The sequence below is a fragment of the Phoenix dactylifera genome, unplaced genomic scaffold (assembly GCF_009389715.1).
Source record: "Phoenix dactylifera cultivar Barhee BC4 unplaced genomic scaffold, palm_55x_up_171113_PBpolish2nd_filt_p 000343F, whole genome shotgun sequence".
In the NCBI taxonomy this organism is placed as follows: domain Eukaryota; kingdom Viridiplantae; phylum Streptophyta; class Magnoliopsida; order Arecales; family Arecaceae; genus Phoenix; species Phoenix dactylifera.
This window is the reverse complement of record NW_024067803.1, coordinates 240,316-312,404: the sequence shown is the minus strand read 5'-3', so window position 1 is coordinate 312,404 and position 72,089 is coordinate 240,316. Positions and strand designations below refer to the sequence as shown.

The 72,089-nt window shown below is 39.1% G+C and overlaps 2 protein-coding genes across 7 annotated transcripts; both read left to right on the top strand.

Moving 5' to 3' along the window:
• Nucleotides 1-33,498: 33,498 nt before the first annotated feature.
• Nucleotides 33,499-53,593, top strand: LOC120105697 (protein TPR1-like). Of its 6 annotated transcripts, none has more exons than XM_039118379.1 (25): nt 33,499-33,894; nt 34,001-34,180; nt 34,290-34,403; nt 36,891-37,049; nt 37,278-37,452; nt 37,544-37,673; nt 39,141-39,217; nt 39,399-39,534; nt 39,633-39,742; nt 45,135-45,204; nt 45,278-45,351; nt 45,424-45,519; nt 45,604-45,696; nt 46,947-47,074; nt 47,199-47,433; nt 47,672-47,839; nt 47,912-48,007; nt 49,144-49,296; nt 49,392-49,502; nt 49,589-49,768; nt 49,860-49,988; nt 50,072-50,167; nt 52,147-52,329; nt 52,402-52,580; nt 53,128-53,588. In XM_039118379.1, exons 1-25 carry the CDS (start codon nt 33,815-33,817, stop codon nt 53,342-53,344), a joined length of 3,369 nt encoding a protein of 1,122 aa, XP_038974307.1. In that variant the 5' UTR covers nt 33,499-33,814; the 3' UTR covers nt 53,345-53,588. The 6 variants fall into 6 exon arrangements, with proteins under 6 accessions (XP_038974307.1, XP_038974304.1, XP_038974306.1 ...); XM_039118376.1 differs by having other exon boundaries at nt 39,141-39,259; XM_039118378.1 differs by having other exon boundaries at nt 39,138-39,217.
• A 3,212-nt stretch (nt 53,594-56,805) lies between these two features.
• On the top strand, nt 56,806-64,423 carry LOC103711442 (pre-mRNA-splicing factor 38). Its single transcript, XM_008797581.4, has 6 exons — nt 56,806-57,218; nt 57,310-57,431; nt 57,581-57,671; nt 58,539-58,668; nt 58,757-58,830; nt 63,768-64,423. The coding sequence occupies exons 1-6, from the start codon at nt 56,929-56,931 to the stop codon at nt 64,237-64,239; spliced, it is 1,179 nt and encodes a 392-aa protein (XP_008795803.2). The 5' UTR covers nt 56,806-56,928; the 3' UTR covers nt 64,240-64,423.
• Nucleotides 64,424-72,089: the final 7,666 nt, after the last annotated feature.

Sequence of the window (72,089 nt, the reverse complement as noted above, 5' to 3'; positions counted from 1 at the left end):
TACCAATCTGACCCAAGAGAGAGCCACTGGAAAGTTGTAAAGACTATCTTCAAGTATTTGAGAAATACTAAGGATAAGTGGCTTGTTTATGGAGATACTGAGTTGAGATTTGTCGGTTATACCGATTCAAGTTTTCAAGCAGACCGTGATGATAGCAAGTCTGTGTCTGGTTAAGTATTTACCATGTTAGGTGGGGCTGTGTGCTGGAAAAGTTCCAAGCAGCATACCGTGGCAGACTCTGTATGCGAGGCTGAATACATTGCTGCATCTGATGCCGCCAAAGAAGCTGTCTGGTTACAAAAGTTCATTGCTGAGCTAGGAGTTACACCCTCCGCTGATGGACCAGTCCCACTATACTGTGATCCATCGCTTAAGCTAAGGAACCAAAGGCACACCAGCGCACCAAGCATATTCTGCGCTGGTATCACCTTGTTCGTGAGATAGTAGAACGAGGTGACGTTGATCTTCAAAAGATTGACGGGAAGGATAACTTAGCCGACCCCTTCACTAAGGCCCTCAGTGTAAAGGAGTTTGACCATCATTACTTGAAGATGGGTATACGATACTGTACTGATTGGCTTTAGGTCAAGTGGGAGTTGTTGGAAATTGTGTCCTAAATCCAATCAATTAGTGATTGTAAATGTATTTGGATCAATTATAAATAACATGGTATTTATTCATCACCAGAACATCTTCACAAACTCCGATGTGATGAAGTCCTTAGGACTACTTTGTGTAATGAAATATGATTTTGTCACACAGGTCCTTACATGTTCATGACCGTATGATATACTATTAATAGAACGATAGTATTACTGGGCATAGGTCATTGTGTATCATAACTGTTGGTTGTCTTCCAAACTAAAGAGTATAGAGATACTAGTATGGTATATAGGTGAATGGTAGTGTACGTTCACTGAACGTGACCAATTGACGGACTCTCTCTTGTCAAGAGTTGTTCCGAGTGGATATGGGTATATGTATCCTTTAGACCTGAGATTGCAACCGGTGGCTTGCAAGCAACTCACTGTACTTTGGTGCCGAACTACCTGAATTTCTAATCCAGCAACGAAAGGTTTCTGGGTCCAGTCAAGTACTTGTGGTAGTCAGTTGCAAATCAAGATGGGATTGACCTCCCTTAGGAATAAGGGTGAATGCCTTGTGTTTTCAATTAAATAGTACCCTGGCCAGGGAAAGTCAAATCTCTATCACTTGACTTATTGAATTGAAACATATTTTCGGATGGATCGTTTCAGGATAGACAGACTCTGAACCCACCCTGGGCATTTTCTGGTCAAGAGGATGAATTATGCGGTAACCATAGTCCATAGGTTCTAGAATGTTGCTTTGCATCTATTCGGCCTATCCGGTCGTCGGGTTCCATTGCTAGATGGTTACTTCGATTAGTGCAGGAAGTGTTCTTGTACTACCGACTTAGGCTCGAACCTGTGAGGTCACACGCTTAGAAGTTTCTGGATTGATCAAATGGCTGATTGACAATTGAGAATCGTCTAGAGGTAAAATAGTCAATGTGATTGACTGATTGCCCTAGGCAATTGTTGCTTGGAAAAGTTAATTGGTGATTGGATCACTGATTAGACTCAATTTGCCCCCAACCAAATTAGATTTGGCTTGAGTCAAATTGGACTAGGACTTCTTTGCCCATGTGGGACCCACATACTGTATGTGGGACCCACGTCCTGCCTATGTGGGACCCACATACTATATATGGGACCCACGTCCTGCATATGTGGGACCCACGTCCTGCCTAGGTGGGACCCACATACTGTATGTGGGACCCACGTCCTGCTTAGGTGGGACCCACATACTGTATGTGGGATCCACATTCCGATCGCCCTCCAGGCCATGTCATCATTTTGCATGAGTGACACGTGGCAGAGCAGGACACCTCTTTTGCTTGCATGCGTGACACGTGGCGGAGCAGGACACCTCTTTTGCTTGCATGTGTGACATGTGGCGGGCCTGGACACCTCACACTGCTCCTGATTTCATCCATGACCTCATCTGCCTCATGAGGTCATCCATGACATCGCCCTCCAGGCCACCTCACCCCTTTGCATGCGTGACACGTGGCGGAGCAGGACACCTCTTTTTCTTGCATGTGTGACATGTGTCCTGGCAGGCACCTCATAGGGACACCTCACCCTCTTCTTGACCTATAAATAAGCCACCCCTCTTCCTTCTTCTCTACACAAAAAAAGAGCACCAGAGAAAGAGAGTAAAAGGAGAGAGTAGCTCTGAAGGTGAAAGCCCAAGAAGGAGTTCTTGAGCTGTGAAGGTCCATCTTCTTCCCTCTTCCTTTTAGCCAACCTTCTGCCTCCCTGCGAGCTAGCACTCCCCGGGAAACTGATCATTCAGGAGCTTCGCGTGGACGAGTCATCAAGGCCGGACACTTGTGCGGCTGCGAAGCATCCTTGAAGGAACCCTCTTTTAAAGGTAAGAGACATGATCTCTTTTACGGTTGAGATATGATCTCAATCTTCAAATCACAAGAAGTTGTGATTTATGCATATTTATTTGAATCACATAATCCTCGGGATCTGAGGGCTTTGTGATATTTGATGTCAAAGCAAAGGGTTAGTGGAGACTATCCAATTTCCGGAAACTCTCACGCGTGATCGTGTGACGAAGCGTGGCGCTCCACCCGGGGGCTCATATGATGAGTGCTTTGATAGGCACGCGCGAGTGTCACCCTATGTATTGGGACTGAGCCCGCGCCACATGTGATGTGCAGTTGAAGACTGTATTCGACTAGTACCAGAGTCAAAAATATCTAAAATATCAAGCATGTTTTAGGTTAAAATGTTTAACCCATTCTTTCCGCATAAAATTTTCTGAAATTCATACTTAGCCCTCTGCACGTATACTATCAGATCGTTCTTCACGAACATAAAATCTCTGCAATTTGCAATGCAATAGTTGCGAATGGTATCACGTAGAGTTTCCGCATTCATGAACGCCTGACCAACGCCCTCGATACTATTTTTCCAAGCATCCAACGAATTTTTTTGACTTGCTTCCTTTTCAATTGTGGCTCTTGTTTCTTCAACAACTTGACCAAAATTACTTAAGCTACCCTTTGAAAAAAAATTTCCCTCTCGAACTAATTTCAGCACAATGGGATGAGCCGCTGTCCATACAATAGGATAAACATTATTTTAGCACACTTATTAAAGTCTTTTGCGCTTAAATTGCACAAACTAAAATTTCAAATATGGAATACCTCTCAATTACTACACCAGCACCTTCGATCAAGGTTGGAGAATGAGTAACAACCATCTCGATCACCTTGGCATTTAAGTTGACATGTATTTGATGCATGTTACGAACATCCTTATAGCTCATGAGCATAACATGCATTCTAGATTTGTTTGGAATATAAAACTTAACTTATATCATTATAGAAGATAAATGTCTCCACCTTTCAACTATTTTCTTAAAAGTTTGATCAAGAATTGTGTCCTTTGAGATGGAAATAATGACAGCTTCGCTAACATAACAACAAATGGCCATAAAAATAGAGCTAGCAGTGTCCTCTGAAGCCATGACAATGGAAAAAAGAGGAGGCAATGAACAGATGATTCCGAATTGCAAACAGAGTTAGGAATATAGTGGAGCAGAGTCTCACCACATAGAGAAAGAGGGACTATCAGTGTTCTCTCAAACAGGGAACAGGTAAAGAGTAAGAGGGACTCTCAATATTTATAGGTCAACACAAAGGCTCAACATGCTCTCTCCCTATCCGTCTAGTATCCATCCTAATGGGTGCCTGTCTTTTTCTTGACCAAACAATCTCCAATGACAAAGATAAAACAGAGAAGAACAGAGACAAGACGTGTACCCTGTTGCGGGCTATTTTTTTCCCCTATTTTTCCGTTTCAAAATCTTCCCCCAAAGCCATCTTCGGTAAACATCTTCCGTGGGATCACCGGGGCATCTTCGCTTAAGGGCTGGAAGTGGGAAGCTTACTTGGGAGCATCTTCGGTAGAGAAAAACAGAGTGTGTTTTGGATAGAAAACAGAATGCGGAAAATTTTTTTTCCCGCTTCCGGTAACATAGGGGTATTTACCGTAACCTGGGGGCACTTTGGGTACTATATTTTAAAGAAAACAGTAACTCAGGGACCGGAAATTAGAGAACCATTTAGTGGTGGACCGAAAGTTTTTTTTTGGGTCAACAGGGACCTCCTGTTACAGTGGTGTCTTTAGAGGGATGAAAAAGTAATTTTTTATTTTTTATAAGGATCCCATTAGCTCTTTCTATAAGAGCTCGGCTATAACAAATGGTTAGATACAGGTCCCCCTAGCTCCTTCCATAAGAGCCCAGCTACAATAAATGGTTAGGATAAGGATTCCATAAACTCATTCTATAAAATCCTAGAAAAATATCTTACCTTCCTGTAAATTAATAGGCTTTCCAAAGCAAAAAAGAAAAAAAAGGCTTCTAAAAATTCTGCAAACTTCTATCTCGTTGGTCTCCTTTAAATAGAAAATCGGAGAAAAAGCCACATTGCTTCAGCGGGTTCCTAACTTATTTCACTATCGAGCAGTCCTCCCCATTTAACCAAATATTCTCGACTAGGAGATATACCTCTCCGTTGCACCATACGTTCCACCAATATGCATCTCGCTCGTTGTAGGATGTCAGGATGCTCAAAGGAGCTCCTTTAGATTCACCTCAATTAGGATCTTGTGGAATTCCATAATAGGGCTTTACCATACTAACATAAAAGATGGGGTGAATCTTAAGCTTAGATGGTAACTTCACCTTATTGATAAGTGCTAAATAATGCATATATTAATATCTTATTCATAGCACATATCATTATTTTAATTCACATATTTTGAATATTTAACTAAAAAAAATTGTGTTACCTTCATCATTGCATTTTAATAAATTAAAGGTAATTAGTGTTTTACTTATTTATTTACTGGTCAAAATTAATGTGTGCAGGTCGAGTCGAACTAATTGGGATGATGTCTGAACTAATGTGTGCAGGTCACTTTTGCAGCTGAACCCATGTCCACGTCACCCTTTAAGTGCTTGGAGAACAAGCTTCCACGTCATCCCTTTCCTCCCCTGTTTTAAGCTTCAAAATAGAGTCCAGTTTTCCCAACGTCCCGAGTTCATCTCGCGTCCGCATCCTTCTCCATCCGAAACTTCATCCTCATCCCCTATGTCCAGCTAACAGAGCAGTCCTCGTTTCTCCCTCTCCCGTTTAGAATTGACTCCATCCACGGATGAGTTCACCTCTCCGAATCCCATGCATCCCGGACATCCCAAACCAAGATTCCCAGCTGAATCTATCCTTCTAATATCCCACAGATCAGCCTTTCCTCCCAACTTCCGAATCCAACTCCTCCATCTTATCTTCCGGCTTAATCTACCAAACATCCCAGCGTTCCAGATCACATTCTCCACAACCGGAACAGAGCCGAGACCCAAGGATGATTTCCTTATCCGAACCCCATGAAACAACCAAAGCCACGTCTTCATCTGGATTATTTCCCAGCCGAGATCCTCTCAGTTCACGCTTGTCCTGGCTAATCGCATATCATCTTCCACCTCCCACCAAATCCCAAGTTCCAAGCATCCATTCAGCATCTCTCAAACGCCCACGTCCAAGCATCTCAACAACCAACTCATCTTCATCTCCCATGCTTCCGATTCTTCTTCCCAAACTTCACGGAAACAGAACACAACAGCATTCAACCATTCCGACTTCATCCTCCCAAGCTTCACGTGCTCTTCCCCTGTTTCGGAACCAACCATCAGCGTAATCCGCTCCCAAGCTTGATCCGAGTTCATCCCGAGCTTCACGGCATCCAGATTATCCCCTGCATCCAAGAGAATCCACCCTTCATCCCGCTGTGATTCATCCTCACCCGTGAGCCATATCCTCCTTATCCCACGGATCAACCATCAGCCAAATGGACATGTTCCCAGCCGAAAGCCATATCTTCTCCCGTCTGTGTCATCTTCCCATCATTTCTTCATCACAGAACCAACTCCAAGCTTCATCCCGTTGTGACCTCATCCTTATCCTATCTCCTGATTTTTATCAGACGCCCGAGCTGCCGAATCCCAAGGATCATCTCCCAGCCATCTTCCGGATAAGAACCAGCAACCACACGAGATTTCCAACGTCCGCAAGCCAGCCTTCATCCCAACCGAATCCAAACTCCCCTGCTTCAGCGGAACAGAGGTGGAGTCTTCCCATCAGTCCACGGATAAGCTTCCCAGTATTCGCGGAACAGCACCTTATCTTCATCTCCGAGAGCATCCAACTGAGCGAGGGATCACGGAACAGTCTCCCTTATCCACGGAAGAGATAAGGTCTCCACGAGCTTATCCTCTATTCGGATCAGCCACAGAAGAAAGAAGGAGAGAGGAGAGGGGGCTGGTGAAAGCTATAAAAGGAGGAGTCTTCTCTTCTTCGGATCATCTTTTCTCGGGTGGAAGTCCCACAGGAAACAGAGGAGGGAGAGAATACTTTGGGTCTTTTTGGGAATGACTTCCCAAAAGAAAAAAAAATAAGAAAATGATCAAGAGGAAGATGAAGCCGACGGGCGAAAAGAGGGAGAACCCAGTCGTGATGAAGACCATCTACATCGCTGCTGCTATCGCCCACGACTCCATGGAAGGCTGATCTCCTCTCTAGGGCTGGATGCAGCCCTAACAAAGAGACACGGGTTTTATATTTTATTTTATATTCTTGGGGTTGTATGAACTTATTGTTTTTAATGGATATCTTCTTTTGAATCATATTTAATTTCTGTGATTTTAAGTATGATGTTCGTACAACTACTCTTCATGATCACTAAGTAAATATAAGATAGTCCATGCTTAGGGAAGATGCGATGTGCTGCCACCTTAGATTAGCCTACTGAAGATGGATTATGCCCAAATTACTTTTGTGAATTTTTATTTAAATGCTTATTAGGCTTGTAGCCAATTTGCATATTAATCCAAAAACGAAATAAAATATAAATAACCCTTGTTCCGATGTTAGTGGTGAATTTCTTGCCCTAGGTTCTCCCAAACTGATATTCTTTTAATTGCATTTTCTTTTATTAGATTGCTTAGTTTAATAGTCTTCACAAATTCATCCTTTTAAATATTTTTATTTTTAAGAAAACAACTATACCCCAATCCCTGTGGATCGATACCCGTAATCACTATCCTATTAGATACGTGCTATTGCGTGGTCTTTAAAGTTGACTGTCAATTTTTGGCGCCGTTGCCGGGGATTGGTAGCATAGTTGTTTTTCTTTTTATTAAAAAAAATTTTCAAAAAAAAATTTTCAAAAAATAAAAAAAAATAAAAATAGTTTCTATTTTTACTTTCCTTATCTCCTTCTCCTCTCTTACTAATTTTTGATTTTTCTTGGTATCATTTGATCAGGAACCAAAGAGGAAGTTTGGGACAATCAGAAATGGAACGACTGAAAAAGGAATACTGTAGAGGTTTGCTTTTTAAAAAAAATTGCTGGAAATTCTGGTAACATCTGAACCTTTCTTATTTCAAATTGATTCCCATCTAGCCTGCAAGTTGCGGTGATTGTTTGATTTCGATTTTTTTTTACAAAAGTGTGAATGCATGCTTGATACACATACACCAATTAATCTGTACATAGTAAGGGCAATCACCCCAACAAGATAAAAACTGGATTTCATCACCAGATTCTTGCCCAAATTAGGTGAATCAATTATCACATAGTTTTCACCTTAATTAAAATCAATTAGACGTTGGCCCCTAAGGACATTCGAGCTCAATAGGATGAAGATCACCGAAAGTTGCACCAATTTCGCTCTATGGCTTAGTTGATGTCTAGGCAAGCTTTGTCCCTTTAAGGGAGACAGTTCATCTGTTCGAGGCAAGTGGTTTTTAAGTGGGACCTTTGCAACGCATCGTGACCCCCCCACTTACCTGGGAGCTTACCTGGTCAGCTCAGTCATTAGACCGGATTGGAGGCTTAAGTGCCCTCTTCAAACCAGTTAGGAGCTGTCTAGTGATTTTAGGATGAACATAAGGAATTGTGTTTTTATTTTTAGTGCATGCTTGACTGTACTGATCAGAGGAGTCTTAGTGTATGCTAGGGTGTCGTTCCAAATCTCCCGAATTAGTACCTTTTGACCCTGAAATAGAGCGTTCTATTAGGACCCTTCGAGCCGAAATCCGGACCTATAGAACCATAGGATCTACACCACTTGTCGAGATGGTTGAAGAACAACCCAAACTCCTAAAGGAGTACTTCACTCCTTCCATTTATACCTCTCCATCTTGTATTCGACTACCTGATACCACCGCTGCTGCACATTTTGAAATTAAGTCTAGTGTCATCCAAATGCTTCCCTCTTTTTATGGACTTAACAATGAAGACCCATATAAACATTTGGATGAGTTCCTTGAGATCTGCACTACTGTCAAAATTCAGAACTTCACTGATGATGCTCTGAAACTTAGGCTGTTTCCTTTTTCCCTTAAGGATAGAGCTAAACAATGGCTCCATTCATTAGAATCCAATTCAATTCTCTCTTGGGCTCAAATGCAACATGAATTTCTAAAGAAATATTTTCCCATAGGAAGAACAAACCAATTTAGGCGTGCTATCACGAGCTTCTCCCAATCTGACGGAGAAGAATTTCATGAAACTTGAGAAAAATTTAGAGACTTACTCCGAAAATGCCCGCATCATCAAATACCCAAATGGCAATTAGTGCAATGCTTTTATGACGGGTTATCTGAACGAAACCGCCAGATGGTTGATGCTTCTTGTGGGGGAACTTTCATGCTTAAGAGTGAGCATGAGGCATGGCAGATGTTTGAAAACCTTAATGAAAATTCCCTCCACCATGCCTCCTCCGCTCATCAAGCACCCCCGAGTTCTCAAAGAAAAGGAACCATATATGAAGTTAGCCAATCCATAGGTCTATCCGAGAAAGTAGATGCACTGTCCCGCAAATTGGACCAGCTAATGTCTAGAGAACAGCTTCCAAACTTTCACCAAGCACAAGTATGTACTCTCTGTTCTAGTCCATCTCACACTGTCTTTGAGTGTCCTTCGGCAGCACAATTCCCCGAATTTGTGCAAGAACAAGTAATTGCTGCCCAAGCACAGTCCCGACCGGGTAATGATCCGTATTCTAACACTTATAACCCGGGGTGGCGCAACCATCCAAATTTCTCTTGGAAGCAGCAGACTTCCAATACCTCCCAGCCTTATGCCCAAAACTTTCAACCATTCCAGAATATTAATCCCTACCGTCCTTCGACTCAATTTCAACACACTCCTCCTCCACCCCATAGAAATACAGCCTTTGAGGAGAAAGTGTTGACCTCCCTTCAAGGTTTGGAAACCATTACACAATTGGTGCACTCTCACACGCAATCTATCGCCAAGCTAGAATCTCAAATGGGGCAACTAGTTAATGCACTGAACAAGCGAGAGGAAGGAAAGCTTCCAAGCCAACCAGTGAGTAATCCTAGGGGACAATACATGGCTCAAGAAAATCAACTAAATACAATTCATCATGAACAAGCCAATACTTTGACTATCCTAAGGAGTGGACGTGTAGTAGACAATAAGATTGGGGAGGATAACAATAAGGAAGGTAAAGAAGAGGATAGAAATGTGTCAAATGAAAATCTAAAGCCTTCTTCTTCTTCTTCATCTAGTCCACCTTCTGCCAAAACTCATATCCCAAAGGCCCCATTTCCTGAAGCTCTTAATTCACCCTCTCCCTTTAGCAAAAAGGGAACTTCACCAGAGGAGATGATGGAGGTTTTCAAATAAGTCAAAATCAACCTCCCGCTTCTTGATGCTATTAGACAAGTTCCCTCCTATGCCAAATTTCTCAAAGACCTTTGTACCCAAAAGCGAAAATCTAGGACACATGTACCTAAAAAGGTCTTCCTAACTAAGCAAGTGAGTTCTATTCTCGAACACAATACCCCACCGAAATTCAAAGATCCTGGTGCTCCCACCATCTTCTGTGTCTTAGAAAATAATTTCATTGATCGAGCACTCTTAGATCTAGGGGCAAGTGTCAATCTTTTACCTTACTCAGTTTATGAGAAACTTGGGTTAGGTGAGTTAAAACCAACCTCGGTATTCCTTCAGTTGGCTGATCGATCTGTAAAAATACCACGAGGAATAATTGAAGATGTTCTTGTCAAGGTAGACAAATTCTATTTTCCAGTAGATTTTATCGTCCTTGATATGGAACATGAGCCTAATCCTAAGAAACAAATCCCCGTGATCCTTGGACGCCCCTTTTTAGCTACAGCCAATGCGAGTATAAATTGTAGAACTGGGGTGATGAATATATCCTTTGGAAATATGAAGGTCAAGTTAAATATATTTCGTACCTCTGATCAACCTGCAAAGGGAGTTAAGTGCTTCCTAATAGACAAAATGGATGATCTTGTAGAAGAAATCCTTCCCTATATTTTGGCAGATAATCCTCTGAAAACATACTTGGCCCATTTTGACTTTGATATAGACAAGGCCATAGAAGCAGTTAACTTCCTGCCCAACAATCAGTCTTCCACAAATTTTCTTCCTTGGAGAACCCCGCATGAACCCGGTATGATTTGATAAGGATGCACTGCGTCTGGCTGAAGACGTTAAACTTAGCGCTTGTTGGGAGGCAACCCAATTCTCGTAGGTTATTTTTGCATATTTTCTTGTCGCATTTTCTTTATTTTCTTAACAGGATTCCTTATATTACTGATGCAACTACGGTAAAATGCTTCTATCCTCCATTTGCATCATATTTTCGTCCAAAATAAAAAAATATATAAAACAATAAAAATAATAATATAATAATATTCAAAAAAAAACATTGAGAACAATGTCTGATCTAGGTTGGGGGGTATAAGATTCGAATTTTTGAAGGAATTTTTCTCATTTTCACATTTTTAAGTGAATTTCAAAAAAAAAAGTGAATTTCAAATTTTCACATTTTTAAGTGAATTTCAAAAAAAAAAAGTGAATTTCAACCAAAAAAAAAACCTAATTTCTATGCTTTAGTGCTGAAATGATAAACAAACAAAGTATATAAAATCTAAAAAAGCCCAATAACTAGTCAGGAGTAAGTCAATTTGAGTTCTTTTTATTAAAAATTCTTTTAGTGAGTTGTAAGATAATTTTTACTTTGAAATTTCACAACACACATGGCCTGCACTTCTAAGGATTAGGTTCAACATTATGTTACTAAGTCTAGTAGCAACCTTGAGTCCTGATGAATCATTCCTATCTAATTCACTATTATCCCGTATTTATTGTTAAAAAAAAAAAGTGAATTTAGTCAGGTATATCGAAAAGGGCTACCTATCGTCAAAGGTCAGCGGGCTTGTAATGAGGAACCCGAGCATAGGTCCGTAGGGGAGTCTTGATGCCCAACACCTTACGCCATCTGGTGTGGGAGTGTTGACTGAGTGCTCGCTACACAGAGAAATCATTACAAGAGTAAAAGTGCGTAATTTGTAAATTTCAAAAAAAAATAAATAATAAAAAAAATAAAAAAAGAGAAAAAGAGAAAATAATATTGACCTTGAAAAAGACGATAGTGTGAAAGCCGTCGTTGTAAAAATTCGAGTAAACTAGAATATTACAGATAAAGCCCATGAGGTATTAAAGTAAACATCCACAACTCTCGAAATCCTGCAAGGTAGGATGATTTTGAATTAGTGATTAGGTCTTATCTGACTAATTCTTAGAAACTACTAGTTTTAGCAGTATTTTGGAGAATCTAAAGCCTTAGCTTGTGTATGGTCCAGACATCACCGAGCACCCAAGTATAAATTAGCCTTACAACTCTCTAACGGAAACTTAATGACTTCAACTTAAGTTGCATACTGACCTAGGATTTGGGCTGACTTAGTAATTAAAACTTTGTGTGCTTTTGAAATTCTTGGCATTAATGCATTTGAAATTAGATTTTATAAAAAAATTGTTGCCCAGTAGATACAACCCAAGAGGGGGGGTGAATTGAGTCTTTTAAAACTTTTATACTACTTCTAAAACTTTTCAATTAATTATGCTAAGTTGTATAGATGCACAGTGGAATTTAAACTTAGCAACAGTTTGATTTATTGAATGAGACTTGATTAAGTAAATTAAATATGCTTGCAACTAAAGGATGCGCAGATAAGAGTTAAGCAAGCAATTTATCTAAGTAAGTAAGTGAGCAAGTTAGACAATGACAAAAAGCATCACAAACACAACAAACATATAGTGGTTCGGTGCACCCCAGCACCTACATCCACTCCCCAAGACCTCTTGGGAATTTCACTATAATCCTCCAGATTACAGCCGGTTGTTTTACAAGCTCACAACCCAACTTGTTGTTTTGCGAGATTACAACGAACTCGGTCGGTTTTCACAGGCTCACCGACTAGAACCTACCGATTGTTTTCACGGGCTCACAATCCAACCCAGTTGGTTTTTCCAAAGGCTCACCAACCACAACCTTACAACGATTATTTTCCGGGTTCACAATCAACCCAGTTGGTTTTTCCCAAAGGCTCACCAACCACAACCTTACAACGTTGGTTTTCCCTTTGGCTCACCAACAAACCTTAACACCGTTGGTTTTCCTTTGGCTCACCAACAAACCTTAACCTCTTGATTCAATCCCTTGATTGAATCAAGTTACAAGATATTAGACTAAGAATTTAAAGCAAGTACAAGCTTTTTAACTAAGCAAATATATCCAATATAAACAAATGGAGTAAAGAGAAGCTCTCAAACGAATTTTGAAGATGAAGGAACTCGGCTTCTTCTTTACTTGACCCTCTTCTGATTTGGCACGAGGTAGAGGATGATTGAGGCAGCACACGGATGGAGAGGAAGCTTTGGGATTCACTTGGATGCTCTTCTTCTCTCTATTTTACTTTGAATGGCCCTTTTGTGCTTATGGGAGATTTTCCGTGTAATCTCTTTGAAATCTTTTCTCTAAATGTTCTCTCCCACTTCCATACCTTCTTCCCTAGCTCTCCTCTTGATTTTATAGCTTTAGATGGCGTGGAAACAAGAATCTAGCCGTTAGAGACAAAAATAGAGCCGTTGGACACAGTCTGTACCTCCTGATAATATTTCCGTTGGAATCGGAGTCGACTCGCGCGATCTGGAGTCGACTCGCCTGTCGCAGGAGTCGACTCGTGCTTGACTGGAGACGACTCGGCCACTGTTCCAAATTTGAATTAATGTGCTCGCTTTGTCCTAGAGTCGACTCGGACCAAACTGGAGTCGACTCGCCAATAGCTGGAGACGACTCGGGCACTTAGGGGTCGGCTCATTCTCAGGAATCCAGAGGACATATTTTCTGATTTTCTTCCTCGAGTCGACTCGGATTCTCTTGGAGTCGACTCGACTCTCAGAGCCCGAAAACTGATCCTCTGTATTTTGGGGTCGCGCTGCCTTGGAGTCGACTCGAACTGTCTTGGAGTCGACTCGCCTCTCAGAGACGAAAATACCATCTTCTGTCTTTGGGGTTGCGCTGTCTTGGAGTCGACTCGGACTTTGCGGGAGTCGACTCGGCTCTCAGTGTCTGAAATTGGCTCTCTGACTTTTTGCCTTGTATTTCTCTGAGAGTCGACTCTCGCTTCATTTGGAGTCGACCTGCCAACCATTGGAGTCGACTCGAGTTCCTCAGAAGTCGACTCGGCTCTCAGGGTCCAAAATAGCTTCTCTGTGTTTCTGCCTTGTTACTCCCTGGAGTCGACTCGTACTATCCAGGAGTCGACTCGAGGACTATTCTTTTGGATTTTCCTTTGAATTTGCTCTTCCAACTTGAGTCCTTTGAACTTGAAACTTGGGTCAATAAATTGTAGCTTTCTTCCAACTTTTCTTGAGAGCTTTGGAGGCCTTCTTGTGTTCTTCCAACTTGCTATATTCCTTGCAAAATAACTATCTTTCTCCTTGCAACACAAACGTTAGTATTTATACTTCAAGGTTTTGTGATCATCAAAATCAATCTTTAAATCAATCTTTGGGTCATCAAAAATAAAATAAATTCTTTAGACAACAGTTTGTGGGTATCTGAGCTGGAAACCCTCACGAGACAAAACTCGTCCACTAGGGCCACCTAGGGGTTTAAAGCCTTATTGCATACGGTAAATGCAATCGCGATTCCTGCGAAAGTGAGTTAGTTTTTTGTATTTTGCTCGAGGACTAGCAAAATGTAGGTTGGGGGGTGTGATAAGTGCTAAATAATGCATATATTAATATCTTATTCATAGCACTTATCATTATTTTAATTTACATATTTTGAATATTTAACTAAAAAAAAAATGTGTTACCTTCATCATTGCATTTTAATAAATTAAAGATAATTAGTGTTTTACTTATTTATTTACTGGTCAAAATTAATGTGTGCAGATCGAGTCGAACTAATTGGGATGATGTCTGAACTAATGTGTGCAGGTCACGTTTGCAGCTGAATCCATGTCCACGTCACCCTTTAAGTGCTTAGAGAACAAGCTTCCACGTCATCCCTTTCCTCCCCTGTTTTAAGCTTCAAAATAGAGTCCAGTTTTCCCAACGTCCCGAGTTCATCTCGCGTCCGCATCCTTCTCCATCCGAAACTTCATCCTCATCCCCTATGTCCAGCTAACATAGCACTCCTCGTTTCTCCCTCTCCCGTTTAGAATTGACTCCATCCACGGATGAATCTATCCTTCTAATATCCCACAGATCAGCCTTTCCTCCCAACTTCTGAATCCAACTCCTCCATCTTATCTTCCGGCTTAATCTACCAAACATCCCAGCGTTCCAGATCACATTCTCCACAACCGGAACAGAGCCGAGACCCAAGGATGATTTCCTTATCCGAACCCCATGAAACAACCAAAGCCACGTCTTCATCTGGATTATTTCCCAGCCGAGATCCTCTCAGTTCATGCTTGTCCTGGCTAATCGCATATCATCTTCCACCTCCCACCAAATCCCAAGTTCCAAGCATCCATTCAGCATCTCTCAAACGCCCACGTCCAAGCATCTCAACAACCAACTCATCTTCATCTCCCATGCTTCCGATTCTTCTTCCCAAACTTCACGGAAACAGAACACAACAGCATTCAACCATTCCGACTTCATCCTCCCAAGCTTCACGTGCTCTTCCCCTGTTTCGGAACCAACCATCAGCGTAATCCGCTCCCAAGCTTGATCCGAGTTCATCCCGAGCTTCATGGCATCCAGATTATCCCCTGCATCCAAGAGAATCCACCCTTCATCCCGCTGTGATTCATCCTCACCCGTGAGCCATATCCTCCTTATCCCACGGATCAACCATCAGCCAAATGGACATGTTCCCAGCCGAAAGCCATATCTTCTCCCGTCCGTGTCATCTTCCCATCATTTCTTCATCACAGAACCAACTCCAAGCTTCATCCCGTTGTGACCTCATCCTTATCCTATCTCCTGATTTTTATCAGACGCCCGAGCTGCCGAATCCCAAGGATCATCTCCCAGCCATCTTCCGGATAAGAACCAGCAACCACACGAGATTTCCAACGTCCGCAAGCCAGCCTTCATCCCAACCGAATCCAAACTCCCCTGCTTCAGCGGAACAGAGGTGGAGTCTTCCCATCAGTCCACGGATAAGCTTCCCAGTATTCGCGGAACAGCACCTTATCTTCATCTCCGAGAGCATCCAACTGAGCGAGGGATCACGGAACAGTCTCCCTTATCCACGGAAGAGATAAGGTCTCCACGAGCTTATCCTCTATTCGGATCAGCCACAGAAGAAAGAAGGAGAGAGGAGAGGGGGCTGGTGAAAGCTATAAAAGGAGGAGTCTTCTCTTCTTCGGATCATCTTTTCTCGGGTGGAAGTCCCACAGGAAACAGAGGAGGGAGAGAATACTTTGGGTCTTTTTGGGAATGACTTCCCAAAAGAAAAAAAAATAAGAAAATGATCAAGAGGAAGATGAAGCCGACGGGCGAAAAGAGGGAGAACCCAGTCATGATGAAGACCATCTACATCGCTGCTGCTATCGCCCACGACTCCATGGAAGGCTGATCTCCTCTCTAGGGCTGGATGCAGCCCTAACAAAGAGACACGGGTTTTATATTTTATTTTATATTCTTGGGGTTGTATGAACTTATTGTTTTTAATGGATATCTTCTTTTGAATCATATTTAATTTATGTGATTTTAAGTATGATGTTCGTACAACTGCTCTTCATGATCACTAAGTAAATATAAGATAGTCCATGCTTAGGAAAGATGCGATGTGCTGCCACCTTAGATTAGGGTAGACATTTCATGCCTACTGAAGATGGATTATGCCCAAATTACTTTTGTGAATTTTTATTTAAATGCTTATTAGGCTTGTAGCCAATTTGCATGTTAATCCAAGAACGAAATAAAATATAAATAACCCTTGTTCCGATGTTAGTGGTGAATTCCTTGCCCTAGGTTCTCCCAAACTGATATCCTTTTAATTGCATTTTCTTTTATTAGATTGCTTAGTTTAATAGTCTTCACAAATTCATCCTTTTAAATATTTTTATTTTTAAGAAAACAACTATACCCCAATCCCTGTGGATCGATACCCGTAATCACTATCCTATTAGATATGTGCTATTGCGTGGTCTTTAAAGTTGACTATCACTTATAGGCCACCTTGCCCACCTTCCTTAGAATGGGGGATGGTCCTTTATAACGATGAATAAAGCTATTGTGTAACTTGCAAGTCGCCTTGTGTTATGAAGGCAATATTTTCACCATCACTAAGTCCCTCACTTTCAATTCTAGCAGCTTACTTTTCATATCCGCCTACTTCATCCTCCTAGTAGCCTTATTGAGATAGCAGCATGTCACATCTACTTGCTTGTGCCAAGATTTTGCCACTTTAAAAGTTGTGTGAAGCTATCCACTGGGGTGTGGGATGTGGGTAGTTATTATCTAGTAGCTAAGTCCCTCACTTTCAATTCTAGCAGCTTACTTTTCATATCCGCCTACTTCATCCTCCTAGTAGCCTTATTGAGATAGCAGCATGTCACATCTACTTGCTTGTGCCAAGATTTTGCCACTTTAAAAGTTGTGTGAAGCTATCCACTGGGGTGTGGGATGTGGGTAGTTATTATCTAGTAGCTACGTCAAATGGGCTCCAATTTGTCATCTCGCTCTAGTGTAGGTTGTAGGAGAATTGAGCCAAGCAACTTAGTCCAATCCTTTTGATTTGCAGTCACGAAGTACCTCAAGTATAGATCTAATAGAGAATTAACCCTTTCGGTTCGCCTATCAGTTTGAATGTGGAAACTAGTGGAGCAGTATAGTGTCGAGCCCATCAATTTAAATAGCTCCATCCAGAAATGCTCGATGAACCACGAATCACGATCATTGATGATCAACTGTGGCAACCCCAAGCACTTCACCACATCCTGCAAGAACAATCGGGCCATCTCCTTCACTGAACTATCCTGAGGGGTAGAGATGAATATAGCATATTTGGAGAACCGATCAGCGACCACTACGATAATCGATCCATACCCTTCAAATTTAGGTAGGGCAACGATGAAGTCCATGCTGATGCTTTTCCACAATCGCTTGGGAGCAGCAAGTGATTCCAGCACCCAACTCAAGCTTGAGTGACCCCCACCTTATCTTGCTAGCAAATGAGACAATTTTTCACATAGAGTTCCACCTCTTCAATATTTGGCCTACCCATTGGCAAATCGGGCTGACAACATTCAGTGTTGAGATCTAGCCCATTTATCAAGCAATCAAGAGAATTAGATAGTTTAAATAACATTGTTGCTCCTTTTTTCCTCCTAGGATGGGGTAGAAAGGAGAACAAGTTGGAATCGATGCGCAGGCATGTCCCTAGTATCTGACCCGAAAAGAATAGATAGAAGTGAGTTCTATTACCTTGACCTTCTAAGACTTTCACTATTGGGGAGTTGCCTTCTCAAGCAAGAGAGCACTAACTACAAAACTACATATATAAAGCTAAAGACTAAAGATAAATAAAGATAGCAAATGATAAATGAAAGGACAAAATAGAACTTTTGGTATTCGATCGGCAATGGGCCTCTTCTTCAAGTCACAATTTATATTTATATAGCTCTTCACTAACTATCAAATACTTATCCATCCTTAGCAGACACTTGTTTTTTCCGGTTACTATCCTTCCTTCCATATTCTCCTAAAAATTGTTGAAGTCGGTTCTAATCGTTCATCCCACTTCCACCTCTTGTTCTTTCAATAACCATCCCACATTCTATTTCCAAATCTTCACCGTAAACTAGGCAGATGGCTTGAGCCGTGCAAGCCGCATAACCTAATCGGCCTTTACATGCACTCTTGCAAATAGGTCATAAGCATAATCAGCTTATGTCTCTCACCTCTGTGAGACTTGGCCTACATCTCGAGTAATCACTTGGCCTAGTTCGACCAAATTCCTCTAGATATGGCTCAATCTGTATTGCATGAATCAATCAACCTACTACTATCATTTAACCCCGAATTTGGGCATGTGCCACCATCTTGGCCAATCTTCAAGTTCTTGATGGCGGCATAATACACATGGTCTTATCCATCATTTAACTCCAATTAGTGGTTTCCATGCTTGTCATTAAGCCCATCCTATTTTTTATTATCAAAGCAAGTCTCTCCCTATTACTTAGTTTCTAGCATTACTATATGGCCATCATCCAACCAATCTTTGGGCTTCTACTACGGGCTAGGATGTGGTGTAAACAAATACAAAAAAAAATATTTTTTTGACCACCTGACACGTAGGCTAGGGATCTCCAAATCACATGATTCTTGATGTGTAAGCAATTTAGATGTAGTAGATAACATCCAATATTTTGAATCATGAACAAGGACCCCTAACATCCAATCTAGACCTGGCTTGATCAGAGTGGAGATTCACTTGCAAGTCTATCTCCCATGATATTACATAATCATATAAAATAATATGATATGATATGATATAACATAATACAATATAATATAGTATAGTGATGTAACAAAATAATATTATATTAATGTAATATTATATGATATGATATAATATAACAATATAATATAGTTATATGCAATAACTTAATATATTATAATGTACTATTATAGTATATTTGTATTGTATTTTAATACAATTAATATTTTAATATAACATCAATTCATACAATTGCAACATTATTCCTTTTGATAATTACTAATATTGATGATAACTATATTATATTAATTACTATCATATTTCTATAATAATTATTATTATATTTTTATATCTTCATGTTATAATTATATAATTATATTATTTTAGAATTATATATAATATTATTATATTTATTAATATCAAATAAGAATGATACTCACACAATGTGTGGGGAGATAATGAAAAATTAAATATAAATTTATGTAATATTTTTTTTTGAAAAAAGGAAAGCAAAATAAATTATAAGTGGAACGTATGCAGTAATTATTAATCAGTTTGGTTACAACATTTTATTAATAAAAATATCGGCACTCATAGAAAAGATAATTGTTTAACATAAATAAATGTAAGATATTTGCTACATAAACAGCTAGCAACTTATATGCTTGTCATAGAGCTAAGTAACACCTAGACATAGATCTTGAACATGGTGTCAATTTATAGATTTGACTCATGTAGTGTGTTAGGCTCTTAGGCTAGTTGGACCAATCTGGTCCATTGTCAGGCCTAATGAGTTGAGTCAAGGACACATAAAATTTAACCATGATCTAACCAACATTGATTTAGCTCATAGCAGTAGAGTTTGTAGGTTTTATTCACCGAGAAGTTTAAATGTCGTGCCTAATATTGTCCTACAATTGTAAAGCCATAGTCATGATCTAGAACCATTTTTTGGGTTATCGATTCAAAGACCATAGTAACCATAAGTTTGTTAAATCGAATATTGGATAATATCCAACCAACATCCTTCCCTCATTCATGGGTCTATGTTGCATTAATTTTGCTATCTACCTTTGAAAATTTTGTTTGCATATATTTGGGTGATGTAGAAATCCTTTTTTCTTCTGCTTGACATCCAAAGGCCAAAGCAACAATAAATGGGTTGAATCAAATATCATATAACATTCATCCAATAGCCTGCCCTAATTTGTTTTACTTTAACATTTCAAGCATCGTGTCACACATAAATTGGCATTAGTTTTTGGGTTTGGCTTAGTTGTGCAATCTACTTAATAACTATTGCTTTACAAGATTAAATTTCTCATTTCAATAGTTTCAAATCTCTATATTGTATATGAGGTTTCCTCTTTTTTTGTTCCTACTTGGATAATGTGCTACTTATTTGTCAACAATTACTGGCAATTTGAAGTCATTTACCACTACAAAAATTAAATAAAATAGATGAAATATCTATATTATTTCACATGCTAAATAATTAAAAATTTAACTTGCACAAATCATAACATCAATGGCATGACAACTATAAATTTAAAACAAACAATAATATATTTTTATTTGTATGTCACATAGTACTTATGGCAAAACATCAGCTTATCTTAAGTTTACAAAAACATCAAGCCCCGCTCCCAATTGTAGCAATCAAGTTTCAGGCTTTAAATGCTTCCAATTTATACTCAGAACACTTCAACCATTCCCATTATAAAAACAAATTAAAAATTGAAGGAAAAAATAAAAAGACTATTTACTTAAGCCATTGATCTAATAAAACTCTCATGAATCATGGAAATAATGCAATAATGATCCTTTCAAACGTTTCGATCATTGTGACACTGACTTGCACATAATTTTTTTAGGATGTTTTCACATCTAAAAAAATAATGAAGTAGAGCTTTTGCATTTCCTAAAATAATTAGTAAGAGTTTTTGTATTTCCTAAAATAATTAAGAAGAGCGTCTACATGGAGGAAAATATTCCCTAAAATAATTAAGAAGTTGCATGGTGATATTTCCTCCGTAGCATGTGTTTCCTAAAATAATTAAGAAGAGTCTCCTAAGCATGATGAATCTTGTTCCTCTATATGGTGATATTTCTAACATATTTAAATAAATTTAACACGGATTCCTAAAATAATTTTTTTCATATTTTTTTATAAAATAATTAAGAAGAATACAGTGAATGGTGATATTTCTAATAATTTTTCTGTGCATAATGGCTTCCTAAAATATTTTTTTATTAAAATAATTAAGAAGAGTTTACAATGTGGTGATATTTCTAATTACTTCCTAAATTATTTTTTCTCTCTGAGTGGAGACTCTATATGGATAGCTTCAAAAAAAATTTCTCAAAATTAATTAAGAAGAGTCCAGTACATTGTGATATTTCTAATGGCTTCCTAACATAATTTTTTCCTCTGTATCATGGCTTTTTAGTATAATGTTAGAGATGGGAAAGCCGATTTTCTTGAAACGATTTTTGGAGGGCCCAAATATAGTAAAATAAAAGTATTTTTACCCATACATACATTTACAGATACAATATAAAAGATAACTTTGCAATTTTTGCATGAAATTGATATGCTACATCCCTTTTCAACCCACCTTACTCACACCACTCACAGTTCATCATAAAGGAACAATATCTGTTAAAGGCATGCATACTTGGGAACTCCATCTAGAGCTGATCATAGGTTGGACTTGCACATAAAAAAAAATCAATTTTTTTAAAAAAAATTGGCCTAAAACCTAACTAAAAGTATCTGTAGTTTAAGCCAGAGCCCAGCCCATCACCAGTATTAGCTTCATCTTTCAAAATTTAAAAAATGGAAAAGGACCCATATTAATATTTCCCATTTAATACTTCACAACCTTTGTTGGATTCATTAATCTATCATCATCTTAGAAGTCAAAGCTCATCAGAGGAAAAAAAAAAGTGTGAAAATATCAAGATTAAAGGAACCAACGCGTGTTTAAACCAGCAACTACCCAAAAAAAAAAAAGAAAAAGAAAAAGAAAAACCGAAGCACCGAAACCGGCTCAGAAGGGGCGCCACGTGTCCAGACCAACGGTAACGTCTCTACCTCCCCCTATTTTCCCACCAAATTCGCCCATCTTTCAAAATCTCTCCCGCAAACCCCGCTCTCTTCCCCTTTAAAACCCCAACACAACCGTCGTCACTACACTATAACAGCAATCCTAAAGCCAAATAGAGAAGAGAGAAAAAAAAAAAAAAACTATTAGTCCAATTCAAAAGAAAAATCTTAGTGGATCTAATTGTTAGCACCATGGAAAGGCAAATGGAAGAGCAATTGGAGAACAAATCACAGCTAGTCAGGGAGATCTGCTCCATCTCATCCATCTTTGCTTCATGCTCTCACCGTCGACGCTCCTCTCGTAAGCCGGTCTTCATTGATTGGTACCTCGTTCTTAGAGTATGTTCTATCTTTTATTCATTTGATCTTTCTTTTTCTTTTCACTTTGATCGTTTTAGATTGAGACCCTATAAATTACTCGGATGGATTTTGGTGTAGATTGATGAAGATGTGGGGATAGATGTCATCCGGAGGCGATACCGTCAACTGGGTACAACAAAAACTAATCTAATCTAAATTGACAATTCTGCAACCAAAACATATGGGGTTGCTTTTATTTTCAGATGCTAGTAGGTGGGTTTTATTGTTTTGGGTTCATGGACTTTGAGATCTGTTGCAGCATTGCAGCTTCATCCGGACAAGAATAAGCACCCCAGGGCTGATGTTGCATTCAAACTTGTGTCGGAGGTAAATATCTTCTTTTTGTTATCGTTTTATGGAAGTATATATGAATGTTGATCCTTTTCTGTATTCCTGGGGTATTAGTCATTGGGAAGTTGATTGAGATGTTGATGATTTTGGTTGGATTGGCACATAAAACTGTAAAAGTTCCATGAAAGAGGTGAAACCTTGATTGCATTCACCAATGCCTTCTTTTGCTTACCAATTATGTCTGCGATCTGTGCTTCATATACCTAGTTGTTAGAAGACCCTGATCTATTTTATTTGTGCTATGGATATTTTTGAGACTCCAAACCGGGCTTGTGATCCAGTGCTGAATTGCCAACTGGTTCGAGCGGTGACCGTTGGTAGCCTTGCGGAAGTCGCTGAACTTTCAATGCAAGCTTGGTCGGACTCAAAATGTTTGAGAGGCACTGTCATTGAATTACTCTAGCAGATTCAGATGAATGCCAATTGATCATAGAATGTTTGTGTTATTGATAGGGTGCAAGCTGACATGGTCCTTTTGAACCGATGGACTACTACAGGAAGATGAGGATAATTGCCGCCGAAGTCTATAATGATGGGAATTTTCCATCTTTATCAGACCTCCGGGTCGAGAAAAATTTGGATTGAAACGAACTCAAAAGTTTTGGAAGACTGGATGTCTAAGCTGGTTGATCCCCCGTAGCATGTCATGATTATTATTTTTAATAACATCTCTATCAAACTCAATTCCTTTCTTTCTCGAGAGTAGAATATCCCTAAGATTCGGGGGCAGGTCATCCCTATGTATTAGGGTTTTTCAAAATGAATTCTCCGAAGTCCCTAACCCTTGATTCGATTTACTGTCAAGTTGCGGCTGCAATGATTGGGATTCTCACAGCAATGTGGGTTCCCGCCGTCTTGACGCAGCTGTGAAAGCTTTATCTGATAACAAACTATTGGTTGAGTATTCTGTCGGATGTTTGGGGTTAAAGGATGAGGGGGCTTCTAGCTCTTTGTGCAGGCACCTTTCATAAATATTTTTAAGTTTACATCAATCAGTTCTTAACATTCTGACCTTAATGGCCTTAGAACTCATTTTCCAAGGGAAAAGATGTTAAAAAGCCATGAGTCTTGAAACATGGCAGTCTCGCCATCTGAAATATATAACCATCATAATGGTGTTTTGCAGCAATAAGTTACCAATTATTGGAAGGATGTATTGGTTTCATGCTTCTGAAGTCCTTTGAGTTCATAAGAGTCGAGGACTAAACTAGTGAGCGGCTTTCAATTTCCAAATCAGTTTGTCATTGTGATCTAATGAAAACAAAAAAAAAATGATTTGCAGGCACATGCATGTCTCTCTGACAAAACCAAAAGGAAATCCTTTAACTCTGAGAGGTGGAAGAACTTCTGCAAGGAATGCTACAAGAAGTCCCAGTTTATGCCTTCGGGGAACCACTGCAATTTCCACAAACATAGAGCCTTTTATCCCGCAGAACAACATGCCAAATCAGATAGGATGATGCGCACACTGAGAGAAGTTCAAAACAGATTCAGAGAAGAGTGCGGCGTGATAGAAAATTGTTTAAGAGCAAACAAAGCTCACAGAAGAGAGTTTCCAATCTTCAATCCATCTGAGCAGGTGCTGTATTCCCCTGGCTACCCACATTATCAGACACAGGTGTTCGAAGAACCTACGGCCCGCAGGTACTACCACACTAATAATGCTCGAAAGTACTGGGAAAGAGGAGGTCGATGTGAGTCCCCCGTTTATGAGATAAGAACAGAAAATCAATCAATGAGAACAAAGAATTTCGGTTTCAGCTTCTGAATTTTAGATGCACCTTTGCTTATTCTCTATGTTTTATTACTCATCTTTCGAGCAATATTTTGTACTTGAAACCTGTCCTCTTACATTATCATTCTTTGCATAAATGGTTAAATGATGAATTGTTTTCTTGGTCTAACTCATCTCTTTGGGTGTATTTAGGTGTTTCTTAAGAGTTTTTTTAGGTCTAACTCATCTCCAAAGTGAAATCTCTGAAGATTTTTTTTTTTTTTGAGCTAATTCTGATAATAGTCGTAATTGACTGCTGAGACTGAAGATTCTAAAATAATAATGAAGGAAAATTCTCGCCTGTTCTACTATCAGGTGTCATACTATAAAACTCTCACCGCAGCCAAATAAATTTCACGCAAAAACAATTTAAAAGTTCTTCCACCCACCAATCTAAGGTCATAAATATGACCCAAGAAAGACTAAGTAGTTTTCTTCTTGCTGCTGAAGTTAAAATGGTGGTGATCATACCTTACAGAGCCGTGCTGTTATGTGGAAAATGACATCTGGATGATAAGAATAGCAGATAAAATGGAAAAGGAACAACTAGAGCCATGAAATGGAAACAGATACAGTTGTGGAAATATGTTGAGGTCCAATTGGTCATTGTCTGACCATCTGCTAGTCAAAGCCATTTCCTTAAGATTGATCTAAACTGATAAACTATAGCATCTAAAAAAAAATGTGGCGCTGAAGATCCTTCATTTATGCTTCACTTTTAGTTGATAATATGTGGGTCTTCTGAGTATGATTTAAGATTTTTGCATGGTTGAGGGCCATGTTATCAATTTGAGAGTCTGAAAAGTCTTATCAGCACGTAGTAATCCTATTGTCAAAAGCTTTATATTATGAAGTGATGACTGATGACTGATGACTGATGACTGCTCAAAACCTACATCCAGCATATATGTCAATCAGTGGGGCCAAATTTATTGGAAGCCAAATTTTCCTCAATTATATGGAGTGGTGATGAGATAAGTCAATTAGGAACATGTCATGCAGAAAAAAAAGACAATTAGTTCAACGGCAGCCTACTTTCTACACACAACTTGCAGAAGCATGAGAAATGTGATTTAGGATTACATAATTTTTTATAGACGCATGACAAGGTAAATATTTTGTAGCTTAAGTACAAAAATAGCTAGTCAAAATTATAAGCAAAGGTTAGATTCTTATTCCAGATATTGCACATTTTTGTAATTCTTGACCTCAATTGTCATATTATCCTTATTTTTCTCCATGCTAATCGAAATTTTTCTTAGGGCATGCGCAGCATAGTTCTCTACTGGACAGATCTCTACAGTGCACAATATCCTGGAAATTGAAGCCAACATCCATGCAAACTTTGAGAACATGGTAGCAAGGATTTAACGTTTCTCAATACTAATTATTATCTTGTTATAGCAGCCATTATATTATGCGGGCAATGGATTTTAATTAACATTTCCACTATTTGGATTGAGATAATAGATGTAAGAATAAGTAAGATTCAAATATTCATGCCTAATTACAAATATGTACTTTATTTTGTAACTTAGGCAAATAAAATTGTTAATTTTTCCTATCACTAGATAAATTCTTCGATTACTTCCGACAAAGTCCATCTTAAAAGAGGCTGACTAGAAAAATCTGGGGGGCCATTCTGCTTTTGTAGCATACAGAACAATCTTTGTCTCCTGAGAGCCCCCACCTTCTAATTTCCTCAAGATGAACTTCGATGACAGTGTGGCTGATGACGGGAGATGCAGCAGTATAGGTTTCACCATCCGAGACCACGACGCCAGACTAGTTGCGGTGGGGGGTCGGCGGATTTTTGACTCGTCAGTGGCATGTACCGAGCTTAGAGTAGCCTGAGAGGGTATCTGCTATCCGAGGTGGGTGCTCGGTGCGGACCGCATCTTCCTTGAGGGGGATTCTGTCACGGTGGTTGAGTGGATCCGGGGTTGAAGATGCATGGCTGAGGATCGGTCGCTGATCTATGAGATTCACAGATTGTTGGGGGAGTGCCACTCTTGCCAGGGCTCATACGTCTACAGGAAGGCAACTAGGTTGCTGACAGGTTGCCTCCTTTGCAGCCCATCACTTTGGTGGATTTGTCTGGTTGGACAGTGGGTTGCCAGGGCTTTTTTGTAGCTTTTTGTTTTTTGACTTTGTTGTTGGCCGCATCTATATCCGTTATGTGTGAGATGTCGTTGTACAAAAAAAAAAAAAAAAGTCCATTTTAAAGGTCATAGTTTTTCTTCAAAAGAAACTAGTTGAATCTATTATCTCCATTAGAACATTAAATGACATAATCGAGGAGGTCCATCGCTTGCTCGAGCAATATCACTTTCAATTACTAAAACTCCAGATTATTACTTATAGAAATTTTCAGAACGATCATCGTTTTCGCATTTATAATCTCATCCTATCTTATAGGAAAAAGTTGGGGCCAGAGAAGCAAGAGGAGAAAAATCAAAGCGTACACAAAAGCTCTCTGGCCTTTAGAAAGGGTGTGGTCCAAAGCTTTATGCCCTTCCATCTCCATCAGAACCTATCTAAAACCCATGGCCCTATGCCTATCAAGGTGTCATTTTGGTACGGCTACCAACTTGCCACGTTTTCATCTATCAAAGGATGGTGGGCAGGACACGGATCACGAGAAATACCCGAGCCTCATGTTTTGTGATTTGACGTTATTTCGATGATATTAGCGTGGCGTTTCTTTTAGTGATATTATCGAACAGGTAGAATGAGTCCAAAGAGAATGTTGGAGAAGCGTTTTTTTTGGAGTTATCGCGAGTAAATGGGGTTGGTGGACCGAGCTGTTGGAGGATTTGGATAAACATGCGGCTGCCGTGAATAATGAGAAAAGCCAAGAAAGCGAGCCCACATAACGTTTCCAACGAATACGGGGTGTTAAGATACGTGGAGGTGTGTGCATGGCTACGTATACATTTTGTAGTGCAAATTATATATCTAATATTCTAATACTATATTGAATTTTTTATATTGAATTTTATTATCTAATATTCTAGTACTGTATTCAATTCTAGTACTACTGCCCAACCTCATTGTGGTTTCTTTGATCTGATTAAATCCTTACAGCTGATAGATGTCTCCCCCTTAAGGGGCAAGAATAACTTGGTACAATCATAGAGAATGCTCTGTTTTGGCTGAACTTGATAGACTTCTTATGCTCTCAATCGGTTCAAACCACCATGGCTAATTCTTTTTTTTATCACACTCCAATCCTTCTTTCTTTTCAAAAAAAGATGTGTCAAAAATCTCCTTTCACGTTTAATAAAAGTTGTCCATCTCTCGGCGAAGTTGTATCCAAAGTCTGGAATTCATAACTGCATAAAAATTATATCCAAAGTCTTGGCCAATCAACTTAGGCCCTTCTTGAACTCTCTAGTGGATGAAGCGCAAACTGCTTACATCGAGGGCATTCTATCTTTGACAGTATTTTTATGTGCAAATGAGATCCTTCATCATTCCAAGAAGAATAATTCTGAGGATATCCTATGTAAGTTTGATCGTTCAATGGCTTTTAATAAGCTAAACATTGAATGTCTTATTAATCTCGTTAAACATAGAGGCTTTCCCAAGAGATGGATTGGGTGGCTTTCCAAGTAAACTTTTCTAATAACCCGTGATCTATATTTTTTCAGCTTTTTTCTCCTGCCTCACATTCTTTCCTAGATCCATAGCATGTCTTTTTAAAATTCCCGTAAACCTTTGTTAATTTTGTCATTCTAGTCGGATAGAGAGTTTCAACCTACTTATAATTTTTACAAGCATATATAATTTACTTGGAGAAACATAGAATATATAGTGGAAGAAAAAAGTGAGAGATCATAACAAGAGCTACTTGAACCATATCCATCACTTTTTTTGCATGTCTTAATGTCTCATCTAACTTCACAAGCTTCAAAATTCAACTCATCGTAAACAAGTTAAAATCTTAAGTACATATTCTAATTCCCTTATTAAATAAGAATGTGATGCAAGTAACATGATGTAATTGAAAAAAAAAAGAGCAATATGGTAAAAGAAAGGGTCATTTGGATTATATTACACTCAACATGATCGACTTGTTGATATTAATTTTCATAAGTATTGCACATTATTTTATTTGATCAATATAGTAGTGATGTGCCACTATTAATTAGCGTTTGAATGTTAGACTTCCCCACAAGGGAAGGCTTTTAGAAAAGGGTGCCACAGTTGAGTTAATAGCTATCAGTTAACTACATATCAATATGATACGAATTTGCTATATCATGCTATTAGCCCCAACTCAACATGATTAGTCCGTAATTAGCTAGCAGAACGAGGCAAACAAATTAAGCTCGAAGACTTCTTTTGAACCCGAAGATAAGGTGATAAAGAGAATAGAAGTGAAGTAGGATGCTTCCTCACAGCTTCGATGCTCTGGCTTGTTTTTGTTCACTAAATATATATTATATATGAATTTGAACTTATAATTATTATTGACAAAAATTAAATACATGATTACAAAGTTTGATTCATGGGAAAGATGTTTATGAAGGGTCCAAGAAGATTTGCTTTTCACAAAATTTTTCTATGATCTCACGACCTACTAACTTTTTCAAACATCAAGAGGGAGATGCACAGCCCCTCCTCCCCTCTTGTGACTAGTACTAGTGCTCACAATTTATTTTCTCCTATGAAAGGTCCAAGGCCCATCAAGGATGGGATGAGTATTAAGACTGGTATTAGCTTCTTCTAGTCAAGGAAAAAAAAGAGAAGTCCAAAGCTGTTTTTTTTGGCATTTTCTGTTGCGTTTTTTTTAAGTAAAACTTGTCCATCCCAAATGCAGCATTTGGCCTTCAAGGTAAATGGATTTGTTTGGGTCACATCGATTTGAGATCAAATCGTACCAATTGGCTTAGTCATCATCTATGATTGGACACATCAAGCTCTAAAACTCAACTCATCAGTGAGTGGATTTACACGATGGTTCCAATCATGTCCAAACTCAATCATGTCACTCAATTATGCCCAGTATGAGCAAGCTTTGAGGAGAGATTATTCCTGCACCTCTCCCACATACATCAATCACAATATTTGGTGAATGAGGTTCAATAATAGAATGCACTGCCACTTGGTGCCTACAAATGTTGGGAATAATTCTCTTGGCAGCGCGGTTGTCCACCCTACGGTGCTAGAGAACAAGATGTGAGCTTTCAAAATGCGAATGAGTGGTATTCCAAGCACCCTTCATTTGTCCATGATTCATAAGTGCTGGATTGTAAAGGAGATTCTGACAGGACTAAAATTGAGTGGATTGGCTGTTGTGTAAAGTTTCCAGCCAGCATGTCTCAAGTCCGGTCTAGCAAAAGATGGTAAGACATTAGTGGAGTTTGGTGAAACCAAGGCCAGTCTAACACTCCATCTATTATTTCTCACACCACCTTTTCCTACTTGGGCTCTTAAGTTGACATGCCATCAAATGGTTGCATCTGTCCTCTTTGTTATTTTGATATATGATGATGCACGATGCACGTTGAATGATCAGCATGGATCTTTAGTGTTAGCCTAGATGCACAAATATAATTGATAAATTAATAATTCAATATTTTTAATATTCAAAAATAGTAAAAAAGAAGAATAAACTAGCAAATAATTAACTTGACAATAGAATAATAAAATGAAGAAATGAAAGAAGATGGCCTGTGGATCGAAGCACGCTGACGCGTTGTCCCAGAAAAGTTTATGCCCCACGTATGGGTCCGCTGGCATGGATCTCCTAGAGATACGATAATTCAGTACAGAACTACGTCTTTCCCATCAGTGCGCCTCCAAGGAAGAAAGAAGAGCACGTTCACGCTTGCAAATAACTGAAAAGAAATTCAGAAAAATAATTAAAATTATGAGGAGAAGAAAAATTTTCTTTATTTCTTTTCTCTCTAATGATCCCTAGAGCCATTTTTATATAGGGTCTTGGAATAGGGAGATGAGAAATTTTTTATTGTGTATGAAATGATCCATGGAGCCCTTTTATATAGGCTCAAGCACATCAAAAGAAGCAGACTCTCCTCCCGCGGATTAATGACGTGTTTTCTTTTGCTCATTTAATCCTGTGGCTTGTTGCATCTTGGCAGCCCATGCTTCCTTCCTTCTTCGTGAGCCTTTCTATGCTTGCTTTTGCGCGCGCGTGGATGCATGACACTTGTCTTGGTCTGCTTTTTTTGGGAATCTTTCCATGTTTGCCTCTTTGCTTGCGCGTGGATATTTGCTACTTCGCCGTTGACCAAGTCAAATACTTAGTTGGCCGCGGCTTTCTTTGTTTGGCATGCAGTTTTTAAATTTTAAAATATTTAATTTAATTCAACAATTAGTTCGATAGCACACATCTCAAGATAGTTCGAGCAACATCTTACTATTATACTACTAGATCACCAGTGGATCCAAGGAAAATTCTGAATCCATGGCCTCCTTGAAAAAACCACAACCTGTGTTTTTGTTGCTCGAATCTCATGTGCCAAATGCTAATCTGACATTGCAACATTGCAAGTCAAGGATCTTGAGACATGATGGATATGGTGGTGATATATATATATATTAAAAAGATAAAGTTAAAGAGATAATGAGATGAATCAGTTTCATTGGACCGTATAAAAAAAATTTAGAATAGAATAGCTGGACTCTTTCAAGTAAGAATCCTCTGTAATTTTGAGCCTCAACTTGAGAGATCCAATGCTGCGAGTCTGTCCTACATAATTGTCAATGGCTGCTACATGATACATGGATGGACAAAGGTTGTATCTTACGCATTAAAAACGTGTTCACCTTTTTTCACACAGATTCACCGTTGAATCACGTAATGTTCATTGAAGAATTTTTAAATATTTAGAGATTTTTGTACAATCTTAGTGCCGTGAAAAAAAAAAATCAACCATTCTTTTCTGCCAAAAAATACGATTTAAGCCTTACGTGGATAACATGACCCATGAAGGCGCAAGTCACCAACCAGTAGCTCTTCTCGCTCACCGCAGGTGAGCTGATCCGCGGCGGTTGATAGGCATCTTTCTCTCTCTCTTTTTTTTGAGAAAAAAATAGAAAAAGGAAAGAAAAAAATCTCATCCGTATAGCAGCCCCCACTGAGCCTTCCTTTCAATATTCCATGTAGGTCGCAAGTTTCCACGTACCCTCTTCGACTCGTGAATTTTCTCTACTGGGTTCATTATCCAGGTGTGAGTATGTCACCTCGGCGCTACCTCGATACCAACAGATCAGTAGCGCTTTCACCGAAAATGTTCCGACATGGAATATTTGATCTTCAAATTTAATTAACGTCCGCGTGTTTCGAATTTGGATCACCTCGGTAGAAACAAAGCTCCGCTCTACCTGGGTAGCCATCTTGGTGGCATGGGCATCTTTCTTCGTGACTGTAAATGCTCGATAAATCCACCATATCTCACCGGATACCATGACCCAAACTCTAGTTACCTCTCTCAATATCGTAGGAGAAATCGGAGCAATTAATGCCGAATTCTACTCCATGACGGCATTGTAGGGAACCGTACAAATAACCGAAGACGCGTGTTCCCATTCAATTCCAAGCTCTTAATATATCCATCCACCCGTTGTGGGTCCCACCCTTTTCCGAGATTCAGCTTCCGGTCAGAGGTCGCTTCTTCCAACCAACACCAGTCCTTGTCTTCACTCTTTTATTACTCTCATTTTTTTCGCGATAATTTAATGAGAGGGGAGATATTCGGTATTTTGGCACACGTGCCGCTTGATGCAAGCCATGAAACAGGTCCGGTAGCATTGGTTAGCCGGAATGGCCCTGGGAGTGTGTCTTCATCACAACAGCAGACAGCCTTTGGATCATCCCCCCCATGCATAGTTTTTATGTTCCACTTCACTGCACTGTAAAATAAAGTTCATAATGATTTGTTCCCTGACAATTTTGAGAATAAATTATTTTAGAACTCAATTTTAGTATTCAAAACACTTATTTTTCACATGTTAAATGATTTGTATACTTTTAATCGCAATTTTGTCATGCATTACTCCAATCTTATTAATTATATACTTTTTTGATTATACGATACAACCTCCTTTTGGTAGCTTGGATTCGCCTCGTGGCATTTAAAAACTAATTAGATTACATGCTAGCGTGAAAAATGAAATGTGGAACAATTAAATCATAAGTTATCAAGTTATGATTATACAAATTTGATGAATCATTTTGTATCATAGATGTGCTTTCAAATAATGGATTTAGCTACTATTTAGTTCAACAATCTTATATAGCGATCGAGAATCAATAGGAAATAGATGGCGATATTGGCTCCCGAATAATTTTGATTAATCCACAATTTCTACATTAGATTGAGCAATAAATTGATGATATTTAGCATTTTCTAAAAGAAAAAAAAGTAAAAATCAAGATTTCTAGTTCGGTAGCAAAGAAAATATATGACCTCATATTTCTTAGAAATGCTCATACATTCCACATGATAAATGATATGGTAAATATTTGTTAGCCTTATCTCAAAGTAAACCATCAAAGAATTTCTATCAGAAAATCTTCAACAAGAGGGCTTTGATTTTAAGTTGGATTTACATCTCCGGGAGTCTGGTGGGCCCCTATCCATTGGGTAGATCTGCAGTGGGTAGTTTTTAAAAAATCCAAAAAAATTGAGTTTTCTGTTCTAACCTAAACAGCTGATCCAAGAGCTACCTAAACCAACCTAGCCGTCGGCCACGCACTTCAACGAAAGTATCACGAAATTATCGTGCTCCGACTCGCAATCCTGCAGAGAAAGTCATCTCCCGACAGCGCAGGTGGGGCGGACGTTATTAAGAATATCCACCCGATTTGAGACGATCGCTTCGAATCCGCGAAAACGGACACCGCACCCCACAACTACTTATCATATAATCAAGTGGTCCTATCTAATAACTTGAGTGGCTTATTACCGATAAGTCAGTGAAAAGGGCGTGGAGAGGACTGCAAAACGCATCGAAGAAAGCGAGACGAAGTCTAAGCCTGTTCTCAGCAGCTTTTCCTTTCCCCCCGTTTCTCTCTCTCTCTCGCGCGCGTAGCTTCCGTCCCTTGCTCTCTCTCTCGCTTCCGTGAGATGGGATTTCAAACCCTAGCCCACATCGACCCCCCCGAATCCTGAAATTTCCCTCCTAAAATCCCCAAATTCCCACTCCAAATCCGTCCTCTTCCAGCTCTCCCTCCCTTCCCCTGCTCCAATTCGATCTTTTCCCCTTATCTTTCCCCCAAGATATCGATTTCACGCGGTCCCTGTCTGTTTCCCGGCTGAATCCGAGGCGAAATGTCGTCGTTGAGCCGGGAGCTGGTGTTCCTCATACTCCAGTTCCTGGATGAGGAGAAGTTCAAGGAATCCGTCCACAAGTGAGTTTTTTGGTTTTCTTTGGAAAACATTTGTGTTTTTTTCTTCTTTTTTGGTTTCGAGGTTTTGATTGGTGTGGTTTTGAATTTCGATACGTTCTGATGGCAGGCTCGAGCAGGAGTCGGGTTTCTTCTTTAATATGAAGTACTTCGAGGAGAAGGCGCTTGCTGGAGAGTGGGACGAGGTGGAGACGTATCTCTCCGGTTTCACCAAGGTGGATGATAATAGATACTCTATGAAGATTTTTTTCGAGATCAGGAAACAGAAATATCTGGAGGCTCTAGACAGGTTTTGTCTTGATTCCTGATTCCTCTGTCTCGTCGTTAGACTTTATGTTTTTTTTTTTTAATGTCAAAAAGGTCGTTTTTTTGGAAAAAAATACTTGTTCCTTGCTCAGGCATGATAGGGAAAAGGCAGTTGAGATACTGGTGAAGGATCTTAGGGTCTTCTCGACGTTCAATGAAGAGCTGTATAAAGAAATTACACAGCTTCTCACACTCGACAATTTTAGGTGAATTTGGTTTTATCCCTGCATCGTTTTGTTATCTATTATTTTCAAATATTTATTGAGCATTGGCATTAATACTATGTACGGGATGTCTTTGGATAACAGAATTAGCATATAATGAAGTATCAAAGAACATTTAAAGAATCAAATGAATGAGAAAGAAATAGTTGCATTTGATTTAGGCCCTAAATAGTTTTGTATGCCCATGAATGCCCAGCTAAATAGGAATCTTCTTTGGTTTTATGATGAATTACCATTTTTACCTGGAAATCTCTCTTGAAGGTGGATTTTTATTGGAAGCAAGACTGTTTTTATTCATTCTGAAGGCTGGACAATGGTTTGAAATATAACATTAATTGTTTCTGATGAAATAAGGCCTAGAAAGAGTACAACCAAGCTAACATATGTTAAGATCCTTCATGTTTTAATCAAATAATACTACTATCCATTTTTTAAGAAAAAGGGCGTCCAGGTGCAAGGCTCCCGGATTGCAGTGTCTGGGGTGTGTTAAACATACGCAGCCTTACTCTTGCATGGAAAGGAGAGGTCGAAGCTGTTTCTATGTTTCGAACTTGGGACACTCAGGTCACAGTAGAGCAGTCTCATCATTGGACCAAGGGCCGTTGTCTGCTACCATCTATTTCTTTTAGTTAAAAAATTAGTTGGTTTCTTATGTGAAATTAAATACTATTCACTCAAAAGTATGGGAGTATCTAATTAATATTTCAGTGTATATGTGTCCATAGATTCATATATCCAAAACACATAAAAACCACATGTTTCATGTTCTTGTTTCATTTTAATTTCCATTCTTTGCTATGAAACCTTTTTAGTGTGTAGAGAATGTTAAATGCTAGCATGTGACACTTGATGCATGCTTGGCTGATAGGAGTCAATGTGATGATCCTACTTCAGTGCACCCTTAACTTGAGCCTATCTTGAATTAGCTAGGAAAGTCCTGATTGGTCTCGCCCAAACTTGAAAGTATTGTCGAGTTCTACACTTGCACTTGGACAACTTGAATCTAATTTAATGCCAGAAAGGTATGTAGGCATCGTATTTTATATTTCATGCACAATAAGCTTGCAGTTCAAATCTAATATACATGGGCATTTCGGGAAACCTAACTTAACTTGATCCGTCTGGTTTGGGGCGTGCCGAGCCATAGGCGGCAAGCTGGGATGATTATGGCAAGCAAAACGAGAAACTGGCGACAGAGGGGAAGAGGGAGAAGGAAAGAGAGGAAAAGAGAGAGAGAGAGAGAGAGACAGAGAGGGAGGGAGGGATAAAGAGAGGGAGAGGTGGGGGGGTAAGAGAGATGTCGGAAGAGGGAGACAGAGTGGGTTAGATATGCTAATTTCACTTAAAGAAGCAAAAAAGTTAAAAAAATAGGTCGAGCCCTTGTTTCATGCGAAACAAGGCTCCGCCCAACGGAGCCTACAGACGATCGGAGGAGGAGAGGAGGGTTTCCGAGCCCCCTCTCTCTCTCCGCCCAACGGAGCCTACAGACGATCGGAGGAGGAGAGGAGGGTTTCCGAGCCCCCTCTCTCTCTCCCTCTCTTGGCATCTCTCTCTCGCCCTCCCTCTCTCCCTCTCTCATGATCTCTCTCTCGCCCCCCCTCTCTCTCTTCTCCTTCGAGCCTTTGTTTCATTCAAAACAGGCTCCGCCCAGCGGGGCTTGCGGATGGCCGGAGGAGGAGAGGAGGGCTTCTGAGCCCCCTCTCTCCCTCTCCTAGCATCTGTCTCTCCCCCTCCCTCTCCTCCTTTAGTTTTTCTTTTTCGGTAATGCGCTGGGATAGGATGGCACGGTACCGTATCGTACCATACCGCCGGCCTACCGGCATGAGTGCCGGTTCCGATACTACAGACCTTGCATAGGCCTAACCTGATGGTTCTTCAAGCTGTTTTGGGTCATTTAAAGCCTTGACTGCACTTCCTTGCTCTGTAGGGGTGCTTTAGTCATTTTTCTTATGGGGTATATTGGTAATATGTTTTAGAGGGATGGATGGATAACTACTGATTGACCTATAGTTCTAGAGCTTGGAGCCTTAAACTTTAGCTGGACTCTTCCTGTTGTTGGTTTTTGTTGTTAAAGAGATCAAAATAGTTGAATATATAAACTCTTTAATAATGGCCTACAATGTTAGCAGCTGCTTCAGAAAGAATATAAAGTAAGAGCGTCATTTTAAATTACATGCATAATCTATTGCAAGAATGTCATGTTGTATTGTTTGTATGCAAGTGAATGTGGTTGCTGTTCTTCTTGCTGAATTGGGTCTGGCTATTTGGAGTCCTTATTACAAATCTGTGAGATGTCTTTGTTTTGGATCCTTCATACATTTTTGTACAGAATTCTTTTCATTATGAATTCATTTTCCATATTATAGCCTCTTTTTTGTCATTTATAAATGTTTAAATTGCACCTTAAATCTTTTCTATATATTATGTGTTTTACCAATAAATTCATTTGACAATCAATTATGACTGCAGGGAAAACGAACAATTGTCTAAATATGGTGACACCAAATCCGCAAGAAGCATCATGCTGATTGAGCTCAAAAAACTGATTGAAGCAAATCCTCTCTTTCGAGAGAAGCTACTTTTCCCCACTCTCAAAGCCTCGCGTTTGCGAACTCTAATTAACCAAAGGTAGGGGAAGTGTTGGACAAAGAAGAAAACACCTCTCATAGTGCTCTTAATCTTCTTACTTTTAACAGAATATATGCATTCTTTTCTCAAAAGAACTGCACATTTTGATGTGCATGTAATGCATAAGATACCTGCTAGATTCGTCTTTCTTCTTGTTACTAACCAATGTTAATAGGACTTAGATACTTGAATTGATTGCTGAAATATGCTAACTGGTTATATTGGCAGTTTGAACTGGCAACATCAGCTCTGCAAGAATCCAAGACCCAATCCTGACATCAAGACCTTGTTCACTGATCATACTTGTGCTCCTCCAAATGGAGCTCGTGCTTCACCAGTCTCTGTTCCACTTGCAGCTGTTCCAAAAGCTGCTGCCACATATACACCACTTGGGGCTCATGCGGTATGTTGCTTTTTAACACTGCAATTGGTACAAAGGAGTAAAGTCACAAAATGCTTAGATTGATTTTATTTTCATGTTCTCATTCATGCAGCCTTTCCCACCTCCTGCGGCAGCTGCAAATGCAAATGCTTTAGCTGGTTGGATGGCTAATGCGGCTGCTTCATCATCTGTTCAGTCTGCTGTTGTAACAGCATCATCAATACCTGTTCCACCAAACCAAGGTTTGAATTTTGTTGTTTTTTCATTCTTCATTATTGTGCTATATTGGGTGGTGATTCTTGACTATAGTGTCACATACAGAAAAGTGCTTACTACTTTATCTTCTATGGCATTTGATTATGTTCTGATGTCCATAAAATGTAATTCCAATATTCATGAGGTTTGTGAAACTATTCTAATAGTCAATAATGCTTTGGTGTTTTATGTTTAGCATGTCGAAAAATAGTGCAGTGTAAACAATTCTATAAAGCTCTTGCACCAGCTGTAATGTTTTCAAATTATAGCTCGATCATTTGTAAAATAGTCGGAAATCATTTTCTTCCTGCTGGGCGATGAAAACCTAAAAAGAGAGCCTTATTATGGACTTAAAATATTGTTTTTAATGATCTGCTGGCATATTGTGCTAGCTGCTAGTTTGTATCCTCCTCCAACTTGATTTTTTGTTTTGGCCACGTATACTATGTGAATTCGCACGAGACAACCTCTAAATCTCTTGGGAATTGCATCTATCGATTTGATTATCCTTAGTGGTCTGATTAGGGATCAAGGTTCTGCATGTTTTTGTGGCACATGTAAACTTCAGTCTTATGCCTGGACCCTCGCAATGGATTTAGAGAAAGAGCAAAAGCAAGAAAATGGATTGTTATCCATCAGAAATTGATAGGAATTTCCTGGGGATTGCCTTCACATAAATGTTCCATACTGCATTATTAACAGCTTTCAGAAAATGAGTGATTGTAGCATAGGGATCAGGTTGACTCTGCATTCATATCTATGTATTTAGATAGAATGCACCTGAGAGTTGGTCAAATCTCACCTTTCATGCCAAGATGTTGACCTAAATATGGCATACAGCATCAAAATCCGCCTTTAGTTGGAAGTCAATGAACTAGGAGTGAAAAAGGATGGTGACATTCCTTGAACCTAATTAATAGTTTCTTCAAGTCTATAATTACTACAATAAGGATAGTCATGATTGATAAAAAAAGCAAGATTCAAAGAACCAACTGTAATGCATTATGGTATGCCCCATAATGAGGCGTACCAAGGTATGCACTATGTGCTTAAAAAGGTGTACTGATGAATCATGAGTTGAGACAAGGGTGTACTGCAATATGCACCATGCCAGTAGGCGGTTGGTTGCACCCTAGTACCTCAAACATTGTGTCTAAGAGCTTCCTACTTTTGAGAAATCCAAAGTTGTAAGTTATTTAGAACTTGCTTCCGTTTAACTTGATCACTTAACTTCAAATATCTATTGAACTTGTAAGTACTAAAGATGCAAAACATGAATTTTCAAACTATAAAACTTTTATAGTAGGATCCTGATATTAGGCAATATATCTGGAAAATACCAATGTGTTTGTCTTCCTTTCATATGTTGTTTGTCTCCCAGCAGCTGTAGGTTGTTACCATGTATAACAATATTACTCAGAAATCATAATACCGCGATCTCTTTTCTTCAGCAGTTTCCATTTTGAAACGCCCACGAACTCCTCCAAATGCACTCAGTATGACAGACTATCAGAATGCTGAATCTGAACAGGTAATGAAACGTTTGAGGCCTGGTGCGCATCCTATGGATGAGGTAATATTAATACATCCAAATTTAGTCATATTGTGTTACCATAACTTGTCATCCTAGGCATTTTGTGTTAGCATAATTTGTCATCCGCTAAAGCTTTATTTCTTGCATGCATAATACTCATATCTTCTTTTCAATGCAGGTTACATATCCTGTACCTCATCCACAAGTTCCATGGTCACTGGATGACCTGCCAAGAATCGTAGTTTGTACATTGACACAAGGATCCAACGTGACTAGCATGGACTTCCATCCTACCCATCATACTCTACTTCTTGGTACGGTGATCTTTCTGATTTGAGATTGCTTGAGTTACTATGAATAAATAACTTTTATATCACATGTAAATTAGCTCTTTCTTGTAATATTGACACAGTGGGTTCTGGAAATGGCGAGGTTACACTTTGGGAAGTTGGTTTACGAGAGAGATTGGTGTCAAAGCCATTCAAAATATGTGATTTGGCAGCTTTTCCACCGCAGTTTCAGGTCCTCATCATACTTCTGCAAAGAACTGTGGATAAAAAAATAGTACTACTCTTTTTTTTAAAAAAAAAATAGTACTACTTTTTTTTAAAAAAAAAATTAAGAAGCCCTCGTGAATTGCATTTCATTTTTGCTCTATGGTTTTTCACTTCTTGATTAATGGCGAGAACTTCACTTTAGAATGTGATGTTAATTGTTGTATAAATTTAAAAACTTCAGCAATTGATATGAGTTGTAATGTTTCATATCTCACAATGTTTTACAATAAGAATATCTTAATCTCTCAAGTTCCTGTAGGCAACACACTTTGATTCGCTAATGCTAGTCAGCCCCCTCGCCCTCTCCACTGTTCTTAAAAATGCTAGTGCCATGGTAATAGTATCCAGCAGGCATATGCATGCATCAAACACTGCTCAACTATAAATATTTGCTTCTATTATGGTAGTCAGCATACAAGTCCACCGTGTATGTTTTTAAATTTGTGCTCCATTGTTTTATTATTTATTCTTTCTATGAGCTTGTGCCTCGATTATCTGTAAGGTTTGTATTGCATGCAATCCCTTTGTGCAGTGACATGCTCATTGGTGTGTGAATCTTTAATTTCATAAATTGAATCGCATTCCTAATGAAAATTTTCGTAGCTGCAATGTTTCTTCCTCGAGTTTTAAAGTATTGAAGTCCAAATGCCATTTTCTTGAGACTGTTGCAAATTTTCAAAGATTGTATCTGGGATATTGAACTGTCAAATGGGCCATCATGCCATTACATTAAATAGCTATGCCACTATTAGCATTGTTGAGCACCCCTTAGTGTCAGTTTTTCAGCATATCGCCTCATATAGACAATTTGCGTCTTGCTTTCTATCTGTTGGTAACCTTTTCAAATAGGACAATGCCTTTAGGGTTTTAAAGCTCACTTTAATGACTCTCTAGCAGTACCCATGGTATGCTGAATCGGCCCATATCGGGCGGTTCAACCCGTACTGGACCGGTCCGGTACAGCGGTGGAAAACGGTTTCGGCCGGAACCGAGCGGAAAAGAGGCATACCGGTGCGAACTGGACCAGTTTGCACCGGTACAAGTTCGGTACTGTATTGTAGTGGTGCGAACCGGACCGATTCGCACCGGTACGCGGGCTCGCGGGGCAGTGCGCCCGCGCGCGGGGAAATGCGTCCCCACGCAGGGAATGCGGGGAAAGTGTAATTCATAAATTGATGAATGATTAATAACCAAAGTATTAGTGGCAAGCTTAAGCACATGAAGAAAGTGAGAGGTTCTTTTTTTGGAGTGGGGTCTATAGAATATTATGGTATGAATAGAAAGAAGGATACCTCTGTAGTGGCATTTTCTAGTAACCTTGACAGTAGTAAAGGATGAGCTGATAAGTACATATTGTATGTCATGTGAAGAGATGTACTTGGATCAAGATTCTAAGTATGGCCAGAGCGCCAAGAAACAAAATTTGGCATTCTCTAAGTAGAGAATGAGGCAATATCTGTGGTAGAGGCATGTATTACAGCATAGATTGATTCAGGTGTCATGGTTATGCAGCAGAGCCGTTCATTAACAAGCCAATTGATTATAATGTCCAAGAAATTGTTAACAACAGTGGAAGTGACAGTACTGGAAGACAATTTAGAAGCAACAATAGTTGTTAGCAGCATAAACTTCTGGTGAAGGTTTATTTATTTATTTGCGCAAACTTGACATAGGTAATTTGGGGAGGAGGCTTCCTAGGTCAAAGGGAATGAGATTAGCACATGGTAGCTCAATTATAGGTGGTCAAAAATCCATGATAGTTAAATATCCCATATAACAAGCTCAAAAAAGTCATAGAGCAATCTTCAAACCATGCAAGCTTTTAAAGAATGCTCAGTCATGGTGGCCATAAGCCAAACAACTTTGTGTTGGTGCTGTTTAAATTGCAATTTCTAGAGATCCTCTGGTGGAGGTATATATGCATAGGAATGATGTAACACTTTAATCAAATGGATCAGCATGAAAGATCTATTGTGATAATGCTCTAATGCCATGTTCTTTGTAGAGTAAGAGTGGGAGCAAGGTCCGCCGAACTAGTATCAAGACTCGTACCAGTCGGCGATGCCGTATCAAACCGGAACGGGTAGGGTGTGCTAGTTCACGGACCGGCACACCCATTTTTTTGGGAGTTTTCAAGAATATTTAATTGGTACTTGCTCTTTTTGAATTTTTCAATGAATTTAAGCCTAATTTGATTTTTTTTTTGAAAAATTTCTGATGTTTTTTGATGTTTTTTGATGTTTCTATAATTTCGGTTTAACCTAGATGATGCATCTTATTACTTTAAAATGATATACATCATAAAATGAACAACATAAAATATCCTCAAATCAAGTAGTGATGTAAAAATTAAAAAATAATACAATCAATTACATACATTTAAAATTCAATATATATATCGATATCTAAAATCGGATCGAGTGGCGATGCCTCTCATAGATATCTAAATCATCAGCATAGTCAGGAGATACATCAGCCCACCCTTCTAACTAAGCGACGTTGTAGTCTTGTATGTTTATCTCATAAGAAATGCGCGCCAGGTTATAAACATTTTCAGATCTTTCGCTAAAACTATAGCTCTGAGAGGTGTCCTCTGGCTGATAATACGACTATAGAAGGGCCCATCTGAATATGCTGGCAGCAAAATCCGACTCATAAGATGCTTCGGGCTGCGTAGGATAGTCGCTACTGAAAAATGCCTCAGACGCACCATATCTATATCCGTATTCGTATAAGTTATAGGCTGCCTGTGGTTGCGGATAATAGGATCCAGTATACGATTCGAAACTAGATACGTTTATGGATCCTACTCCACGTGCGAGGTCATCTGCAGTTGCATCGTAATTTTCTGAATGACCTCGAGGAGTCCGTCTTCTATATACAATCGTTTCCGCGCGAGCTCTACCAGATCATGCACCGTGGTCCCAATTCTGTATAGTATGCATAAATTGAGATTCACCGGTAAATCGAAGACCACCCTACGATTGTCTCATAAATAGTGGTATTCTATCCTCTACTCTCTCTTTGGTCGACAGATCCATGACCACCAGAACTGTCATCGCTGCTACTTCTGATCTCTAAATCTGAGTGTACTGACTCCTCCTCAATACTCTTCATTGGGGCTGCAGGTGCCTTTTTTTTTGGGTGTGCTGGACAGCTACTTTCTTACCCTTCATGCCCCTCTCTGCTTGGCTATGCTGGGAGGATGTATGTCACCCTCCTGACCGAGTCAACCGGATAGTGTAGTGGCCTTAGCTAAGCATCTCTTGATCAGATCTCTGAGAGGATGTCTCGGACAAGGAGTCATGTGGTGACTGGCTCCTCTGTGGTTGTGGCTGATCCGTTGGAAGAACGCATGGAATATTATGCTCGGCCTATTGGCCTGCATCAACCCTAGCCTCACTGGCTATGAAACTGGCTAGTCGTAGAGGCAATTCTCGCTCATCAAACTCCGGCTCCTGCTGTTGGCCCACAAGCCATCCGATCATAGGATCATCCTCATCATTAATGAATTACTATGGATCGGATCTATATGCTTGAGCTTCACTTCCTCTTGAATCCATTTCAATCTCAGCCTTAAATTGTAGTAAATATATACAAGGTTATTGAGGCGCTTTTGTATCAAACGGTTTCTCTACTAGCTGTGGATGAGGGTGAAAGTGGACCAGATGCGCTCACAGCCACTGGAGGAGACCATCTGAAAGAGGATCTGAATGGCTAGCTGCTTAAAAAGCACACCTTATTTAGCCTTGGTTCTTTCTTCTGATAGCCTGAATCGGTGTTATTTTTGGAGTATTTGGAAAGAGGAAGCAACCGAGAGAGCAAAATAGCTTTCAAAATGCTGTTGAGAACCTGATGCTTTTAAAAGCATCAAGTGCAGTCTACAGTGTCAACTCGATTTGGAACTGGGTTGACTCGGTGCGAATCGGTCAGTTCGCACCAAGTTTGCACCGAACCGACCGGTTCGGGCACTTACTGGCCAGTTCCGGTCGGTAAGGGACCAGTTTTGGTCGGTTCTGTATGGGTTCTGGCCGGTATAGGGCTGGAATCGAAAGTAATAGGCGAGCCAATCCGGTTTCACACCGGGTCGATTTGGCCCAGTTCGGCAGTCCTTATTTGGGAGAGAGCACAAATTGCATTATGCAACTAAATGGGCAATAGCTCTACAACATGTATAATAGTGGTGGTAACAAGTAACTATTATATAGAAAATAATAGAATGTAAATATAATAAAAAGAATGGGGTTTTCATACATTAAAACTGGCACCTATAGGGACATCTAGGTCTTTCATCCAGCTGAGTCAGTGACCAGATTTGTCTATGTTTTCTGGGAGCCCCCACTTCCTTGCTTTCTCAAAGTGAATTTTGATGGCAGTGCTGATAAGCGAGGCGAGAGGGGGGGTGTGGGCTTTATCATTAGAGATCATCATTCCAGGTTTGTGGCGGCTGGCGGTCGACGGATCTTCGACACCTTTATCACTGAAGCGGAGCTGCGGGCGGTGTGGGAGGGGTTCTCCTTCGCGAGGCGCACGCTGGGTGCGGAGTACATCCACTTGGAGGGTGACTCGGCTACAGTGATCAAGGGGATCTGCGGGCGACTCTCTGAGTTAGATGGACAATTCTTGCTGCATGACATACGGAGGATGGCACGGGACGGTGGCTCCTTCAGGGCCACGCATGTGTCTTGGGAGGCCAACACAGTTGCTGACTGGGTGGCCTCCTACGCGGCGCAATACTCAAAGGACTTTTTTTGGCGAAACCAGGCGGGCATGCCCTACTCGCTTAGCCAACTCTTGCTTTCTGATTTTCTTGGTTGTACTCATCTACATTTGGTGTGAGGAACCGGTGTACCAAAAAAAAAAAACCTTAATAGAACAATAATGAAGTTTCTAGAGATTTTAAAATGATCTAGGCTGGAGTTTGACCGGTCTACTATGACCACCAAACAAATCCTATCGTAATTTCAAGCATTCTATGTGTACTTGTTAACCTGCTGATTTTGTCCAGTAATGAAATGATCAGATGAAGTACATTGCATCATGTTATCTCTAAGGTTGTTATCTTGCTTACCATCCATGTGGTTAACAAGATAAAATTAATTATCATCTATTTTCTGCTTTTATTATCTAAAGAATGCCTCTTTCAGCTGTTCATACGGGTGCACAAGGCACTTCCATATGCTGGATTAATTCAAACTTTATATGAGATAGTAAATCGTTGAGCTTCTTTTGTAGTTTGTGCTAGTAAATGAAGTGGAAACTTCTATGAATATTTATGTTTTTCTGTTGATATAGTTCAGCTAGCTGATGTTAATCTTTTGCTCGATCCTTGTCTTTTCTCATTTATTTTTGAACAGAATGCTATTGTGAAAGAGTCTTCTATATCCATTAATCGAGTTGCTTGGAGTCCAGATGGAAGTTTGATAGGCAAGTCTCCCTTGGTGAGCATCAAGTTATTTTAGTATTATCATTTGCTTTAATCTTGATTTTGTGGCTTCAGGGGTTGCGTTTTCAAAACACTTGGTTCACCTCCATGCATATCAAGCACCTAATGATCTACACCAAGTTTTAGAGGTCAGTTGCAAGTTCTCGTTGTCTGCCTAGGTATAGGATGGAAGTGGTATTTACAGTCCCTTTTGTTAGCAGCTTGATGCGCATGTTGGTGGAGTCAATGACATTGCATTTTCTCATCCAAGCAAACAACTATGTGTGGTGACTTGTGGAGATGATAAGCTGATAAAGGTTCGAGCTGGCAGAACCTCTCTTTGTTTCTGTTGGTTTTAATGCTTATCTTACCTTCTCCAATTGAGATTTTATGCATTATAGGTCTGGGATCTGAATGGACAAAGGCTTTATGTCTTTGAGGGGCATGAGGCACCTGTATATTCTGTATGCCCCCACCACAAGGAGAACATTCAGGTATCTTGTTCTTAACAACATCTAGCTGAATTTTCAAGTAGAATGTTAGAAATTATGATTTGAATAAATGATGATGGCACTTAATCTTCATTTTACATAAAAGCTGCATTTTTCATCTAAAAAATTTTAATGTAATTAATAAAGATGATGAAATATATGCATTGGCTAGAATACTTAGCTGGAAATTTAAATGTTTAATATGGTATTACTGTCAAAATTTATGGAACACTAGCTCTTGAATTATGAGCTGTTTCCTTTTTTTGGCAAAACCTTCTCTATTTCCAACACCTCTTGGCAACTGTTTGTCATGAAAGCCTAACCCTCTCTCTCTCTCTCTCTCTCTCTCTCTCTCTCTCTTTCTCTCTCTCTCTCTCTCTCTCTCACTTTGTGTGTGTCTGTGTACTTTGTCTCTGCAAATTACAATATCCTAGGAACTTCAGATCATGTATAATTATTCAAGAGGGGCTATTGTGATGGTGAATTTTACCTGGAAAGAAAGGCTTTCATAGTGGTGACCTTTGATTTCTGATTTGTTTTTTCATCCTTTCCAATTTGAGCTTCTCGAGCTTGCTTCAGTTCCTACATCTCTATATTTAGCTCATAGAAGTATCTTTTTGCCAATCAAGTAAAACCATACCAACAGAGAAGGGAAGAGAACTCAATTTAATTGAAACAAATAGTAGAAATAAGACAAGCACAGAAGTGGTCTTGTGATAATAGCTAGGTCCTGCTGCATCTAGAGTAGCAAGTCTGATGATTTAACTCATCTGGATCTATTGTAAATAACACAACAAATAAACATCACGAGAATCTTCTTACTTATCCAGTTACATTTCATGAGATATATGAAGTATAGACATGGAAGTATGATGTTCAGATGATCTTTTTTTGCAGTTATTTTTCCCCCTTTTTTGGCTTTCTAAAATGCATCTTTTGCTTATTTGGTAAGTGAATTCTGCATTTTTTTATTCATTTGATTGCATCGGCGAATAATCAAAATTAATTAGATATGTTAGGTCATATTGGACTAGCAGTTAAACCTCAGCAGGTATCCTTGGTTAAATTAAAGATTGATTTCTGGATGCATGACTAGGTTAGAATTATGTCTGAACTGAACATTTCTGAGTTCTTTCTTTAGATTTATCAGTGTACTTGGAAGCTTTCTCCTGGCATGCCATCATATACAATAGGTCTCTTTTTTCAATCTGGATACATGCCTTTCTGACAACCTGTTCTGTTTGACTTTGTAGTTCATCTTCTCAACTTCCTTAGATGGGAAAATAAAGGCATGGCTATATGATAACATGGGCTCTAGAGTTGATTATGATGCTCCTGGGCGCTGGTGTACTACAATGCTCTATAGTGCTGATGGGAGTAGGTAAGAGAAGCAATATTTAGAGATCTGTATTCAAATTTGGTGATGTGTCCATTCCTTGTAAATATGATTGTTGTTTTAATTCAATAATTAATACATTTCCCATCTGTTTCTCTTCACTGTATAGATTATTCTCATGTGGAACTAGTAAAGATGGGGATTCTTACCTGGTTGAGTGGAATGAAAGTGAAGGGGCAATAAAGAGGACATATTCTGGGTTCCAGAAAAAATCAACAGGTGTTGTGCAGTTTGATACTTCCCAGAATCACTTTTTGGCTGCTGGTGAAGATAACCAGATAAAATTTTGGGATGTGGACAATGTTAACATGCTTACAAGCACAGATGCTGAGGGTGGACTCCCGGTCAGTATACATACACACATACGTACAGATATATGTATATATTTACAGATATATACATATACATATATGTATAACAAATACATATATGTATAACAAATACATATATGTATAACATATACATATATCTATATACATATACATGTACATATATATATACATATGTATATATATATTTCCATAGTAGAGTTGAATTTTGTTTTAATCAATCCTTTTAACATTGGTGCATCAATTACTTCAGAGTGTTCCACGTCTGAGATTCAACAAGGAAGGAAATCTTCTTGCTGTTAATACAGCTGATAATGGTTTTAAGATACTTGCTAATGCGGATGGCCTTAAATCCCTGCGAGCTTTTGGAAGCCGACCTTTTGAATCATTTAGAGCTCAATATGAAGCAACTTCTATCAAGGTTACAACTTACAACTAAACTTATAATATGAGATCTACAATGACTTCCTGACCTTCAAAATTTCTTAATCAGGTTTCAGGCACCCCTGTGGTTGCGAGCATCTCTCCGAACATCAGCAGAGTCGATCGCGTAGACAGAAACTCTCCTGCAAGGCCATCTCCTATCCTTGTATGTTTAATAAGAGAGTGAAATTTAAGGCCTTCTGAGATTATTCCTCTTGCTTTCTTGGCCAGGCATATCTTTCACATGACAAGCATAAAGGATCCTCTTATTTGCATATGTTGTCATTTCACTTTTCACGCACTCATTTACATTTCCTTTATTTTTTAACTCAAATGTTTCTATTCCTTGCCCATTATACGTTGTGCACTGAATTGTAATGATCTGTGGGGCTACAGTTCGTACAGTTAGCTGCGTATGAACATCTTAGGCTCGCTTATTAATCAGCCTGTCAAGCTCATTCATTCAAACAGTGTGTGAAACTCAAGCTGCACTTTGGGGCACAGTTTTATACAAGCTGGTTCTAAGTACATTCTGATTTGCAAAAATACATATATGCTCAGGCTTGTTAAACCAGAGCTTGAACATATAGGCTTAGGTTCATTTGAAACCCTAGTTCAGCTGAAAAACATTCTTTACATAGCAAAGCCAATGCCAAACAACCCTAAGCTTAGTTTGTTTGGGATCCTAGTGGTGTGTTTTTTGTCACTTAAGTCTCTACATGTTGGACTGGATCCTTTCCCTTGTTGATGACACCCAGCTTTAAATAATACACATCACATGCAAGATGCAACATTGGTATGATGTGGATCTCTCATATAAAAGGCTTTTAGATTACATCTAAGGTTTTGCCTATTTTATATGTATTTGTTTATAATTCTGGTCCTTATAGACATGTATGTACATATATAAAAATTCTCTAAAATGAACACACAAACAAATTCAAGGAGCTGCATTCTGTACATCTCCTTCAATTTCTGCCTGGCACAACACTCTGAATGGGAAAATACCTTCATGTCCAGGACCCTGTGTTCTCCATAGTAAGCCTCCTTGGTAGGGAAAACGCTGGCCTATGCTACTGCAACCATTTATGGGAACATGCAGATTCATGTGCAATATCTGTTTCATAAGTATTGCAATCAAATTTTATTAAATCCATCAAGGGGATGCTTTCCATTGGCCTAATTATATCTGAGGACATTAGACATATGACACTATTCTTGGCTCCCCCCTCCCCCTTTCGGGAGAGGGGGGAAGGGTAATGATATGGAATGTCTTACTTATGGTTTCATGATTTTTTGTAGAATGGAGGTGATCCATCATCTAGGAGTATAGATAAGCCAAGAATTTCGGAAGAATTGCCTGATAAGACTAAGCCCTGGGAATTGGCTGAAATTCTGAATCCAAAACAATGTCGAGTTGTTACCATGCCAGAGAGCACAGATTCTGCCAGCAAGGTGCTAGCTAATCAATGTTGATTTATATCTAATGCTCACAGAATTTTAAATCTTGAGTTTCTATTGGTTTAACAATCTCACTTTCTCATGCATAGGTTGCAAGACTACTTTACACAAACTCTGGGGGTGGCTTGTTAGCATTAGGGTCCAACGCTGTTCAGAGATTGTGGAAGTGGAGCCGTAGTGAACAGAATCCAAGTGGCAAGGTAATTGGCTAGCATTTTTCTCTGTTCTTTATATGTATGTTGAATATTTATATAAAGAAGGGTACTAAGTTTATTGTGGGCTATAGGCCACGGCCAGTGTTGTGCCACAGCATTGGCAACCAAGCAGTGGTCTTCTTATGACTAATGATGTGTCAGATACAAACCCTGAAGAAGCAGTACCTTGTATTGCACTCTCAAAGAATGATTCATATGTAATGTCTGCATGCGGTGGGAAGGTTTCGTTATTTAACATGATGACATTTAAGGTAAACTGGCAACGTCTATGTTGTGGATTATGTGCAAACATAGTTAAGGCTAAGCATGTTGTGACTAGGCAGTGTATTTATACTCTTGCAGGTAATGACAACATTCATGCCACCCCCACCAGCATCAACGTATTTAGCATTCCATCCACAGGACAATAACATTATAGCAATTGGAATGGAAGATTCAACCATCCATATATACAATGTGAGAGTGGATGAGGTAATTTTCTTTGACCAGTGACAATGTTGCTGTTGTTCCTATTACTATCGGCTGGTAATTTTTTTTCCCCCTACTTCTGTCAGGTTAAAACAAAGCTGAAAGGTCATCAGAAATGCATAACTGGTTTAGCATTCTCCAACAATCTTAATGTACTCGTATCATCAGGTGCTGATGCACAGGTGAGTGACAATAATGGTTTCTTGCATTTTGTCTATCTTGAAACATGGCCTTAAATTTCTGAAAATCTGGACAAATTTCATGTTCTATGTACAGCAATGCATCAAAAACACAGACATGCACAGACAGATGTGTACGTACTATGTATATATTCATGCAACAATATCTTAACTTAAATTGTGGTATGAAGGAACGATAAAACCTCTTGTTTATAAATTCATGAACTAGACTATGCTGTGGATTTAGCAGTGAGAGAATCTAACTTTGTGAAATTTCCTTTTTTTCGTTTTCTTTTTTTGTTTTGGGGGGGCTACACATCTAGCCTGCATTTAAGGATGTACATCCTACACCGAGGTTGTGTCTAGTAAGGATGGATCACTACAGGAAGTGATCCTTTATATGGTCTATTAAAATGAGGTCTGGGGACAAGGGAAAAGCTGAGTGGTGGGGAGCAAATGAAACTTAATTTTCATTTGCACTGTCTTTCTATGGTATTCTTGCTTCTCCTGCTATTGTGGTAAAGGGCTTTAAAGTGCTAATTATGCCCTCTTGCATAACACTTGGCTATGGGTTCATGATTTAATAGCATTTACATTATAATATGTTGTACACTGGTGTGCTTCAGTATTTCTAATCTTAATACTGGCTTTTAAAGCTTTCCAGATTTCTTTATCTTTTGAGAGACTGAACTGTGATGTTTTCTTGCTCCAACATCATCCCATATCTCACCATATTCTTATTTTGTGGGATCCTAAGACATATTAATATGTGTAAAGTATATTGCATGTATTTTCACCATAGCCTCCTATGTTAATATATAGGCGTTTTCAGTAAGACATTTAGTTGATTACAAATGTATAGAATGGATGTAGGAAATTTTGGCTCTGGTAAGGAGGGGTCTTCATATCTTTGTTGAAGGACACAGGAAGAGTAAGTACATCAAGTAACATAGATGGTAGCTGTAAGGACAAGGAAAAGCTTAAGATAAAGTCAGAGGTAGCACCAAATAGGAAAGCATGACATGTTAAGATTCAAATCTGACCCCAAATAGTTGGACAAGGCTTAATGGTTATGATTATGGTTATAAGCATGCAGATTGGACTATTGCTGCCACCTGGTGGTATAAAACATCCGTCTTACTTGCTCTAACACTTGCTCCTCTAGTTCTGATTGCCTTTGTGCACTCTTAATTATTTATCCAATGTATGAGTTTTAGATATCTAAATAATTTATTACATTTCTGTTTGCTTTATCATCCATACGACTTACTAGTCTTAATTCCAGATGCATTACCCTTTATGGTTGGTTAGCCCTATCTTATCAAATGATTATTATATTTCAGTCATATCCTTTAATTGGCTTTTATAAGATGATTAATTAATTGCAGTTCCATATTGTTATTTTCTTCTTATTTTTATGCTAGATCGCCAGTCTTTTTTAAAGTTGAGACAGGTCACTTCGGGGTTAAGTAATCTTGGTAGCAGAGTTTCAACCTTTTGATTTCAATTTCCTTTGTGCCACAGTTATGTTTATTGCTAATTTGTTCTATCATTATGTCCATATCTCTGGTGCTAGACTCAGGACTCTGTGCTTGCTTAGGGATTTCAAGCATTTATTACGTGCATCTCATGCATGCTTTAATGATGGCTTGAACCCTTCAACCATGTCTCCATTTAGCTGCTACCACTGCCTTTCCATCATTCCCAGCAGACTACATTATGACCTAGCCTGGTAGCAGCAAGATGCTTGCTCTGGCATTTTGATACTCTCTTTTACTTTGTTGGAATCAATTTTGGTTTTGAGTACAATTTTCATTTCCTTCATTTTATAACTGTTTGAGCAATTTAATCTTTTCTTCTTTCTTTCTTTTTTTCTCTTGGTTTTTGTTTGAGTTAAAGTAGCTGTTTGGGATAGTCAATGAAACTGACTTTGCATTTGGATGTTTTGGTTTTGCCATTGCAAATACAATTTACCTATGCAGCTTTTTGTGTGGAACACTGAGACATGGGAGAAAAAGAAATCTGTGGCCATCCAACTTCCTGCTGGGAAGGCACCCGCTGGTGATACACGTGTCCAGTTCAATTCTGACCAGAGTCGACTATTGGTAGTCCATGAAACACATCTAGCAATATATGATGCATCCAAAATTGAGCGTGTTCATCAGGTAACATATTGTCTTTGAGACCGATGGCTCCATGATGAGTTCTGAATCTCATGAAATATATCTCCATTTCAGTGGGTTCCCCAGGAAAGTCTTTCTGCCCCAATATCATATGCATCCTATGCATGCAACAGCCAGCTGGTCTTTGCTACTTTTTGCGATGGTAACATCGGTGTTTTTGATGCTGATAACTTGAGATTAAGATGTCGAATTGCCCCATCGGCATACATGTCTCCGGCAACTGCAAACAGGTAGTCGTGTTTTCTGTCAAGTTTTATTCAACCTTTCTGCAGGAACACCTATGATCTTTTAAAACTTTATCTAGTATAATATTAGGTTGCATTTTAAAGTTCGGCAGTGCCACTCATATTGTCACATTTTGCTTCCTTGCGACATTGGCCAAAACCGTTTTCTTGTTCTCAATTCGACTACATTCTTTGTTAAGTCTTCCATCATTTCATCAATTTCTTCATTCCTTGTGAATGCTATGTAAAATAATTATGTGGCTTTATCTTCGAACCCAATTCCATGGCATTTGTTACTATTTTAAGAATTAATTGTTTTCCTTTCATTTTCAAAATTGTCAATGTTCTCATGTCTTTAAGAAAAGGGGATTTTACAAGTAACTATTACACTTACATGTTCTCCCCTGTAGCAGTTATTTATTAGTTATTGTTCTACGTTCTATATTTTTTTTATGGCGCTCCATTTTCAAGCTACTAATGCCTCTCCTAGAACAGTTCAATTTTTTAATTGAACTCAACTTCCATTAACCAGGCATCTTACTTTCTATTTCTGCAGCAACCTGCCAGTGTATCCTCTTGTTATTGCTGCACACCCGCAAGAGCCGAATCAATTGGCAGTTGGGTTGACAGATGGAGCAGTTAAAGTGATAGAGCCCTTGGAGTCCGAGGGTAAGTGGGGAGCACCAGTACCTGTTGAAAATGGCGTACCCAACGGTAGGACACCAGCATCATCAGCTACAAGCAATCCAGCTGCAGACCAGCTCCAAAGGTGACAATAATGGCTCCATGTTTGTAAATGTTCTAATCTGATATTGACCTATCTGTATTTATGTCGTATCGATTTGTAGGCTTGACTTTATTTATCTCAAGATAACTTTCTATACCATTATATGTGCCTCTTCAAAGGTGAGCATAAAAAAAATAATAAGAACAATGTAAGCTTGTGCATGTTATAAGTGGTGAATTCTGATCGGATATTTACATCCTTGTCGAAATATATCTTTTCGAGATCATGGCTTCTTGAAATTTTTGCAGCCAGTTTTCTTTTCTTGTACCATTTCATGAGTCATCGGAGATCACTCGAGGTATCAGGTTCTTCCTGATCTAGCTAAAATGACTATGCTAGTGACGAACCACATATATATGCCATCAAAAAGTTCCAATTTCCAAATTTCATTCTCATCAATGTTGTGGAGAAGCCAAATTCAGAAAGTGTGCTAATGATAAACTTTGGCTGGCTGTTGGTCTCTTTTGGCAATATTTTTCTGCCTTCCTATGAATTTTCAGCAATCATCTCTCTTTTCATACGTGTGAAAAGTTTTTGGCAACCTACAAACTAGTTCGTTCAGGGAGGAATATAGAAGAATTTCCCTATGTTTCTTGCCTCGAGTATGGTTCCTTGTGATGGCTTATGAGGGAAACCTTTTGTGAGAACTGTTTTAATTACGATGCTGCATTATTTTCTCCGTGTCATTGTGATTCTAGTGCTAGGGTTAATACCTCATCTAAATTGTGGTTGTTGAGCATAGGTGGGGGCAAAATTTTCGCTCCATGCTTGCCACTTGGCAGTGCTGGTTGTTATTGGCCTAATCCAGCTTTAATAGAAACGGACTGGTTTTGTTTGCCATCTATAATACTCCTACTGCATGATATGCCCAAATGACAGTCACTGGGCAATATCATGAAATAATGTGGTAAATAGTCTTGGCTTACGTTGGGATCCAGGATCAAGATACTGTTGTTTCCTTACTTGAGGTCCTTTGATGTTTCTAAATCATCCAGGCATCTTTGTTTCATAGAACTCGTTTTGTCAAAATTGAGGAGCCAGAAAGCTTGAAAAGTAAATATTATAAAAAATATCTTCCTTTTTATAAAACTTGTTTTATAAAATTATATTTCATTAATTATCCATCTAAAAAAAATTACTTGCATCTAAGCCACCTCTAGAGTTCAGGTCCTCTGCTGTGTATGTTTTGCATCGCAGAGGACTGTACAACTTTATGGACCTTTGGAATCTAAACAGAATTGTACTTGATGCCAAAGTGCATTTCGAGATAACGGTAGCCATCTCTCTCTAAGATGGAAGAATTAGTGGCTATTTAGGATTGTACAGTCCTACGTGGTGTAAAGTACACACTGTATAGGTTTCCGACTCATCATCCCTAAGGTTAGGAGTCATGGCCTATGAAATCTATACAAAGCTAATTAAGTATGTTGATTCGGGTTGAACAAAATTGGGTGTGAATTATGAAAGGATTAACATGACTAATTTCAAACTGGTCAGGTTTAGTTTAGAGGTTTGACTTGATTTTAACTATATAATAATCAGACTGGATCCACATGGTTAGATCTGAATCTGAAAGTGATTTATTATAAAATCAGCTAACGCAATATGAATATGATTATATGCTGATATACTTATAAATCTACTGCAGAGCTATAAGTTAATTACATGTGAAATTAATGAATTAACTTTGGTTATCAATCACATTAGCATGGGGTTAAGTTTGTGAAGTCATCTTAGCAGATTGGCTAAGCCTGTTCCAAATGTTTTACAAAATGGGTAGGTTGAGTTTTATAGTGAAAAATAAAGACAGTTCTTGTTGCATAATCGTCATAAAAATGAATTAGCAACTACAAAGTCTACATTATAACCCCATCTGTACACAAATAATGTCTGTAGCAGATTACAGGTCTTCCAAACTGTCAAAATGGCATCTTGCGACAGTTTTTTCCTCTCTTTTTTTTTCTTCTGTTTTACTAGGTCTTGTACATTAGATATTACATCGAGTGCACAACATGGAAGTCAGAGAGAATGCGAATATGACCTTTTGTTTTCTTTTTTTCGATATATTGATGGTCACGATGCATTAAGAGAAGCCATTCTCTAATAGTAGCCTTCAAGTCTCCGTCGCATGGGAGTAGCAGCATCAGCCGCAGTGTTGGGTAATTGGCTTCCCTAAGGACGTTTTAGGAACCACACTTGCTAGGACTCTCCTTCACCAGATGGAAACTGTCAACCACAGGAGTTTTCAAATGCCATTGGAGCAGCTTGTTTTCATTGTAATATGTGAAGTAGAGTCACACAATCACTTAAAAATGACATGAGAAATGCCCCAAGGACTGAGCCGGCACAAGGATCCTGTGAATGGCCAAAGCTTCTACATGGATAGGGAAGAGGATCAAGGTAGCCTTCACCTTCACAAGGATAAGTGCATTACTTCGACTCCTAGCAACCACTCGAATACCTGCTAATTTATCGGCGTTGCATCTAGCAGAAGGATATACTGGTGGTTCTGAGTGAAGGCCATTTATGCTTTTATGTTGCTGGAGGAAGGACTGAGCCATTGGCCATTGGTGGAGCCCTGTACATAGTTTGAGGCACAGGAGTCTGAGCCCCTTGAAAGGAAATTTTGTTGCAATCCTTCCAACTAAATCCCATTCGATATATGGGCAGCCAACCCAAAATTATCCTGCAACCAACCATCCTGCCTCAGGGGTACATGAGCAAGAACAGGACAACTACAAAACACAAAAAAATTTAGGTTTAGTCACCATTCAATAAATTTTATTGCAGGGAGAACCATCATGCATGTTAAGTTATACTATAATTTAGTCCCACATCGGAACACAACAAAGGTGGGGGGACACAAGCTAGCATAAAGTGGGTGTGGGACAGAGGGCCTAAGAATACCCTTTCGGTCTTTTGGTTAAGATTGAGTGTGGTTTTATCTGTTCCTATTGCTTAACATTGGCGACCTGGCCCATCGGCCCATTTGACATTAAATTAATTTTGGGTTTTTTTACCATGCTCCTATATCCAACAACCAGTTTTTCTAGCTTCAAGGTGGTATATTTCTGAATTTTGGGACAGGTAATTAGAGTACAGTGCGATGCCGGCTTCTCTCCTTTTCTTTCAAAAGATAAGTGAATTCTTTGGGCCAAGGTCGTCTTGGGCTTAAACTTAATTCAAGCTTCAGGCCCAACTTAGCCAAGAGCCATCTAAAACTTAAAACGTCTTTCTCTCAAAAGAAACGAAAAAGAAAATAAAAAAAAAAACAAACCAAGTTGGCCTTGGACTTGAACTCAAACCTGACTCAACCTCGAGCTGACTTAGATTCGAGCCCTTGCCCTCGGGTTAGAGATGTCGCCCTTTTAATTGATATCAAAACATTATATTACATTAAAAAATATTTTAAAAATTATATAATTTGGGCCAATATCACTCCCTTCGAGCGGCGCTTCGGCCTTTTCCCCCCTTTACTCTTCTTCCCTTATCAAGGAAAACCCTAAACGCCCCACCCGCCCTCTCCGGAACCCTAGCTTCGGATCGACGTCGAAGGAGGAGGAGGAGGAGATGGCGAACCGGACGGATCCGGCGGCGAAGAGCATCCACGGGACGAACCCGCAGAACCTGGTGGAGAAGATCCTGCGGTCGAAGATTTACCAGAACACCTATTGGAAGGAGCAGTGCTTCGGTCTCACCGCGGAGACGCTGGTGGACAAGGCCATGGAGCTCGACCATCTTGGCGGCACCTACGGCGGCAACCGCAAGCCCACCCCCTTCATGTGCCTCGTCATGAAGATGCTTCAGATCCAGCCCGAGAAAGACATCGTCGTCGAGTTCATCAAGAACGAAGACTACAAGTACCGCGTTTCCTCTACTTTTTCGTTTTCTTTTCGGCTTTTCTCCTTCGAAAACTTCCGAAACATTCGATTTTTAATCGATTCATTGCAGGTATGTTCGAGTTCTCGGGGCTTTTTACATGCGTCTCACCGGGTCGGTCACCGATGTGTATCAGTATCTGGAGCCGCTCTACAACGATTACCGCAAGCTTCGCCGGAAGCTACCTGATGGAAGTAAGACGCAAACTAAAATTGTTTTGGTTTAAATTTAGAAAAAAATAGGAGATATGGCGAAGAATGGCTTGCGAAAGTTACGAGTCTGTTTCCTTTTTAACGTTTTTTTCTTGTATATTTTGACATATCGATTGGATTTTGGTTTTCAGAGTTTTGCTTGACTCATGTGGATGAACTCATTGACGAGCTCCTCACAAGAGATTACTCCTGTGATGTTGCTCTTCCACGGGTTCAGAAGAGGTAACCATTTTCTGACCTGGATTTATGAGATTTATATTGCTTTTCATCTCTTGCTTATTGTTTACGATTTTATTACAAGTTATTAAGGTATGTGCCATTTGATGGAAGCGAGCATGAATATGTCTAATTACTCTTTCCATGAAGATGCCCTGGACTTAAATCATGAGTTAATTAGGTTAACATGCAATTTGTACCCCTTGGACCTGTATTATCTAGCCCACTGCATCCTTCGTAGCAAACTGAGGTTCTCTTTTGGGCTTGTGTTGTCCAACATGTGAGACTGTCTTACATAGCGAATTTGGTGGTATATATATGATGGAATATTTCTCCAGTTTCATGTTGAATTTAATTGTTAATATGCTATCCAAGTTGCTGATAACTTGTGTACATAAATTCCATTATGGTATATTACTTGAGGAACTTGGCTGATTTACTTTTTATCTGTGTATATGATGGACATGAATGTTCTCTCATTCATAAGATAATTGCAGAAGACTGTTCCCATTATATTTGAGAATTAATGCAGTGGTCTCAAAACTTATCAGAGAATGTGATCGTCCTCATGAATTTATCCAGGATTTTCTGTGTTCATTTCTTTTTTTTTCTTAATTTACCTTGACGACTGGTGTCAAGTGCTGAGGTATGAGCTGCTTTCTGTTCCCATATATTGCTCACCATCAAATCAGCTGGCTGAATATTGACCATTCAGCCTTGATAGATGGATTCTATGTTTTCATTATTAAAAAACAACATTGATTATAAGAAATGATGCATTATCTTGGATGGGTATTTTTAGTTATGTGGTGTTGCTCTTCAGTCGCCTGCAGTGTAGAATATGAACTTTATATTCTAATTTTATATATACAGGTGGACTCTTGAAGCTTCTGGGATATTAGAACCCAGAAGAAGTGCTTTAGAAGAAGATTTTGAAGAGGAAGAAGAAAAAGAAGAGGATGAGCAAGCTATGGATGCCTATGAAGCTGACACTCATGAAAAGGTTAACATTTCAGTCTTTTTCATTAAGCGGTCTATTTTGTTTTGAGGACAATCCATTATTTAAAATTACATGTGATCTCTTCTTCTAGGATTATTATCATGGACGAAGTCCCACTAGGGAAAGAGATAGGGACAGAAAGCGGGACAGCTATCGATATCACAGGTATTTATACCAACTGAATCTGTTTACTTTCAGTGCATCATCTCCATTCGTTGTCCATTCTTTTTTTTAGAATATATATGCTTTACTTCCTAGCCTAGAAGATTGTTAGAGATGTATTACTTTGTTTTTGCAAATGCCATCATTTATGAAATTCCAAAGTTTGTGCATAGTCATTCTCATTTTGTCATTTTCCAGTTTTCACTATGCAGTGTCATGATCTTTTACCTGGTCAATATCCTCATAATATTCTTTAAGTCTGCAAGATGAGAGCATTACCAGTTGTGGTTGTCTGCATTTAGCACTTAACTAGTAGTAACTGGTTTTATTTAGCTGCACATTTATTATCCTTTTGGAAAATCGATTGCTAAATGTTAGAGCAAGTTGTACAAGTTGTGTAGATTTAACTCAAGTGCTACCATCTCAGCTGTCTTTTTGTGTTTTTGGACTGTGGTTTGTGAGACTTTAGTTGTTATTGATTTAGAAAACCTCAACCCGGGTTAAACTAGGCTGATGTCTCAAGTAAATATCACTTGAACCCATAATCCCAGAGACTACGATGCATGGATTACACATAAAGACTTAAATGAAGTGCATTGTGGATACCCTTCTTTTTACCAAAGTGAATGGAAGTGCATAAGTATTAGAGATGCATTAGTTCTGAGCAATAGTTTTGTAGCTATGCATGGTTGAATTACAGATGCATTATGTTAAGGGTAATTGATTTTTTTTTCCTTTTGGACATCCCGAAAATCTGTGATTTCTCGTTCGCTTATAAAAAAAAACCTAGCAGTGAAATCTTGGGTTTGTATAATACTTATATTGGCAATGTCACTCTGTTATCTTGTGATAATTTTTAAAAGTGGGAAACAATACCCTAGTAGCCATCCCCAAATATTTGGAAAAAGGCTAGATGATTATGGTTGTGATAAAAGAATAGTCTATTAATGGAAGTGTATGATTAGAAAGAATGCAAGGTCACTCAGAGGATGTTGGTGTATTTGCTGTTGGTATCTGAGCCTCTGTAATGATGATATGCGTGTGGAAGTCAGTATACAATGTACGTGCATTAGAGACTTGTCCTTTATTATATTTTTGTCTGTTGCTGGTGGTCGTGTTCCTTTGCCGTGAGCTATGGCTTCTTTATTTTGTCTTCTTTTCCTAGCATATTACCTTGACGTAATTCACTGCATTGTTCTATCAAAACATGTCTTCTTACCAGAAATTGGATGTTACAAGCACGCCTGTGCGACTGCATGTGACTCTAATTCTCAGTTCCTTAAAATTGTTCTGGTTATAAACATGTACACAATGTCCTAATGTGTGTCCATCTTGTGAAATTTTAATTGCAAAAAAAAAAAGGCTTTTGATTTCTGGCCATAGTAAGACAAGCATATTGGCATTGTAGACGAGAGGAGTAAGCTTTTGAATTCAAAACCTGTAGGTCTGACCATAAGAAACTTGAAAGGTGTATTCTGTGCATCTGCATTTCTTTTACATCTGATAATCTAACTAGACTTGTGCCTGAGTTTCTGTTTTCAATTTTATGCTGACAATTGACAAGCATACTGATATTTCAGTCAGCAGCTTATTGAAATCTTTTATTTGTTATTAGGAAAAATTTACCAGTCAGCTCTTAATAGTTTTGTTTCTGTAATTTGTTCCATAAACATACTGGAAGCATTTATTGTAACACTTTATTTATAATACAGTACTAATTACTGCCATGGCATTTCATCTTCAAGAGCCATTGGTAGATTGAACTGCTTCCTACAATGATTCATGACAACTCTGCCAGGTTTCTCTGCACTGATAGTGTGCAGTGAGAAGTATGATGGGTTGAACAAGTAACATAAGAGTATGCATCAAGTTCTCTTTGTAGATGACTTAGGGCTTGGGTATTCCTATAGGATTGGGCTGAAAATCCTGTAGGATTTGTGGATTGGGCTGTCCATTTAAGTATTGCCCAATATCAATCAAATGCCACCTAGCCCAAATCATGTGGGAAGAAAAAAAAGACCCCATAGTTTCTTCCTACAGTCCAAAGGCTAGGATCTGGGCTAGGTTTGGACGGGCTCTTAGAAAATGCAAGATGATGGGCCAATAGGCCCGATTCCTATGGGATTTTTAGCCTAATCCTGTAGAAATGTCCAAGCAGGTTCTTAAAAGTCTGACCTTACAGAAAGGATTTCCTTCTGTTAGATCGAGCATCATAAGCAGCAGCAGAATTTCCGAATCCTTTTTTCTTGAAATTTTCCCCGACTTTCAGTTTTATTAGTATTGGATTCTCGAGTAATCTCTAAATGCTTCTTGTTTTCTATCACAAGCATGTCTGAAATTCATTTCCAGATACAAGGGGGTTTCTGCCTTTAATGTTTTAGATTTATGTGTAAGTAGCTATCTTATTGAGATCTGTGTTGTACAATGAGTGTAATCATTTGAGTGATCAAGATGCAGGTACTTCAAACTGCCCCTTTTTGAGTTGGCTACCTTGCCATAATGTTGAATCAACTTAACAATTTCCAATATCTAATCCTTAACTGGCAGTGAAATGTCTTCCCTTCCATTTTTATCTTCTAAACAATGTGAATAAAGCTTTTCATTTATCTTTTTATATTCTATCCTCACTCAAAGAATTGTAAAGTTTAGAAGTCGCGACCCTTAGTAGTTTGTCATTGCTGATCATGCTTGAAAAGTGCATGGCTTCAGAAAGGCCGTTCATTTAAGCGCAGGTATTTTGTTATTATCTCTAATTGTACTGAAATCTCACCTGATGCTTAACTCAACTATATTGATAGTCAGTCTTGACTAAATTCTGTTATGATATTTCTTGCTGCCTAAGGTCGCATATTTTTATTAGGAAAAATTACCAGAATTTTGTTTCCCTAGTTTGTTTCATTAAACATACTGGAAGCATTTGTTGTAACACTTAATTTGTAATACAAAACTAATTACTGTCATACTTGAAGGGCCATTGGTAGATTGAACTGCTTCCTACGGTGATTCATGACAACTCTGCCAGGTTTCTCTGCACTGATAGTGTGCAGTGAGAAGTATGATGGGTTGAAGAAGTAACATAAGAGTATGCATTAAGTTTCATTAGGAGAAAACTTATGATGTTTTTTCTCCTGTTAGATTTAGCTTCTTAAGCAGTAACATAACTTCCAAATCTTTTTTCTCTTGAATTTTTTCCCTGACTTTCATTTTTCTTAGGATTGGATTCTGAAGTAATCTCTAAATGCTTGTTAGTTTCTATCTTAAATGCATGTGGAACTCATTTCCGGAATCAAGGGGGTCTTTGCTTTCAATCTTACAGATTTATGTGTAGATAGATTTCTTATTGAGATCTCTGTTGTACAATGAGTGCGATCATTCTAATGATTAAGATGCAGGTATTTCACAGTGTCCCTCTTCTTGAGCTGGTTACCTTGCCATAATGTTGAATCACCTTAACAATTTCCATTATCTAATCCCTAACTCACAGTGAAATGTCATCTCTTCCATTTTTATCTTCTAAATAATGTGGAAAAAGCTTTTCATTTAGCTTGTTATGTTCAATCCCACTCTGAGAATTGTAAATTTTAAAAGCCATGACTTTAATAGTTTCTCATTGCTGATTATGCTTGAAAAGTGCATGGCTTCAGAAAAATTATCTATCCAAGTGTATACATTTTGTTAATATTCTTTGAAGTGTAACAAAATCACAATTGAAGCTCAACTCAAATCTGTACTATTAGTCGGTCTTGACTATGTCCTGTTATGATTGTCATGCTGTCCAAGTTCACATATTTTGTTATTGTTTCTGTGTATAGGGAAATCTAGTTGGAGTCAACTATTTATTGCTACTCAGTCTTCATGAAAAGTTGCTTGCAAATGCATTGATCAATACACAGGATGCATTTGTCCTGAGCAATAATACTCTTTACAGACATAAAGCATGCATAAGCACATGCACAAATCCATTCATCTTCCTAGTCTATTGCTAGTATGGGAGGACGGTAGTGGAATCAAGAAATGGGAAAGTGGCATTCATTCTGTTCAAATTTTTAGCTGGACTAGCATGTGGCTGCTAAAGATTTTAGGTATAGGATAACTTTTAAAAGATTTGAGCATGGATTAGATGATAATATGCCTCTTCATGAAATTGCAGTTTAAGTTACATTCTTAATCTAGATACTTAGGTTTTGGTATGACCAACAAATCACTATAAATTTGGACATTGGTGGATGTTTGATTCATAGAATCATGGAAATCCCAACCTGAGGAGAATTTCACACTTGGACTCATCAGTGTCCTGCAGTGTTAGAATCTCCTCTTTTACATAAGTTTAGCATAGTTTGAATTGTTAAGGGAGAAATCTATTAGGGCTGTTTTATGTAGTGTTAGGATAGCCTAACTTCTTTTGGAATCCATTAGGGTTATTATGGAATTGAAAAGTTGGGAAATATAGCCGTTATTATGTAGTGTTAGGATAGCTGTAACTAACTTTAGGTTCATTATAGAGGATTATATTCATAAGTTAGATGGAGATATTACCATTGCAAGTCCAAAGGTAATAAGACTTCTATGTATTGCATATGTTTATGCTCGTGTTTTTCAAGTTTATGTATAGGAGATGGCGAAAATTTCGTAAGTGGTATTGCATTACTTCAGAATGACACTTTACTGGTTCTTGTTAATTCTCTTGCAACTTGATCAAGTGCAAGCTGTCTGCAAACTACTTTGTGAAGAATTTGGCTTGGCTTCTATAAAGGATTGTATTAGTAGTTGAAGCATTGTACTTCTTAAATGTGACTATACTTCTCTTAATAGCATATTGTTCTTTCTAAGGTGCCAAAACTCTCAATGGTAGTTTTCCTGACTATGGTGACCACTGTAAGTTACAGGATTTTTTTTTGGGGGAAAAGAAGAGAAGTTAACCTTCGGCTTTTCTTTGACAGGGACAGAGACTATGATCGAGACTATGGAAGAGGACGCGAAAGAGATCGAGATCGGGATAGAGAACGTGATAGAGATAGAGATAGAGAAAGAGATAGGGACAGAGATAGAGACCGCCATCGTGCTAGAGATGAGAAAGATTATGGTCGAGAGAGGGAACGAGAAAGGGATAGGGATGGTAGAGAGCGGGAGAGAAGAGACCGAGACCGTGGACGGCGTAGGAGTCGTTCAAGGAGCAGGAGTAGAGATCGCCGTGAACGAGACCGTGAAGATGGTGATTACCGTAAGAGGCGTGCTCGTGGCAGTGTAAGCCCTCGGAGGCGGCCTGAGGAGGATGGTGGTGCTCGGGAGGAGCCCAGGAGGAAGAAGGAAAAGAAAGAGAAAAAGAGTGATGGAACTGATCACCCAGATCCAGAGATTGCAGAGGCTAACAGACTTCGTGCCTCGCTTGGACTGGCACCCCTGAAGCTGTGAGCAAATTAGCATTGCGTACAATCTTGTGGAGAATGACTCGAGTGTTTTAACAGCACAACTGCACGATGGTTTCCTCTTTAGATTAAAAATATAGCGAGAAGAAGAAGAAAAAAAAGAGGAATTGTATGCTGCTTTGATGTAATGAAATCTGGTTTGATTTTCCTGTGGTTCTCATCTCGGCTCATTTTACAAATGTCTGTCATGGTTGCGTTTTGACGTCTCCATTGATGGATTGGAAACCATTGAAGAATGACATGCATCATCGTCAGTCGCCCTTTTTTATACCTGCTCTGGTCGATTGGATGGGGATTTTCAAGAGCTTTATGGTAATAGATAATCTGAAGACTATCTTAATCTGTGTTTCAGAATTCGTCCATTTGTTCCACCTAAAATCAGAGGAAAGGTTTAACTAAATGCTGAAAAAGTGGCCTTGCGAAGACTCCTGGAAAGAGAAATTTAGTCGAGTTTTAAAATAGACAGGGTGAATGATTACCGGCAGAGTGGATATTAATGGATGCCTCGGAGGTGGTTCAACTAGATGAATTTTTTTGCTAGTATTGTCATGGTCTTCTCCATGAGCTTTATTGCTTCAAAAAAAAAGGCAAGAAAATAGCTTATGAACAGCAGATTCCATCCAAAGACGTGCATCAATAAACAGAGACAAAGTTGCCAAGGCGATTATTGTTGATCACATTGGTTAAAAATCTAGGTTCACCTTTGAGAACATGCACAAAGTGTCGATTAAGCTAGGTTTAAGGGTGCTTGGCCGCTTGGTTAGGGGTGTAAATGATACTCCAAACCATAACTCAAGCTGATTATTTTATAATAATAATAATCCAGTTAAATTTTTGATAATAGTATCAGATCAGTCTTGGATTCTATATGCAGGATCTAATATCTGATTGGACTTGGATTGAGCTAAAATTCGATAATCCGAATACTATATACCGAGTATATAGTAAATATGTAGATATAAGCTACGATTTGGGTTAATTTGTTTTATTTATAGTTAAATTTTAATTTTTTTTTCTTAATGCATTCTCCTTAATTCTCCCCTACTGTTATTTCCATTCCAAATTTCCAACTGACACTTATATTTCTATTCTATTTTAATTAAAAATTTAAAATAATAATAAACTTAAAAATGTTTCCAAAGTGATTTGATTTTGTCCAAAATAATCATGCATTTCCTATGCCATGCTTCTTTTCCAGTGCAATTTGCCACATATAGAGGATTATTGTGGTAGGAATCTTTTCTTTTCTTCAGTTTTGAAAATTATTAACACGTAGCTAGTTAGCCCATTAAAATTATGCGTTGAATTGTACCCGAAAAAAAAAAACTCAAACCCTAATTCAAATGTTGAATTTAGATGGGAGTTATGGAGTATACTCATTTTATGGATTCGAACCGAATTAGAACATGATTTTTTTTATCGAGTTTGAATGTGGATACAATATAAATCCAACCTAAATCTGTCCCATTCGTAGCCCTCTTCAATGGATCTAGGTCTAGCACTAATATTTTGTAATTTTTTGAGAAATCTACTCTGGTAATTTAAACCCTAACAAAGTTATGGAGCACCGGGGTTTGCCTATTGTTGGCCACTCCATTTGGAGGTCCCAACGGCTGCTCCATAGGCCCCAAATGAAGCTCCAAAAGTAAATATACTATGACCAACATCCACTTGGACTCGAAATATATATCACAAACGCAAAATTCCAAACTCAAATCACAACCAAAATAAAGCATCAACAACCAAATTACCAGTCAATTAAGCAACAAGCAGTTACTTATTCGAAGACCAGAATGAATTCTGGGACCAACCAGCTACGAAAAATAAGATTAGAGAACCAACACAATCAACAAATATTCTTGCAGATAAACACTACCAAAATGACCTTGCTTCTTTTGAAGTCCAACTGAATACTGGAGCTTCGGCCGCTGCTTCCATGAATTCACGGAGAGAATAACCCCTCAGCCATCGCCTTCTCTCCTTCGGAATTGATATGAACTTCTGCTGCATCCTTTGCTGCCGCTGCTCTCAGCTGCCTTCCCCCGTTCTCATAAGAAGAGTCTTCAAGTTCCAGCACCCGACACCGCTTCCCCATTGGGATATTCTTCTTCCACAGCTCGACTTCACCTCCACCTACTCTTCTGCATGTGCTTCATAATCTTCCCTGCCCTCCGCATCTCTGACGCAGCCAAGAGCACAATTCTTTTCTTCGAATCCATCCCCAGCATCGTCGAATGCGAGCCTTGCGAGAAGCCGATGGCACCTAACATTTTTCCCATGAAAAGAACCAAGGGTCTAGACGCTGAGAATCTCTCAAATAACCTGAGAACAAAGCAAGCATCATCCCCTCTGCATGTTATCGCCTTCTCGCTGTCCGGCAAGCTTGGTGCAACCTCCGACGCCTTTCCTGCGTCTCCGACTCTCCGCCACCCCCCTGGATCTCCTCTTCGCTGATTTCACTGCTATTGTCCATTGCATTGCTCGCCTTTGCCTTGAGGATGTCGCTGCCAATGGATCTTCTCAAGCTCGTCGATGGATCACCGCAAGCAGAAGAAGACTCAGACTTGGCGATCCCCGATTCGAACAACTCGTCACCATCTTCGTCGATCATATCTTTCGCTGCGTCGGCTCCTCCTCCTTCCTTGAGAACACCGCAAGGAGTAGACCTCGACAACTTGTGATCGTATCTTGCAAACGATTCGAGAATGTCCCATTTCATCTCCTTCTCACCTTCATTGGAACTCATAAAAGATTCGAGAGAGTTCTCGCCACCATTTTCATTACTCTTCTCCATCATGCCAGCCTCTTTTTCGATGAACAGATGCTTGCCGAGCACCGACGCCGGCGAGGACTTCTCAGGAGAGCTCTTCTGGCTTGCAAATGATTCCACGCCATCTCCTTCATGGTTGACGCCGCTGCTGCTCAAACTATCTTGGCTTGGCGAGGGAGAGCAGGTCTCCGATCCTTTGGACTTCGACTACTCTGAAGAATGGCCAGTTCGGGGAGACCACTACCTTCTTTGCGTTGCCATCTTTGGTTCCATGGCTTGGCGATCTGAAAAACTTAAATGTGGGCTTGGGTAAGGCGTAGAGAGGAGCATTGGAGGTTGGGGAGGCGTCCTCTCCTACGCCGGACGTTGAGACCCGCGATGTAGTAAGAGGTGGAGAGCCTAAGAGGGAGTCGAACATCTCCCGTTGCCTTTTGAAATGGGAGGGAGAAAGAAAACAAAGAGAGTCTCAAGGTGCTAGGACTCTTTTGTATTGGGCTAACAATGGAGGCAGTTTAAAGCCGGTGGAGTTGTCAGTTGTTTGGATTCTGAGAGATCTTTTGTTTTTTTTGCTAGGAATTCTGAGAGATCTTTTGGATGAGAAAGCCACGAAGCACAAACTACTTGGTGGACTTTGAGCTTCCTCTGATTTTAAAAGCTTCTAAAGTTTTAAGATGGAAATTTTTTAGGGAAAGGTGTTTGGTTGTTGAGAAAACAAAATTCATGGGGTGAGGGAAGTTTAGTTTTTAAACAGGGGAGTCACAAAAAGTAAATTCCAGTTCCACTTTACTAGGAACTCGTTTAAATTTTTTTAACAATCCTCTCTCTTTTAGAAGTCAAGTTTTTGAGGTTATCTGTTAACTTCTTGAACCTAACCCCAATCTAAATTCTGAAAAAACTAACCTCTCTGAAAGTCTCAACCTTTAAGGGCCCCTGCCCTTCATTGAGGTTTGAGGTGTGGAGAGGATGGTCTGTTTCCCTGCACACAACTGCATTATGGATATCAACAACCAATCCTAGCAAAAGGATCTCAAGTAAGTGCAAGATGGATATATATATTGATGCTAGCTTTCAGACATACTTTAATATAACTGGAGGATGGATATTCATATTAATGCTAATATATATACTTCGATCTACGGGTGCTAATGCTTCTGGTAACTCTTGACAAATAGGTTGTACGTTCTCCAGTGATGTTATGATAAATGTTTGGATGGTTAAGAAAGGAAATGGAACAAACTCATGGCATACACAAGAGAATTGTGACGTTTTTGCAGTAATTCAATGCCGTGTCAAATTCCAGCATCCTCAAACAAAGGTATGGCTTTATTTGTTTTAGGATTAGGCTTGTTATTTTCATGGCCATTTTATGGGCAACAGCAAACTAAAGGCAAGTTTGGCAAAGCCATTATTCTTGTGCTGTTGCTGGCTCCGCATGCATGGAGACCGATCCAAATTTTTTTCATAAAAAAAAAATTAATAGCAAAACATTGAAACAAACAAAGGAACCCAATTGGGAAAATCACTTGAAAGTATACAACCAACGAATCCACAACGATTTACTGAAATAATATTTTCTTATACGACAATGAAACCGCTTTTTATAAGTCTAGAAGAATGCATTACTTGCAAAGAGCGGAAGCAACCAAGGTCCAAGGAATAATAATTACACCTGAAGAAGTATCTAACAATGGAGTCTGCAGCAGTCCAAAAGTATTAAAAATATGATAAAAATGAGGCATGAAACCCCCTTTTCTATGATGACCAATACAAATCTGGAGCAAAATGAATAACTTGCACAACATGATAGCAGAAGACCCGGTACGGAAATTTATAGGAACCTCTATAAGTATTTTATTTTGGATTAAAACTTTCCTGCCCTACTTCTATGTAGAAACACTTGAAAAATAATGATTAGATGCATTGCTCATTATCAAAAATAATAATTGATTTGTTATTTTTGTTTTGATCTCTTGATTTATTTTTCATCTCTACCATGAACATGATTTGATATGTGAAGATTATCTGACTAAAATAATTGATCATCCCATCCTCACTCTTTTTTTAAACTTTGGACCTGCCTCTTAGCATTTGAAGGACTACCTACTTGTTTGGCACCCTTCTAGCTCTTCTTCAACAAGTCCTACGGATCCAAGAATCCTCATCAAATAAACTTTATGGGTGACCTTGGAAATGCCCTAGATGGAAGAATAAGATGCAAACTAGCTTGCAACCAAAGAAAATACACACACACACACACACACTCTTCCATTCTACTCTTCCCAAGGTAACAGTTCTACAATACATGCTTAAAAGCCAAACAATATAAATCTCATGCGTTTCCTCATTAATATTTCTGCTAGTGCCTCAAATCATTATGAAACTAAATTTCTTTCGTATATGGTTTGATATTTATTAGTGACAGAAATCTAAGCATGACACAAAATTTTACGCAAAAACTTAGGGCCAATCCATACTGTGCCATGCCACGAGAGATATATTGTGCCACAAGATTGCCAAATACCAAATACTGACATGGTACATAGGCATCAAGTACCACCATGTTGCTGAATATTGATCTACTAAACACACCAATATAGTCCATTTAGACTTATATTGATGAATCATACATGTTCAAATCCACATATAATAGCAACTACAAAAATTTGTTTTAAATTTTTTAAAAATGGCAATCATAACAATAATATGAAGCCTTGTCCTAGTTACTTGGGATTCGTTTCATATATCCTCACATGTTAACTTAGGTCTTCCTCTATTCACCTAGACCAATGTCTGTTGTGCCGGCACCGGGCTCCGTACCAGTTGCCCAGCAGCACGGGTCGGCACGATCCCGTGCCGTGTCGTGCCGGCCCAATACCAACACAGTAGAGGCAGAGAAGAGGGAGAATGGGAGAGAGGAAAAAAGAGAGGGAGGGGGGAGGGAGGGAGAGGAAGAGGAAAGAAGAGAGAGGCCGGCCGGCGAGCCTCCGCGTGGAGGAGGTGGAGGCAGGGGAGACGTGGAGGCGGGGCTTCGCTTTCGGTCTCCTGTTTTGAACTCCGCATGGAGGAGGCGGAGGCCGGGGAGATGCAGAGGCGACGCTCCACCTCCTCTGCGTGGAGGCTCTCTAGCGTCCACTGGCCAGTCTCTCACTTCCTTCCTCTCCCTCTCCCTCCCTTCCCCGCTCTCTCTTTTCCTCTTTTTCTTCTCCTTCTCGCCCTTTGGCGATAGGGTCTCGGTTTCGATGACAGAACTATCAGTCCGCCGCCGGTACGGCTCGAGACGCCCCAAATCGGACGGTTCGGGACGGTTCTGCCGACCATGATCTAGACCGTTCAACACAGATTCAAAGACTTCGTTATACTAGGGCTCCTCAACTTGTTAATCATTTACATAAAATAGGTGAAATATGTAAATAGTACTTTGGCATTTGACGGCCTTCTCTTTATTCTGGATCCTTAATCACATAATATGCTAGTTTATGTTAGCTAAAATGTATGCAAACATTTGAAACAAGACATGTCTACTTCCCACAATAAACTAATTAAAAGAAAACTAGTTTCCAGAAGAACAGGTTTACCTAGAACAACCCAATGTGCCATTGGCACAGAGGTTCCATACATGTATTGTACCAGCCCCTACTCGACATGGTCAAGATATGTAATATTCGATCCTTCAACCATGACAGTCCTTGGCAACCCCTCCCTTAGAAAACGAATCCAAAAATCATTAACTCAACAGCAAAAAGAAATAGACACAGCACAGGCAGATGAGAATGATCTGTAATTTTATTAAGCAAGTTAATCAAGTGCCATGACCTAAACACACTGCTCAGCCAAGTTAGATGACAAAAGTACCAAGGGCCAATAACACCTCACATCTATGTGATATGGCTAGGTGTCAACATATAATAGCATCCCTAGTCCAAGGAATGAGTATTCAAGGATTACTCATCTAAGTTGGGTATCAACCAGAGAAGCGACTCAGCAATTAAGAAGCAACATAATTAGCTTCTGCAATTGTGAACTTCACAAACTTAGTGGGTCAATAATGGTTAAAAAAATGTAAAACCCCGACCACTTCTGTAAACTTGAAGGGGTCAGGTTTAGACTATCAAAACTATAAATAGTTCTAACAGTTTTGCCCATTTTTTTCCCTACATAGAATGCAAATTATTGGCATTATGCATGTCTCATTATTTTGATTCTACAACATATCTACCACATTGAAACACCTAATTGCATTGAGCTTCAAAGTAAAAGCTATACTCATATTGACCGATGACCATGTCACTGCTATACAAGCATCCCCTGCATGGCACCTGCAAACTTGAATCCTCAGGAAAAGTTTAACATTCTCAAGTTCATCATCTTCAAAATTCTCTCTAAACTAAACATCACTAAGGAGAACAAAACCTAGCTTCTGTATGGTCGAACATCACTGAGAATTTACTCTATAATCTTTTCAAGTTTAGAAAGAAAGCATGGAAGATAGCATCCCTAGATAGACTACCTGAACAAATTACTTTAAACTCATCAGTCTCAAATGCTTCAAAATAGAATAGATGGCCACTGTACACCCTTGCAAAGCCAATTTAATGGTTTCCTATTTTACGAGTAACATGTAACTTATTGAGCCTTAAAGCATGACAACATATATCTGGCAACAAGCAACTGAAAAAAATGCAACTTCAGTTAGCATTTCCTGCAGTTAGAATAATCATCCTGTCATTTTGTCTTCCAAGTGTTTTTGAGCTCTCATGTCGAGCATATGTTGTTAAACTCCATTGGGCTTCCAATAATAAACTATTGTAGACAAATAATCATGTTCTCTTGCAATTTTACATCACATTTAATAAATACCTGCCATCGTTAGATGTACAATCCTCAGGCGAGTCTGAACATATGCATGGTCTGACAAGAAAGTCAACAGAGTAAAACAACTCAAGCTTTTGTAAGAAAGCCCTCTAATTGCTCTTCTTCTAGTTATTTTCTAATTCAAAATTACTCAAGTACGCAATCTATCAAAAAAGTATCCCTCATATACCATTGCATAAGTTCTAGTCTACAAG

Bases quoted from the DNA above. Each gene is read 5' to 3' on its own strand.
- LOC120105697 (XM_039118374.1), top strand. From the start codon at position 33,815: ATGTCGTCGTTGAGCCGGGAGCTGGTGTTCCTCATACTCCAGTTCCTG. The intron at 37,674-39,137 runs GTTTGAATTTTG...TCTTTTCTTCAG, and splicing joins ACCTGTTCCACCAAACCAAG to CAGTTTCCATTTTGAAACGC. The intron at 45,352-45,423 runs GTCAGTTGCAAG...TTTTGTTAGCAG, and splicing joins ATCTACACCAAGTTTTAGAG to CTTGATGCGCATGTTGGTGG.
- LOC103711442 (XM_008797581.4), top strand. From the start codon at position 56,929: ATGGCGAACCGGACGGATCCGGCGGCGAAGAGCATCCACGGGACGAAC. The intron at 57,219-57,309 runs GTACCGCGTTTC...GATTCATTGCAG, and splicing joins ATCAAGAACGAAGACTACAA to GTATGTTCGAGTTCTCGGGG. The intron at 57,672-58,538 runs GTAACCATTTTC...TTATATATACAG, and splicing joins CTTCCACGGGTTCAGAAGAG to GTGGACTCTTGAAGCTTCTG.